The sequence below is a fragment of the Ursus arctos genome, unplaced genomic scaffold (genome assembly GCF_023065955.2).
Source record: "Ursus arctos isolate Adak ecotype North America unplaced genomic scaffold, UrsArc2.0 scaffold_4, whole genome shotgun sequence".
NCBI lineage: Eukaryota > Metazoa > Chordata > Mammalia > Carnivora > Ursidae > Ursus > Ursus arctos.
In genome coordinates, this window is record NW_026623056.1 from 27,322,175 (window position 1) to 27,383,122 (window position 60,948).

The following is a 60,948-nucleotide window of genomic DNA, read 5'->3' on the forward strand; positions in this document are numbered from 1 at the left end:
TTAAAGATTTTATTTATTTATTCGACAGAGATAGAGACAGCCAGCGAGAGAGGGAACACAAGCAGGGAGAGTGGGAGAGGAAGAAGCAGACTCATAGCAGAGGAGCCTGATGTGGGGCTCGATCCCATAACGCTGGGATCACGCCCTGAGCCGAAGGCAGACGCTTAACCGCTGTGCCACCCAGGTGCCCCCAGAAGTTTTTCTTAAGATCCTACAATGATCCTCTACTTTTCCACAAGTAGAGAGAAGTGTCTATGAACAACTAAATGCTTCATGTGGCTAGAAGCTTCCAGACCTAGGGATAAGCACGGTTAAGACTAATTGGGCCATGTTTCGGTCATTAAGTCCAAGCAGCCGGCTTACCGTAAACCTACCATTACCACCCTAGATAAACTACTCAAAGCCAATAAATAGTCCGTTATGTTTCAATTTGTAGAAGGGAGGTAGTTAGAGGAGATCTTTCTCATCCAATATGAAAAATTCCTTTTATTATAAAGTCACTACAGTGAGGGTTTCAGCAAAGGCTTCTGGAAGGCTTTTGCAGCCAGACTCCTCATGCAAAAGAAATGGCACTTACAAAGGGGAAGAAAACATCTCCAATAGGACAGAAGGCTATAAAATGAAAACAGATTTCTCTTTCCCTCTTTCCTACCTTGACTCACTCCCCAGAGCTAATCATTATCTGTAATAGCTTATGTGTCCTTTCAGAAATTATTTTTAAGCATATGTAAGGAAAAAATATTTCTATTTCTTCTTTTGTAACACAAATGACCACATCCATGTAACCACCACTCAAAATGAGATATTAACATTTCCATCCCCCAGAAGGTTTCCTCATGCCCCTTTCCCGTCAGTTCCCACTGTCCCCACTTCCTGCCCTCCCAAAGGCAACCATGATGCAACTTGCTTTTTTGATTGAGTCTATCTTGGATGTGATTTGGTATCAGTGCTTAGAGCTCTACCCTGTTCTTTTAAATAGTTGTATAGTATGCATGCTATGGATGCATCAGAGGTCCTTATAGACAGACATTAGGAATGTTACCATTAAAAAAAAGTACAAACAATATCAATGCAGTGCATTAAATTCCAAGTGACAGCAAGGCAGTGTCTCAGCATGAAGCCCCAGGGTCCTCTCTCACCAGGGACCTCAGGTCTTACCCATCCTTGGGTTGTGTTTGCAACCTTTGCTCCATCCCCTTAAATCCCAAGTCCTGCTTTATCTATGTAAGATGATGCTATTATTTAAAAATCATCCCCGGGAGAAAAAGTAGAAACTATTAATTCTACCAACAAATACAGTATTTCCAAAATCTTGTACCAGCAACTACCCCTCTTCAAAGGAACTCACTGGACCTCAGTACGTGCATGTGTACATTATGGGGAAGGATAACATGAGCACTGAGGATCTTTCTTCCTAAGTGGGCAAATAAATATAATTATGGGCATAAATCTGACGGGTTTTTTTTCAAATAACCAACAAAAACAAACTGAGGCAGAGGCACTGCTGACCAATAAATTCTTGAAAAAGAAAGCCTATTTTGATATTTAATAAAGTATGTAGTGCAGAGGAATGGCTGATATGCTCTCGTACTTAAGGAGTAAGCACACTCGGGAGCGTATACGGGAAGAGCGAACGAATGTTTGCTTCTGGTAAGAGTCAAAGCAAAAAATAAAATTAAGTTATATCAAAATAAAACCAATGTGATCTTGATAGCTAAAGTAGTTTTATGTGTGAAACTTGGTGTCTATCATGCATAGTGTCAGTTGGAAATCCAGAACATTTCTTATCTGACAATAGATTATCGTGACAAGCTTGGTCAACAGACCCAAGACCAAGATGCCTGGGTGGCTCAGTTGGTTAAGAGTCTGCCTTCAGCTCAGGTCATGATCCCAGGGTCCTGGGATCGAGCCCCATGTTGGGCTCCCTGTGCAGCAGGGAGTCTGCTTTTCCCTCTGCCCCTCTCCCCTGTTCATGCTCTGTTTGTCTCTCTCTCTCAAATATGTGAATAAAATCTTTTTTAAAGAAAACAACAGACCCAAGACCGTGTCCCTCTAAAAATAAAGAGAGCTAAAACTGGCCATGTAGACCACAGGACCAGAGGAAATGGAGCTGTTCCCAGTGAGAAGAGAGCTTCTCGCGGCCACTCCTCCACTGACCAGCATCTGCTCTGCACCCCAATAATACACACTGGAGAAAATGTGGCCCAATTAAATTACTGTGATTATGACTATGGCCCGCAAAAATGGTAAAATACACAATGAAAGACATGTCGGTGTTTTTGTGTGTACACAGTTATAAACTGTGTCAAGGACTTCTGAGGACCCTTCTCGGACATGTAGAATAGTCATCCCCGAGCCCCAGAGATTTACACGCATTCTTTCTAATCTCTGCAGCTGAATCGATGCCCTGCAAGTTACCCAGGGGGATGGGCATTCGTTCTCGTAGTTTTGCTGGCGGTGAGCTTCATTTTGCAAGCTGGAATGTGGCCCCTGTGTGCTTCCCTCTTTCCTTAAATCCCTGCAGTTGGGGCTCCATTAAGAACTCATTATTATCAAAATTTAAAATGTGGGGGCACCTCGCTGGCTCAGTAGGCGGAGCACATGACTCTTGGCCGTGGGGTTAGGAGCTCAAGCCCCACGTTGGGTGTGCAGATTACTTAAAAACAAGAAAAAATCTTTTAAAAATTTTTAAAAATTTTGATTAGTCTTGAAGATTTTTGTCCCTTTTCTTACTCAGCACAACCAGTGGGTTTTTCCTTTTTGCTTAACTTGAGACATCAGGGTGAAAACAAAAACTCGGTTTTTGTAAGGAGCCTTACAGAGTGAAGCAACTTTAATGGCATACTTCTGAGAAGTGTGATTTGGATTGTTCCTCTTCGGTGGTTTGTGGGATTATTAAAAATTTTTTTTTCACTTGGGTAGGAGTGGAGGAAACATTAGGACTTTTATATTTTCTCCCCGTCTCTAGCTTTGATCATTTTCTACAAATTACCAGGTCTGAAGGACACGGTGTCCTATCAGGGGAACCAGCAGAGTACATGCCCGCTGTGGAGACAAACACATGAGGCTGTCAGAGAGGGGGCCACTTAATAATCAAACCAGACAACTGTCACAGGAAGGGTGTTTGGGAAGAAGACTAAGAGGAAGATTTGCATACAGGAGGCCATTAAAGATGTCTTCACAACTACCACCTGCAGAGGGGGGAAGGCAACAGGGTTGGGAGAGGTTGGCCTGGGCCACAGATGGACCATAGGCCTCAGCCAGTCCTACATGAGAAGCTTCTGGAGCTGGGTGACCCTTTCCAAGAGGAAGACATGAGGCAGGTTTCTTCAGTCATGGGTAATCTCCAGAGAAAGATTTCCCTTGTCCTAAATCCATTCTACCAAGCACCCTTCTGATTATATTTCCATTACCTCTGTGTGTTTTTTGATAGGAAAAGAATGTCCCGCATAGCTGCATGGGGAAAGTCTGGACTACCTAAGAGTTTTATCTTTATGCTTGTTTTACCCCTGTATCATTCCCAAAGAGGATTTGAGGTAGCCATGAAGGTAAATACAACTTTTAAATTACTATATGAGCTATCATGTATTTCATCCTACTCTAGGCTGTGTACCGGGCTAATTATTTTACGTATTTATTAACCCTCAGAACAACCCTGTGGAGTAGGTCCTATTATTTTATAGGTGAGGACAATTGTTGCAGGGAGGGTGTCTGGGAAACAGACCAAGAGGGAGACTTGTACACAGGAAGTTTGGTGAAGATGCCCTTGGGATTACTACCTGCAGAGGAGGGAGGGAGGGCAGCGGGAGGGGGGGAGGCTGGCTCAAAGGCGACTCGCAAAGAGGTCGAGGGCCACACAGTTGGTGAACCACAATGCAGAAAATTGGACTGGCTCCAAGTCTGTTGTTTTAACCATTTGGTCCTATGGAGGATGACAGGGAAATAAGACAAAACCAGAGGGGTAGGGCCCCTATCTAAAAAATGCACGCCCTGCTGTCCCGCACAGTTACTGGCAGAGTGCCCCAGAATTGACTCTGACTTCCCAGGGCTACAGCGGAGAAAGAAACACAATCAGGGACCAGATTCCCAGCAGCACGTCTGCGGTAAAAGCAAACCCGCGATGAAAGAAGTCAGAAGAGTGGTTACGCTTGTGGGAAGGGTACTGACTGAGCGGTGGCGGGGGGAGGTTCCTGGGTGCTGGCAATGTTCTGCGCTGTGAAGCAGGACCTGATTACACAGGTTCAAGTGTGCACGAGCATTAGAAGTCCTGCACTTCAGGTCTGTGCTCTTTAGTATGGTATGTTATACTTAAGTTGAAAAAAAAAAAAAGAAGTAATCAAAAATTTTGTCAAAAATAGAACAACCCAGTTGAGCAAAAGAAGGTCAGCCTTTTCTGGTACTGAAGCCCTAGAAAAATTCCCAGAGCCCCGAAAGATAGACATTGTGTGTGATGCGTTGAAGACTGTCTTCCTTAATAGCTCCTGTGATAAGCTCAATCAATACTGAGTTTCATGTGGCTTTTCATTACTGTCCCTCAACGAAGGCAGTGGCATGAGGCTGAAGAACTTAGGGAAGGCTTGAGAGCACAGCCGTGTGGTCCCCAGGCAGAGCTCTGGCTTCTCTTTCGCATCATTGTGAAATTGGCCTTCACGGCGCTTAGGAGGGTTCCCGAACGGGCCTGCTCTCCCAGCTCTTTCCAGGGCCGTCCTGAGTCGGGCCGCCCCGGGGCTTGGGCTTAGCCCCATCGCCATAGGGAAGCTGTCGGGGCACCCACAGGCCGGCGCACGGGGCGATTCTGCGGCTGGGGAGCCTGGGCCCATCCCAGCTTGCCTGAGATCACAGTCCCTGGCCTTACCTCACAGCCAGGGCTACCAGCCACCAGACCTGCAAGTGGCACAGCTCCAGGGAGTCCTACCCACACCGGTGAATGTTGTGCGATGCAGAGACCCCGTCAGCGACGGCTCCTCTTCCCCGCTCTCTCTCTCTGTGGGAGAAGGGGGCTTTCTGCTGAGGAGGGAAGGAAAGGTTTCACCTCAGCCCCATAGTTCAACAGTGGTTGTGCCGTGGGGAGGAGGGGTGTGGGGAGGACCAGGAAGCCCCCAAGGGGGCTGTGGCCTCTGTAGTTGCCAGGCAGAGATGCCCTGGACCCGCTAACCTACCCTTCCGCCATCACCCTGAACCTTGAGTATCAGCCAACCAGCCAACCAGACGGCCATCAGGTTCACCATAGACCAGGCCAACCTGGCCTCCGGAGTCCGTTGACCTGGATTCAAATTCTAGCTGTACACCTTACTAGTTGGGCAAATTCCTAACCACCTGAAGTTTTCTCAGCTGTACAATGGGCATGATGATTACATAAGTGCCCACCTCACCGGGCTGTTATGAGAGCCGACTGACGCAATGAACAGGGCGTGACACATCATACGTGCTCAGCATGAGTTAGCTCTTCGCACAAATCTATTTTCTGCATCGTGATCAGCATAAGAGAAAGGCCTCATTATGTAATAGAAGCCGACCGAGGATGGAAGTGAAAAAGCCAGAGTTGGTTTTTAAATAAATAATCATTTTCTTTTTTCATGGTTAAAAAAAATGTGGTGGGAGAGGGAAACAGGAAGATGTTGCTCAAGGGGCACAGAATTTCAGTTCTGCAAGATGAATAAGCCCTGGGGAGCTAGCGTACGGCAACGGGCCTATGGTTCATAAGGTCGTGTCACGTACTTGAGATTTGCTAAGAAGGTAGATCAGAGAAGAAAATGTAACTATGGGAGGGGAGAGATATGTTAAGTAGCTTCATTGTCGTAAATATCTCACAGCGTGTATGTATATCAAATTGTACCCCCTAAATATATACAATTTCGAATTGTCAGCTATACCTCGATAAAGCTGGGGGAAAATGACCGTTTTTTTTAATGTTCAAAGTAATACACGTTCATTAAGAAACATTGAATGAAAAAGAAAAAAAGTTTAAAAAATTACCTCCCACTAACTTTTTGGTCTTTTTTTCTTCTATTCCTTATCGACAACTATGTGTACACGCACATTTGTAGGTGTGTTTTTTTTAACAACTTTCAAATTATTATTACAAACTATAGTCATCATGCTGCACGTTACATCCCCAGGACTCGCGTATTTTATAACTAGAAGTTTATACCTTTTGCTCCTCCTTCACCCATCTATAATTTTTTATTTATTTTTATTTATTTTTAAAGATTTCACTTATTTATTTGAGAGAGAGAGAGCGTGAGTGGGGGGTGGGGGAGGAGCAGAGGGAGAGGGAGAAGCAAACTCCCCACTGATCAAGGAGCCAGACACGGGGCTCGATCCCAGGACACTGAGATCATGACCTGAGCTGAAGGCAGATGCCCAACTGACTGAGCCACCAGGTGCCCCCATATATGTTTTCTTAAATAAACGTTTTACTTTAAAATATATATTTTTTATTTATAGAAAAGTTACAATGATAATACAGAGAGTTCCCATATAGCTCACACCAGTTTCTCCTACTGTTACATTGCTGTGGAACATTGTGGTACGTAAATGTACCATTTATCACAACTAATGAACCAACGTTGATACGTTATTCTGTATAAGTGAGCTTTATGCCCTATGTGGGTCTCGAATTCACAACCTGAAGGTCAAGAGTCTTGTGTTCCACCAATGGAGCCAGCCAGGCACCCCAATACATGACTTAACTGAAGTCCATACTGAATTTAGCTTTCTTCATTTTTATGTATGTTCCACTTCTGTTCTAGGTTTTCATCAGGATACCACATTACATGTAGTGACCATGTCTTATCAGGCTATTCTAGAACAGAAGAGTTTCTCAGACTTTTCTTGTTTTTGGTGAACTTGACAGGGTTGAGGAGTCCTGGTTAAGTATTTTGTAGAATATCTTTCATTTGGCATTTATCTGATGTTTTCCTCACGATTAGATTGGGGTTATGGGTTTTGGGGAGGAAAACCACAGAAGTAAAGTGCTATTTTGTCACATCACGTCGAGGTACTATCAACATGAGTTATCACTGTGGATGCTGACCTTGATCACCTAGTTGAGGTATTGTTCATAGAGTTTTCTTTTTTCCTGCCCTTTCATACTGTATTCTTTGAAAGAAAGTCACAATGCAGAGCCTATACTTCAGGGGTAGGAAGTTATGCTCCAACTCCTTACTGAAATCACATCCACATTTATTGTTTGGAATTCTTCTGAATTGGAGATTTGTCTTTTTTTCTACTTATTTATTTAGTCAATAATTTGTTGATATCAGTAGTAGGATCTCATGGGTATTTATTTTATACTTTGAGTTATAATCCAGTATTATACTATTTTGTTGTTGACATCATTCCAGCTTTGGCTATTGGGAGCTCCTTCAGTTGGCTCATGTGCCATGGACATATCCTTGTAGGTCTGTCTTTGAGCACTTCCTTACTTTCTGGCACTAGGAAATGCTCCATATCTATGTTGTATATTCCCTGCCCCAGCTATTTCTCCAAGAAGCCTAGTTTCTTTTTATTGAGGAATGGTATTAGAAGCCAAAATCTGGGTACCGGGTGTGCTCAATGTACCTGGGTGTTGTTGCTTCTGGGCCCTTTCAGTGGACAGAACTAAGAAATGTACATGTAGATACTAGTAGTTTTTTTAGTGGATTCCTTAGGATTTTCTACATATAAAATCATATTATCTGCAAATAGAGATAGTTTCACTTCCTCCTCTTCAATCTGGATACTTTTTATTTGTTTTTTCTTGCCTAATTGCATTAGCTGGAACCTCCAGCATAATGTTGAAAGAAGTAGTGAGAGTGGACGTCTTTGTCTTGTTCCTGATCTTAGGGGAAAGTATTCAGTGTTTCACCACTAAGTATGATGTTAGCTGTGGGTTTTTTTGTAAATGTTGTTTATCAGATTGAGGTAGTTTCCTTTAGTTTGTTGAGTGTTTTTATAATGAAAGTGTGGTGGATTTTGTCAAATGCTTTTTCTGCATCTATTGAGATGATCATGTGGGTTTGGTCCTTTATTCTATTGTTAGGGTATATTATATTAATTGATTTTCAGATGTTAGGACAACCTTGCACTCCTGGGATAAATCCTGCTTGGTCCTGGTGTAGAATCCTTTTTACATGTTGGCGATTTCAGTTTTCAAGTATTTTGTTGAGAATTTTTGCATCTATAGTCATATGAAATATTGATCTGTTTTTTTCTTGTAAAGTCTTTGGTTCTGGTATCAGGGTAATACAAGCCTCATAGAGTGAGTTGGTAAGTGTTCCTTCCACTTTTATTTTTTGGAAGAGTTTGTGAAGAATTGTTATTCATTCTTCTTTACATATTTGTTAGAATTCACCTGTGAAGCTATCAGGGCCTGAGCTTTTATTTGTGGGAAGTTTTAAAATTACTGATCAATCTCTTGTTGTAAGTTTATTTAGATTTTCTATTTCTTCTTCACTCAGTTTCAGTAGTTTGTGTTTTTCTAGGAATTTGTCCATTTCATCTAAATTGTGTAATTTGTTGGCATATAGCTACTCCCAGTATTGCTTGATAATCTTTTTTATTTCTGTAATGTTGGTAGTGATGTTATCTTACTCCTGATTTTCATATTTTGAGTGAGTTTTTTCTCTTTTTTAATTTGGTCAGTTTAGATAAAATTTTGTCAATCTTGCCAATCTTCTTCAAAGAACTAATTTTGGGTTGGTTGACTTTATTGTTTTGATATTTGTATACTAATCTGTGCAAATCATACAACTATGATTGTATATACATCTATATGTATATACATATATACATCTATATGTATCTATATGTATAAGATTCTATATACATCTATAATTATATAGAGCTAAACACAGGTTCGTAATGATGTCTCCAACATCAATCTAGTAACACATGATTCATTCTAGTCCCTCCCCTTGTTTATCTGTAGCATCATACTCCAAGAGTGAGAAATTTGGCTCCCATTATCTGCCACCCATTTTCTTATTTGTTCAACCCCAGTATATGTGTATGGTGGTTTCAGAATTGTTAACCCATATCCCCATGGGAAGTAACTTTACCAATTAGAGTACAGTGCTTATGTACAGTTCCTTTTGCCTTTAGTCTTACAATCTCCACTTATTTTCAAAGTCACTGAGGTTAGCATCCACTCTCTTCAGATAACTTATACCATATATTTTAATAACAGTTAGATCCTTTTATCATAGTCTACATTCTACTCTGGGATTTTCCTGACCTAATTTTTTTTATTTGCATATATTAAGGCTGACTCCTTGTGCTATAAAGTTCTATGGGTTTGAAAAATGCATAGTCTCATGTAACATACAGAACAGTTTAACTGCCCTAAACGTAGTTCACCTATTCAACCTTCCTTCTTCATTCCCCAAACCCCGGCAACTGCTGATATATTTTCCATTTCTATAATTTTACCTTTTTCAGAATGTTACATAAATGGAATAGCCTTTTAAGATTGGCTCTTTTCACTTAGCAATATGCATTTCATTTAACAATATTTTCTATGTTGTTGTATGAATTAATAGCGCATGCCTTTTTATTGCCAAGTAGTATTCCATTGTATACAGGTTTTTTTCATACCTTCCATACAGTGTTTTTTTCATACTTTCACCTTTTGAGTACTATCTTGGTTGTTTACAGTTTTTGTAGATTATGAGTAAATCCACTCTAAACATTCATGTGTTGATTTTTGTGTACGTAAGTTTTCAAATCTGTTTAGTAAATGCCTAGGAGTATGATGGCTGGATCGGTGGTAAGACTATATTTAGCTTTTTTTTTTTTAAGATTTTGATTAATTATTTGAGAGGGAGAGAGAGCACAAGAGAGCAAGAGCAGGGGGAGGGAGAAGCAGGCTCTCCACTGAGCAGGGAGCCAGACACGGGGCTCCATCCCAGGACCCTGGGATCATGGCCTGAGCCAAAGGCAGAGGCTTAACTGACTGAGCCACCCAGGCGCCCCAGACTATATCTGACTTTATAAGAAACTGCCGATCTGTCTTCCAGAGTGGCTCTACCATTTTGCATTCCTGCCAGCACTGAATGAGAATTGTTATACCGTAACAGAGGACTTTTCAGCTAAAATGACTCCAAACCCAAATTTATGGCCCTTTGTTAATCTTGCTCTTTACTGCTTTGATGGATTGAAAGCCGTGGGAAACCGCATGAAAGTAAGGGTGTGCCTGGCAGGGAGATACGGACCCTTGGATTAATTATATCAATCTCTTGGCCAATGGCAACCTTATAAACACCAGATGTCCAAGGATATCTCCTTCTGCTAACAGTAAAGGGCTGTAGTCACGGAGAGGAAAAGTTCTTTCCTCACTAAACTGATAATCTCAACCTCTCGTGTGAGATTTCCCCCAGGCCATATATATTTTGCACCACTCCCCAATAATCCTGATGGTACCATGCTATAGGGGACTACACATAATATATTTCTCAAAAAAAAATGCTTTAGAAATCCCTTTTGATTTTGTTGTTTATCATAGAAGAAGTATACATTTGGGTTGAATGTCTTAGGATAAGATGGTCCCTTTCAGGGGCGCCTGGGTGGCACAGTCGTTAAGCGTCTGCCTTCGGCTCAGGGTGTGATCCCAGCATTCTGGGATCGAGCCCCACATCAGGCTTCTCCGCTCGGAGCCTGCTTCTTCCTCTCCCGCTCCCCCTACTTGTGTTCCCTCTCTCGTTGGCTGTCTCTGTCAAATAAATAAATAAAATCTTTAAAAAAAAAAAAAAAGATGGTCCCTTTCTTATTATCTTTGAATTCCAACTAGAGATGAATCTTAAGATACAGGGGCAAATAAATATGGTATCTGGAGTAGCTGACAGATACTAGGACAAATTTGGGGGAAGGGGGTTAGGATGATTAGTGATGGGGAGAGACAAAAGCATAAGAACTTACCTGGGGAACAGGGAAGGAGCCCATGGCGGAGGTGGGCCATCCCCATGGTGGAGAGCACCCTCGGCTTGAAATGGAAGGGGTAGAAAAGAAGAAAGACGCAGGAAGTCAGTCTAGAAAGTCAGAAGGGGAGAGCAAAACTGGGGTCTGACCTGAATGGAAGGCTGAGAGTGAGAAGCTTTGGGAGGAGAGCCCGGGGCTTCCATTAGTTTAGGAGTGATTCTGATCTCAAGTTTGGACAGCAGCTTCAGCAACAGCTAACACGCTAAAAGCTCTTCTAAGGTGCCGGCGCCCGTCCTAAACACTTTACCTCATTATCTCATTTCAACCTGTGGAGGTGAGGGGCGCCTGGGTGGCTCGGTCGGTTAAGCGTCTGCCCTCGGCTCAGGTCATGATCCTGGGGTCCTGGGATTGAGCCCCTGCACCGGGCTCCCTGCTCAGCGGGAAGCCTGTTTCTCCCTCTGCCTGCTGTTCCCCCTGCTTATGCTCTCTCTCTGACAAATAAATAAAATCTTTTTAAAAATAATAATAATCAATAAATAAATCTGTGAGGTGAGCACTATTATTCACGTTTTACAGATAAGAGATGATTGAAGTTTTGAGAATTTAAGATACTTAGAGACAAGTAGCTCAAAGTCACTTTGCTCGAGTTGAGATTCCAGTCTGGGATTGTTTGGTTCCAAGGGACCTTCTTCTGGTCTATGGGCTCTTGAACACCTTCTATGCTGGGGTAGCAAGCTGCTCTCAGCCTGCGCAGATCAAACCTTCGGGATTTCCCAGGCCTCATTTCTTCCAGGAGCCCCGCTGGATGCCCCTGGCTAGTCCCCCCTCCTCTGAGCCCCCAGAAGCCCTTGTCCAACAGCTCCCTGGCAAGCACATCTTACTTCGAATTTCAGCTTTTGCATTTATTGCAACTCCTGAACTTTTAACAATCTGCTTTTTTATTTGTTTTTTTTCCCTAATCTTTTTTGTTTTCAAATAGACTTTATTTATTTATTTATTTATTTATTTATTTATTTATTTATTTATTTAAAGTATGCTCCATGTCCATCATGGAGCCCAACTTGGGGTTTGAACTCATGAACCAAGCTGGGATCCTAGGGTCCCTGGGTGGCTCAGTTGGTTAAGCATCTGCCTTGGACTTGGGTCATGATCTCAGGGTCCTGGGATTGAGCCTCACATTGGGATCCCTGCTTAGTGGGAAGTCTGTTTCTCCCTTTGCCCCCCCCATTCCTTCTCTCTCTCTCTCTGATAAATAAATTAAATCTTAAAAAAAAAAAAAGGACCCAAGCTCAGACCAAGAGTCGGACGCTTCACAGAGTGAGCCACCCAGGCGCCCCTAGACTTCATTTTTTAGAACAGTTTTGGATTCACAGAAACATGTGAAGACAGTAGAGTTCCTGCCCAGCCTCCACACTCCGTTTCCCCTATCATTACCCGTTAGTGTGGTGCATCTCCCTCGTTTTCTATGCACTTACATACAAATCAACGTACTTCCAGAAACATGTTCCGTGTGTCTCAGCTTCCTCCTCACAGCTTAGCCTGGTACTCGGCTGAGAGAAACCATCACTCAACACAGGCCAAGTATCGTGGAGCTCGGCCAATGTGAAATCCTTGCTCTTCCTCCAGGATAGGGATTTGGGGTGACAGGCTGAAGTTTTGAAGCAGGATGTGTCGGTATCTCCCTTCCTTCCTTGTGGAAACCTGAAACTCTCCCAAGAGCGAGCTCTGCTGAAAAACAGAAACAAAGACGGAGATGCTGGGCTCTGTTCTGTGCGAATTGCCAGCAACACCCATTTTTGTGATCATCTCGAATTCAGGGCAACTGGTTTGGGGAAGTTATCCGATGAACAAGCTGGTTTCGTCTGAGCCCAGGAACAAACGGGTGCCAAAGCTCCGTTCAATAAACATGTACCATGCACCCGACAGGTGGCTCTGGGGAGAATCCCCGCAACGGTCAGAAGCGGCCCTGAGATCTGTAAAACACAGTGACCCTGAGCAGGGAAGACACGAGGCAGGGGCAGCAGCTTCAGGGAGGAGGATGCTAGGTTCTCTTGCGGACAGGTCGAATCTGAGTGGGTTATCCAGGTGCAGGTGTCCACAGGCCCCTGGGAATTAAGACCTGGCACTTAGAGCACACAGTTCGGCGTTTGTACAGTGAGCAGAAGGAATCTCATCGTAGAGCTCCAGAAGGGAGCACGTGGGTGCCTGACCTTCCACTCCTCACGTGCTTTCTCTCAGGTAAGTCACGGCATTTGCGTATCTGTTGCCCAGCTCGTTTTGATAAAACTTCTTAGAATTTAGATAATGACGAAGCACTTCCTTGTGTTTGTCTGTTTTAGGTGGTATCCAAATATGAAACAAGGATGCTTCTTGTAATGTTACAAAGGTGTTTTTGATACTGCAGAAGTGGAAGAAAAGGCTTCTGGAAGATGGATAAGGGGTCAGAAAGAACTCAAGGGAAGCATTCTGAGGCAGCCATTTGTCACCAGGGCTTGGCAGAGCACCTGACCACAGTAGATCCCCCATAAACATTCATTAAATACGCCATAAATGAGATGAGATGAAGGGAACACGGACCCGTGAAGGTTCACTCATTGATAGACTGCTTCTCTGTGTCCTGTGAACACGTGGACAATCAGAAGTATCCTTCAGACAGGGAGTAGGGACTTGACAGGTGGCCCCAAAGCAGGCTCAGGCTTAGAAACAGGATGAGGACGGCGCCTGGGTGGCTCAGTCCGTTAGGCATCTACCTTCAGCTCAGGTCATGATCCCAGAATCCCGGGATTGAGCCCCACGTCAGGCTCCCTGCTCAGGCAGGGAGTCTGCTTCTCCCTCTCTCTCTGATGCTCTCCCCACTTGTGGTCTCTCTCTCTCACTCTCTCTCTCAAATAAATAATATTACAAAAAAAGAAGAGAGAAAGAAAGAAAGAAAGAGAAAAAGAAAGAAAGAAGAAAGAAAAGAGAGGGAGGGAGGGAGGAAGGAAGAAAGAAAGAAAGAAGAAGCAGGATTAAGTAGTAGTCTTTCTTGCAGAGGGAGTGGATACCATGCAGACAAGCCCAGATCTATGTGTACCCCTTGCCACTCAGGCGGGATACTGGGTTAGGGCTATTCATGACCCAGCCCAGTGGTTGTGCTACGTGGCCAGAGAGAAATGGGTCAGGGCAAGGGCTGGCTTTCCAGGAGCTAACTGCATAGGGATGTCCAGACAGGCTGAAGCAGAGTCTGCGGGCTCAGTCTCTGAGGGTGTTGGTGGGCGAGGGATGACTCGGGACTAGGCTACCCCGGGCAGAAAGGATAGTCAGTCTTGAGAGCCCATTCCCAGGCAAGGGCCAGCAGGGCCACCTGCACTGTGCCCGGACCAGCCCTCCGCCGTTCCAGGGGTGAGTGTCCTTGTCCGAAGCCACCTCCCTCTTCCTCCTCCGAGAGGTGAAGAAGAGGAAGCAGGTCGAGCCTGGCGCCCCACTCCAGCCAACCTTTAACCAGACTCCAAAATTAGGTTTCCAAATGCATGCTCTGTGGTTCTGTTTCACCTTGCGAGTGTGTGAATGGGCTGGAGGGAAGCAGGGAGGGGTGATTTCGTTTTGTTTCCCTTTAGTTTCTCAGAGTTTTGTTAGTTTGTTTGAAGGGGGGTGGGGGGATTCATGGTGGTGTTGGATCATTTTCGAAAAATCCTACCCTTGCTCCAGCCCTGGCTGGGTCTGCGGGAGAGGGAAGCTCCCCGGGGAGTGTGCAGGGCCTGGCTATCCAGCTGCTCTTCCCCGGAGTACGCAGTGAGGTTCCCAACAGGTCTTTCCTCTAATTCAGTTTCAGAAACTCAATTTTATCAGTTCACCTGTGGGCGTGAGGAAATCTGCTACCCAAAGGCACAAAACACGGTTCACCAGGCCTCTTTATTAATTCATGTAGAGCCGGCAAGGTTGAATCTTCGCACTGACGTCTAGTGTGCACTCAAGAATTAGGATGAATGGGTTGTTTGGCCATGGTGGAGTCCCCGCAAAGGAGCTGAATGGTCTTAAGGGCTGTTTTATTTAAGCTGCGATAGGCCCAGGAATTGCCCTTGTCCACTGACAAGCTTTGTAAAATACAGGCCACTACAGTGACAGAGAAATAGCTGCCAAGCAGGAACCACTTTCAAGCCAGCTGGCCACACAGCGTGCCCTGCCTGCGGGGCGTGCTGGAGAAGCGATTAATGAAAACCTCTCTTTCCTCTACAATCTACCCAAACGTGCTCTAAATCCCAGCAGCCTGGGCATCACCAGGGAACTTGTTAGAAATACACAGTCAAGTACCAGGCCCCCACTGGGACCTTCTGAGTCAGAATCTGCATTTTAAAAGACCCTCTGGAGACTCGTAAGTGCTTTAAAGTTTAAGAAACCCCAGGCTAGAGTCTAGGCTCAGCATGGATCTCAAAATTCACTTCAGTACGATTCATCTCAGCACCTGCAGGGAACCTGCCTTTCCCTTCATAAAGTCAAGGCAGGACCTTGGATCTCCGCCTGAAATGCGGACAGCCCTGGGCTCCGCAGGAATGCCTCCTGTTGCCGGGGTTCCTTTGCCTCTGGAGCTCTCCGCTGCCATCGCTTGCTTACCTTTGAGTCCTGCGTTGACTTCATTACGCAAGCCAGTGGGGCCCTTCAAATGCTGCTTTGTTTGAATCCAGTCTCAGAAGCAGTCATCTTCGGAAGTTTAGAGGTGGTTTCTCAAGACTGCATTTTAGCGTGGCTGCTTTCTGCTTACCTGGTTGTGGGCCTTGGACCTTCGTGTCATCAGTTAAGCAAATTCAAAATCTCACTCTAGCGTAGGTTACTTCTAGGAAGCCTTCTGAGAGATAGTTATCCCAGACACACGTTACCTAGTGAGCTTGCCTTTATATTTTGGGGTCTTTTAGGGGTGCCTGTGTGGCTCAGTTAAGTGGCTGCCTTCGGCTCAGGACATGATCCCAGGGTCCTGGGATCGAGCCCCTCATCAGGCTCCCTGCTCAGCGGGGAGTCTTCTTCTCCCTCTCCCTCTGCTGCTCCCCCTGCTTGTGCTCTCTTTCTCCTGTCAAATAAATAAATAAAATTATTTAAAAAAATAGAAGATCTTAAAGATCTCAAGCTAGGCTATGCATTTAAAAATTGTGGCACTTTGGGGCGCCTGGCTGGCTCAGTCCACGGAACGTGCGACTCTTGATTTTGGGGTGGTGAGTTTGAGCCCCGCGTTGGGTGTAGAGATTACTTAAAAATAAAATACAGGACCATTGGGAGGCTGAGATCCGGTGACACAGTGTAAGCACCCAGCCCAGCCCCCCGACAGGGTCTGAGCCCAGTGAATGTTAGTAGACTGACAGACACATGGGAATCTAGCTCCAGAACGCCGGCTGGGGGACACAGCTTGCCTGCCATTTCGGAGACTGTGTGAGATGAACGGGGAAGCCAGGCCAGCCCTCACAGGTGTAACTGTTGGAGGCTTTCTTTTCCTTTAGTACCCGTGCCTCTTGGTCACGCCACTTGAAAGAATGAAAAGGTAGACGTGACAAAATGTGGTGGGCAGCAAAGCAAAGTTTATGGAGAGATAGTACAAAGCTCCCGAAGAGGGAGGGGACCCCAGAGGGCTTAAATTTGGCATTTAATCTAGGGGTTTTTATGGGTTCTGCGTGTGAACTGTTTTAATCTGATTAACCCTCCTGGCGCCTGTCACTCAATCAGGTTTTTGTCATCTACATATGGGGGGAGGGAGGGAAGGATGGAAGGCTCCTTTCCGGGTGGTGTTTCATAGGTGGAAACCCGATCAAGCAGCCACCCAGCAGGCCACCCAATCAAGCTCTTTGTTTAAATATCCCAATAGCTGTTGAGCTGGCCCCTGGGTCTAGGTTAGGACGCCCGAGACCACTCCCCTCCTTTCTGTCACATTCAAACTGTATGTAAGTTCTCCCAATTGGAAGACTTAAAGCTGGGGCACTGAGTGAAGCCTAGAATAACAGGATGGGGTCTTTTTCCTTTTAAGGGTAGTTTCCTCTTAGGACAGGGGCCCCTTGTCCCTGCCTGCCTTTCTCCCGACTAACTTTATTATAACCACCAAAAGGTTGCCTCCTTGACCACATTTCCATGTACGAGAAATAAAAACTTTGGCAGAATCATTTTCCAAACCAAGGGCACACTTGTCTACTTGTGTCTTAAGCTGAAGAAACCAAAAAGTTTCTGATGATATGGCATTTTTCCTGAACACTGGATTTGCTGACTTGGGATTTAGATTTAATCGTCTGATTTCAAGTGCTTTCTTTACACATATGTTCATTTCCCCTGTTTACGTCAGCAGCCACCCAGCATGCCGTGTTGTTCTCTCAGAGGCCTCTTTTTAGCCTTTTTAAAAAAGTCCTCCATTTAGGCAATGTTTGGCCGTATGGCATGCAGTCTATCAGAAGTATTATTGTTTAAGATGCCAGCTGTACATCCTAGAGGAAGAGAAACTCAAATACACGTGAAAGAATTGCAAACTACAGATGTTGAAAGGAGGAAGATGAAAATAAAAAAAAACTAAACTGACTCACTGATATTTTGGAAACAAAGTTAATGTAATTCTTTTAATTCAGTAACTCTTCTTATCCAAGGTAGTATAGGTTGGGAAAATTTAAAGAAACCAGGGTCAGGGCACCAGGGTGGCTCAGTAGGTTAAGTGTCTGCCTTCTGCTCAGGTCATGATCCCAGGGTCCTGGGACTGAGCCCTGCATCTCATCGGGCTCCCTGCTCAGCGGGGAGCCTGCTTCTCCTTCTCCCTCGGCTGCTTGTGCGCTCTCTCTCTGTCAAATGAATAAATAAAATTTTAACAAGGAAGGAAGGAAGGAAGGAAGGAAGGAAGGAAGGAAGGAAGGAAGAAAGAGAAAGAAAGAAAGAAAGAAAGAAAGAAAGAAAGAAAGAAAGAAAGAAAGAAAGAAAGAAAGAGAAAGAAAGAAAAGGACAAACCAGGGTCTTGGAAGGACAATATGAGCACACCGCAGTTCTGTTAAACATGTACCTGATTGTCTGGGACATCAGTCATACTACAAAATCTCGTGCTGAGAACATCTGAGGTTTCTTCCTCAACCTGAATATGAATCCAAATTTTGAAATGCAATTAAAGCTGAAATGAAAAATAAATGGATCCCCCAAACTGGATCTTCTCAAATTGTCCGTCTTACCCTTTTTTATTTTATTTTATTATTTTATTTTATTTTAAGATTTTATTTATTTATTTGACACAGAGGGAGAGCTCAAGCAGGAGGAGTGGCAGGCAGAGGGAGAAGCGAGAGAGAGAGAGAGAGAGAGAGAGAGCACAAGCAAGGGAGAGGGGAGAAGTAGGGTCCCTGCACCTGAGCTGAAGGCAGACACTTAACTGACTGAGCCACCCAGGTGCCCCTCTGAACCTCTTTTAGTAAAGATTCTGCAGTGCCACGTGTAAGTCTGCGCCATGATAGTAGAGTGGGGTTTGCCTAGATTTGAATTCTGGTTATTACCACTTATTGGCCATATGACCTGGGGCAAATTCTTTAACTTCTGAATAATGCCAATTTTCACACATGGAAAATGGGGATAATATTAATTCTTATTTTTAAGATTGTTGTGGGGATCACATGAACTAATACTGTAAAAGGATTAGAATTGTTCCCAGCATCCATAGATGCTCAGTAAATCTTAGCTGTTATCTTCTGTCACCATTTAGTGCTAATGGTAAGGGTGTTCCCAGCCAAGTAGGTAAGACTCTTTCCCATCGTGAGCTAGCTAGACTGGTGGTAAACTGGGACACAGTCCATGCACAGGGTATCAGACTGCAACAATATCTGGATATCACATTATCCATGGAATTATGGCCTACTAGTACAATGACCTAGTACATGGCAGAACTAGATTTTGAACTCAAGTCTCTCTGCTCCAATGGCCAATCTGTTTCCACTGAACTCTGTTGAAAGTTCAACATGAGTTGACAATGTGCAGTGACTGTAAGGGTAGTGAATGGGGTGGCAGACAGATGGCATTTGTAAAGGCTTCTAGAACAGAGAATGTGACCTGTTCCAACTAGATTGGGCAAACCACACTTCCAAAAGTGACCAGTGGGTGGGAAGATGTGGAAATGTGTCCTGTCGTAGTCCTTAGAAGGGATGAGCGTATTTAGTCAAAGAAGGGAAGACAGCTGTGGACATGAGTGCAATCTTCAAGCAGTAACAAATTTATAAAGTAGAGGGAGAAAAACTTCAGTTTAATACAAGGAAAAGCTTTCTAACCTTCTGAACTATTCAAAGCTCTCTGCTTTGGGAAGTGATAGTTTGCCCTCATATGAAAGGTTAAGGAGAAGCTAGATAAGCACTTGGTAGGGTGAAGTAGAGGGATTTTGTTTAGTGAATTCAACGTAAATTTACTGAACATCTATTATAGGCCAGGGATGGTGTAAGAGTTAAAGTTCCTTCCAAACTCAAAGTTCTATTTTGTCCAGATGCAATGAAATAGAACCTCATATCCTACTCAAAACTCCAACCAAGACCATTGTACTCAATGGCATAAATGTCCTTATAATCAATTTAAATATTAATTAATTCTTTCCTTGCTCTGAGTAACTTTTGCCACTTGCTATAAAATAGGAGCAAACTCTTCCATATTAACCTGGATATTGCCCTTGTTCCCTGTTCTCCTGTGTAAGCTTCCTTTTAGTAAAGGGAAACAAACAATAAAATTTAGTCAGCAGTATTAAGACAGGAAACTGAAGTTTCCCAAGTACATTTTTAAAGACAAAAAAAAAATGCAAAGGAAAATGCAAAAATAGTACCAACCTCAAATATGTGAGCTGACAGTCCACCTCCATTCGGTGGAATGCCTCCTGTTCCAATGTGCAGAGGTCCACATTTTTATTTTATGATTCTGGTCCTAAAGTGATCGCCCTAGGCTTAGAATTCCAAGGTAAAGAAAACGGATAGGGTTTGTCAAATAGGAGTTGCAGTCAGAGTCGAATGTAGGTTCGAGTGGCTTCTGTGGTGGTTGCCGTGAGGACCTACTATGTGACAGGCGAGCTCTGCTGCAATTGACCGAAGTGTGTGCCAGGATTTGAAAGCATTTGAAAAGATGTTATCTGTGTTTTCTAACTCTGCCTCCCAACTCATAAAACCTCAATCAATATTTGCTGAAGTGTAGGATGGTAGAAAGTTGAAACAGTGGGCAAAGTAACAGGGAGAAACCTTGGGAGTTGAAATTTAACTTTGAGCAAGTCATTTGTCCTGTTCCCTAACAAGCCTTGTGTTCTGAGACAGGAGAGGGCTTCCGACTGTGGTTTTCCAACACAGGTCACAGCCCACTGAGAAATCAATTTCATGGGCTGAAATCAGCATTTTAAAAAATTAAATGGAAAATTCCAAAGCGTTTTGCACATAACGAAGATACTATTTCATGAAACTCTTGTTCCATGTGAATACACACACACAGATACACATACACGTTTACCGAACTGTGAAGTAAAATGCATGTTTTACCGAGTGCTGTCAAAAATAGTTGACCCTAAAAGACCCCATTTAGCATTTGGACCATAGATAGGACCCCAGAAAGAGCAAATGGTTCTGGATCTTCTATTACCGAGTTGGCATATTACTGTGTTTTTTTTTTAATTGGGACAAAATATACACAACATAAACAGATCAATGTGTTTAAATGGAAGGAACAAAATACTAAAACTAAAAACCTCTCACCTGCAATTTGCATCATCTTGTAGGTTTGGGTTTATGGTGCCTTCCACCCGCCCCTACTCACCTTTTCTTTTTCCTTCCTGGGATCGGGGTCTGTCACTAAGGTGCGAGGTGTCTGTTTTGACTTTGATCTTATGGGCCAAGCAACCTAAGTTCCCTCTTGGATAGATGTGCTGAGTTACAGGAGAATGTGTACGTGCGATTGTACTTGTACATTACAAATAGTTTATTCCAAAACAGTTAAGCATAAGGATTAACTAGAATCTAAATAGGCATATAATTTGGAACAGGATTTAGAGAACCACAGGTGTGCCCTGGCGGATACACCAAAGCCTTACGTATCTTTTCAGGTCTGGACATTTGTCTGTCACAGACCCCAACCTGCTTTTAGTTTTGCTTGTATTTAACATTTGCATCCTTGTTCTCTGTCCTTCAAGTATAAATTGTTTCCCCAGCTACCTTATCTTTTCAGGGATATAGTTTTGTTTCATATCTGCCTACACGCCTTTGCCTGACCCACATCACAACTACAATAAATGTTAATAATGATGGCAATTAATTACCTTTTCTTCTCAGCCATTATCAATAATGAGCCTTTTTTTTTTTTTTTTCTGAAATCAGGACACTGAAAGCCTTTAAAGACAATTTTCCTTTTCCTAAGCAATAGTTACTTAGACGTTTCCAGACTTCTCCCCCTCTGGCCACATTTACTCACTTGGCTTGGGCTCTGAACTAGCAGCACCTTATATTTGTGTAACTTGTGTGGTTTAAGGAACTTTCCTACTTTTTCATTCACTGATGAAGCAAATAAAAGGGTGCTATCTTCATGTGGCCAATGGGGAAGCTGAGGCATGGAGCCATTAAGCCCATGTTTCTGCATCACAATTGGTAAACGCTCTGACGCCAGTTGCTGACTTCTAGGCTGGGATGGCTTTTCTGGTTTGTTTTTTCCTGCAATTTCTCCTTTACCAAATAGCAAAACTTCGGCTTCCATCTCCAGGTGAAGAAAAAAGGGAAAGGGGGGGATTTTCCAGCTGATGACCCTTGTACCCCTTCTTCCACCAGTAATTCCCCTGAATTAGCTGTAGAGTAGGATCTATTAGCCATGGCATGCCACAGGCTCATTCTCACTTCAGAGTCTTCAGGCAAGCCATTCTCCTAGGGTGAAGGCCTTATTTCTTCCTCTTCATTAACCTAAAATCCTCCGCGGGTCTGCAGATATCTTCCATGTTTCTTTCCTGCCTGACGCTCCATCCCACCCAGGCTGACTCAACCAATGCTGACCGAAGCCTACTAGGTGCCAGTTTACTGTGTGTTTTTAGGAGCTTGCAACTGTCTTATTGCATTTAAAACCACAGAAAATCTGCAAGGCAGGTATTTTCAATCTCATTTAATCCCCGGGGGAGGGGCAGAGGAAGAGAGAGAAGTAGACTCCCTGCTGCTTGCGGAGTCTGACATGGGGCTGATCCCACAATCCCGAGATCACTACCTCAGCAGAAATCAAGAGTCGGTCACTTAACCAATTGAGCCACCCAGGCGCCTCAATCCCATTTTAGTGACGGTAACCCAGGCTCATGAAAGTTGAGAAATCCTGTTCCTTGACTCTGTGCTCTTTCTCCCCAGACTTCAACGGCTTTTCTTTTTTTTTTTTTTTAAGTACATTGTACATTCCTGTCCAACCTCCTGTTTCCTTTATGCAAAATTCTGATATACATGACTTAAAAAATTTCTGTGTACCTTTTGGAAAAACATGAAGGGGAGTAGAATATGTCACCCCAAAATATACTATTTGGGCATGTGGATTATTTTGAGCTGAAGGCAGTTGAGACCTGCAGGCTCAAGAGAAAGGTTTGCCCCTCCCCTAACTACCATGAAGAGTCTCAACTGGGGGTCTTTCCCAGAGTAAGAGTTATTACCAGAGATAAATTTAGTCTGAATGACCCATCTGTATGGCAGGGCAAACATTTCATTACTAAACATCTGCTCTTCTTATAGTCCTGTGAATTACCCTCCTCCCTTTTAAAGCCCCAGACCCCTATCCCATTCCTTAGCTCTGGATGGCATATAAGCGTCAATTGTCCAACTTGTCTTTGGGTCTCATATTCTTATGGGGCTCCCATATACCTGTAATTACACTGTTTTTCTCCAGTTAATCTGTTTTATATCAATTTACCAGCCAAAGAACCTAGAAGGAAAGAGGAAAAAATTTTCCTTCCCCCAAGCTGCAAGAATTTTCGTTCCAGTGTGAGTTTTATGTAACAGTCTGAAGAAGGTTGGAACTTGAATAATAGCCATTTCAGTTTGCAAGATAGTTTAAATAAAGGTTAGTTACCCAAAACTTATTTCATTGCAAGCATCCAAATTATTGGGTCTCCAGAAGTGGGTGATAATGCTCTGTAATAATGGCAACAACAATGACAACAATGAAGATCAGATTAAAAAAATAAAATATTTGAACACTTGTGTATAATACCAAAGCAGAATTGCCTCTCAGTATGTATAGATTCTGCAAAAAAGCACGAGAAATTTATATTCATCTACTTGAAATTGCAGAAGAGGGAGATCCTGCCAAGCTTCTACAGAGAAAGGGATAGGGAAGGGAGTTTAATTACATTGTGTCCGTTATTACTAATAAGAGGTATGAAATTAAAAATATAATTGACTTTGAAGTAGTGTCTTCTTTATTGTTTCATTTTAGTGACTGTAAACTTTTTCTCGTGTTACCTTTTTTTAAATTTCATTTTTTCCATCATGGTGCGTGTACTCTTTAATCCCCATACCCTGCCCACCTACCCCACCTCCCCTCTGGTAAACAACCATCAGTTCGTTCAGTTCGGTTCAGTTCGTTATCTATAGTTAAGAGTCTTGGTTTGTCTCTCTCTCTCTCTTTCCCTTTGCTCATTCCTTTTGTATTTTAAATTCCACATATGAATGAGATCAGATGGTATTTGTCTTTCTCTGACTTATTCTGCTTAGCATTATACTCTCTAGCTCTATCCGTGTTGTAAATGGCAAGAGTTCACTCTTTATGGCTGAAAAGTATTCCATTGTATATATACACCACATCTTTAGCCATTTATCTATCAGTGGACATTTGGGCTGCTTCTGTAATTTGGCTATTGTAAATAATGCTGCAATAAACATAGGGGTGCATGTATCCCTTTGAATTAATGTTTTTGTAGTTTTTGGTAAATACCAGTAGTACCATTACTGGGCCCTAATGCAGTTCTATTTTTAATTTTTGAGGAATCCCCATACTGTTTTCTGCAGTGGCTGCACCAGTGAATGTAAATTTTTTAATTTGGATTTTCATGGGTTCCCTCCTGACCGCAGACTCCTGAACCCATTTCTTCATATGGTTGTAAGATTTTCACCTGGATTCTAGCATTGTTTAAGATCTCAGCAGTCAAGGAAACGAAGAGACTCAGCCAGCCCATTGTCTGAATTTCAAGGAGGCCCCTCCACAGCTAATTCATACACATCCCATTCCTCGAGTGCACTTTTTCCTGTGCAGATCCACTAAGACGCAGCGAAGCTCCTGCTTATAAGATTGAAAAATATTTCTCCCTGGGGGGAGATTGTAAAGAACGGGGCCAAAATGAAGGGCGGTGTGCAAACCCCGTGTTGTTTCCTCTAATATATCGCAGAATAGGGGAAAGGGTCGGAGCTCGAAGCCAGGAAACGGATTTGCATTTTAAAAGACTGTCCTGCGTCCCTCGGGGCTCTGCCCTGGAAAGTGCTTTATCTGTAACCCTTTTATGGCCCTGCTCCTTTTCTCGCTTTGTAGCTGTTTGTAAACTCTTCTAATCTCCCTCCCTGGACTGTGTATTAGCGCCTAGAGGCTGGGAGAGGGTGTGGATGTCGGTAAGAGTTTAAAAAGTGACAAGAATCCTATTTTCTTTGTTATACACTGCACACCTCTGTAATAACAAGAGCAATGAACATAAAAGTTCATCTACAATTCTATCCCCCTAATAAACCTCACTTGTTTCTATTTTCCCTTTCATTTCTTCTTGCATTAAACATTATGCAAAGCACTGTGCTAGTCTTGGTCCATGTGTAGCTTTTACACATCCTAAGTACAAATTTGCATTTCGCTTTTAACTTTTTTCCTTTTTGCTTATCCTAAATATTTCTGAGGCTGCAAAATACTACAATATGGCGTTAGTGGCTACCTAATAGTCCAACAGGGACATACACTTTAAGGAATTATTTCCGTGTATGTATCCAACATTTCGGAGTAAATGCCAACACCATTTGCCTTTGCACTGCAGGGCCTGGAGGTCGGTCAAGGTTAGACTGAGGGATCTGGGTAGCAGGGCTGCGGCCCGCGCGCGCCGCAGCGGAAGGAGGCGGGGACGAAGCCAGTGCGCGGATCCCACCGCTCCTCTCGGCACCTGCAGTCTTGGCGCCTTTTCTGTCCCGCCACGCCCCGCCCCTCCCCGCTCCGCCACGCCCCGCCCCTCCCCGCTCCGCCTCGCACACTCGCGGAGGGTTCTTGGCCTGGTGCGTGCGCACCCCTCGCCCCCGGCGGTCTATTTCCAAGGCACCTCATCGGTCTACGTGAGACAGGAAGTGACGCAAAGCCTGGGGGGGTTGGAAGAGGGTGGGGCCAAGCTATAAACAGCCGGTTGGGGGCGAACATCCCCCAGAGAGCGTCGGCTTCGGCCTGTGGCGGCTGTGGCGGTAGCGGCTGGAGGGGGTGTCTGTGTGAGTGACGCGCCGATGCTAGAATCCCAACGGCCCTCCCGGCCTCCCCTCAGCGGGCAGGGCGGGCCGAGCGGTGTCCGGTGCGGCCCCCTGGGTGCTGTCCAGCAGCGTCCGAGGGCCGCGGGGCGGCTGCGGCGACTTGGAGAGGGGCAGGCGGGGTGGAGCGGGCCCCGCGTGCGGGTCTGGAAGGGGCCGCGGCGGCTCGGGGAGCGGGCTGCAGGTGCAGCGAGGTGGAGCCGCTGTGCGGAGAAGGGCTGTTCTCTCTGCCTTTCTGCGCCCTCCGTCTCGGTCGCGGAGCGGCGAATGGTTTCTCCGTGAGGGTACTGAGGGCGAGATGAGGGGTACCCCACTGTCGCTCTGAGCCCCGCCATTCTGCTTCCGGTTCCTCAGGCCACCCGGATCCCTTGTCCTCACTAGCTCGTCCTTAAAAGATGCGGGACCTCGTGGGACAGCCCTAGGCCGCGGGCGCGGGAGTGCGAGCCACGCTGCCGCAGCGTAGACCTGCTGTGCTGGGAGCACGTGGCTGCTCTGGGAAGTGTCCGCAGGGAACCGCTGTCGGGGTGCGTGGGTGACCTTGAGCTTGCAGCCCTTCGCTCTCGGGGCCTACCCGGGCCCTAGTCTCACTGCTGAAAGGGACAGAGCTGTCCTCGAATCGGTTACGAGTGTGTGCTGGGAATCGGATGGGAGTTTCTGTACGCCGTGCGTTGGAGCTCTGGCACATCCTGATCTTCCAGCGTTGCCCCTGGCCTTGTGTGTGGGTTCTCAGTTTGACCCCAGGCAGAAGGGGTGAACGCCGCAGGCATTGACTGGAAGAATATTCTGATTGCTAGGCTCTCCTTGTTGTAAGGTGAGAGATGCAGAAATAAGACGTCTGCTTTGTGAAAGCGATGGTCTAGAGGCAAAGTAAAAGCTGTTTGGATTGGAATTGGCTTTTGCTTTCAGGAAATTAGCGATATGGCTAAAAGGCTGTGCTATATCGATATGCCTTAGAGGCCCATTGTATTACTGTTTCTAGTGGATGGCTTTCTAAGGTAGTAGTGGGTAGGGTGAGTAAGAAAATAATATTTTGTGACTTGACTCTTCGGTTAACATTTTTCCTCTGCTTCCAGCGACCTTGGGTAGACCAGGGAACTTAATTGCTTCTGCTTTCTTTTCTGGGAGGTGTGGTAAGAGGATTGAAGTAGGAAATAGCTGTTCTCTTACAGAAGTATTTGGATACCTGATACCTTTATTCTAGGCTTAGATACAAGTTGGAATACTAGATGCTGATTCAGTTGCGGCTGAGCTGGGGAATTTGACCTTATTGACAAAGACATTTAAGGTGATTTCCAGAAGTTTTCTACTGCAAAGCTATCTACGATACTTGTTGGCCCTGCTGGTTTTTTCTTCTTTTCCTCCTCCTCCTCCTCCCCCTCCTCCTCCCCCTCCTCCCCCTCCTCCTCCCCCTCTCCCCCCTCTTCTCAGTTTTGGATTATAATAAACTCAGTATACTTCACAAGAAGATCTCGAATTTTAAAAAATTTCTCAGTATGAAGTATTTTCCAAAATTTTACATATAGCATAGCACCCTTTAGCTTTTCTTTGATGGAATGTTGTTGTGAAGTTAGCCTGTGCTGAAGACGTTGGGTAGAGACAATTCCACTAACTCTGCCCTAAGTTGTGGCAGTTATTTGCCTCTGATAATGTACTTACCTAGAATGGAGCAAGGTTCCTGGTGAAACTTGAAGCAGACAACAGTAAGAGCTAGTTAAAAATGATCCTCGGAGGCGTTTGGAACCCTTCCCTGTGTGCTTCTGTGCGCTCTCTCAGACGAACACCGTACAGGTAGATGGCAGTGACCTCGAGTGGTCCTGCCCTTTGAAGTTGGGCAGTCTTTTTACAGAAAGCTCAATAGGAATGAAGATTCTCCTTGTTTTTCTCCACGGGCTTTTCATTTTTTTATTTTTAAAAAAGATTTATTTATTTATTGAGGGGGAGGGGCAGAGGGAGAGAATCTTCAAGCAGCCACCCCGCTGAGTGCTGAGCCTATCCCTGGCGCGGTCTCACCACCCATGAGATCATGACCTGAGCTGAAACTACGAGTCAGAGACGCTCAAGCGACTGAGCCACCCAGGCACCCCACAACCTTTTCATTTTAAACCCTTAAAGCTAGGAAAGGCCTTGACCATCTCTTTACAAGTCCTCCTGGGTGTACACAATTATATGTGTCCTGAGGGCTCTGCAGAAGTTTTGTAAATTCCTGTAACCTTTTCATTTTCACCTGCGAATGAATAGGGAAACAGTTTGCAAAACGGGTGTCCATAATCAATTGCTTAAGAACTTGGAGCCCTACCAGGTAACCTTTAAAGTTTTTCTGCCCCCCCCTTTTTTAAATTTTGTTTATTTATTTGAGAGAGAGTGAACACACACGAGTGGGGGCAGGGGCAGAGGAAGAGGGAGAAAGAGAAAGAAAGAATCTCAAGCCAACTCTTTCGCGGAGCTTGGAGATCCGCTGCTGGATGCCCATCGCAGCCCCACGACTCTGAGATCATGACCTTAGCCGAAACCAAGTGTCAGAGGCCCAACCGACTGAGCCCACCCAGGCGCCCCTAAAGTTTTTCTACTTTTTAAAATCTTACCTATTGATGCTTTTCCCAGTGATTCCAGGATAAACCAGAATAGTGGCAGGAATGGGAGAAGATTCCAGGTCCAAGGTTTTCATTATATTCTTTTTTATGTAATTTCCAAATGGTATGAAAAATGAACTTCATATACATTAAGCATTCCCCATACTGTTAAGAAATAAAATATCTTTACTCTTTGTTAATTTTCACTTGTAAATTCTTTTTTTTTTTTAAGATTTTATTTATTTACTTATTTGAGAGAGAGAGAGAGAGAGAGCACGCAGTAGCGAAAGAGCGAGAGAGCACAAGCCAGGGGAAGGGGGTAGAGAGAGAGGCCGACTCCCTGCTCGATGTGGGACTCCATCCCAGGACCCTGGGATCGAGATCTGAGCCTAAGGCAGGCTCTTAACCGACTGAGCCACCCAGGCACCCTTGTTCTTTGTGAATTCTATATCAAGTGTAGGGCAGGGAAATCAGAGAAGGCTTCATAAAGATGTTCCCTGAGCTGAGTCAGGAAGAAAGGAGTAGAAGAAGTTCAAAAACAAAAAAGGAACGTTAGTAGAGACAGGAGCTGGTTTCTGTCCCATTTTGGAGAAAGTAGAGGGCAGTGGTTATTAGGTAGCGAAGTTCTGTAGAACAGAAACTCAAAAACAAGTAGAGGAAATTCCTTTTATGTGAACTCCAAGGACTTGAAACTGTGGTCCATTTTCTAAATGGAAGTGGGCTTGTCAGTAATAACAAACAAGTGGCTTATTGTTATTTCAAGTAAAATCAAGTAGCAGCCTTGGGCGTCTTACACATAGGCGACGGTGTATTTTGGTACATGATCCCCCCACCCTTACCTTAGCTGTAGGTATTGTGTGCAGACTCCTGGTTTTGAGACACCCAAAGTAGCTTAAAACCTCAAGGTAGTTACTATATTTAAAAAAATTAAATGTAAATTAATGCCACATTTCCAGAAAGTAGGAATAAAACGATTTGAATTATAAAGAAGTTTAGGACTATAGCTAGTACCTTTGCCTACCTCCTGTCTTCCATCCCATGGCTCAATAAAGACATTTCAGATCCTCCTTCCATTTCATGTTTGAAACATGGCGGGGGGGGGGGAGGCTCTGTTTTGCTTACCTTAATTTTCATTATTAATGTGAGAAACTGAATAGGTTTTCCAGTTATCTGAGAGCACTAAATATATACAAGGTGCTAAAATGTATAATAATCAAGGTGATGTTTGGTTTGTCTCTTGTTATAGATTATCAGTAGTGGTGACATCTTGAAATTAGCCATATGAAAGTTGTTTGGCGTTTAGATGCTGTCTTTTAACATAACTACCTGTTTATAGACGGTTATAACTGGTATGGAAAGTTTCTCCCACGCTTTTAGAGCACATAAATTAGAGTGATTTCATTTGGAAGAAAATTTGTTAAGGGGTTCTTTTAAATACAGAGCTTTACTGTGTGTGAGGTCATTTTGAAAGAATGATTCAAATTTGTTATATACAAAACTTAAGGAATAACTTTTATAGATATCAGAATTATCGTGTTCTTCATAGATGAGGGGTTTAAATTATGAGGTTAAAATGGGAATTGCCTAGGTCACAGTTTTTTTCCTCTGACTGACTTGATTGCTTTTATGTTATAATCTTAATTTTGTGTCTGGGTATTGAAATAGAAATGACATACTGGTTTTCTCAGTAAAAAGTGTATTTAGATTTTAATTATACAAAATCATAGTTGCGTATTCTAATAATATCTTTGTTTCTGCAGACTTGCAATTGCTTAATCTCATCGTTATTTATTTAAATCCTTTACTTGGATCATTTATTTAAAAGTGTTGTCACTTTAGTCTCAAAATTAATTTAAAACTAGAGACCTTGAGGAATGGCTGGTTTAGATGACTATTAAACTTGAAAGCTGCTCTTTCCTAGAAAAGGGTGATTAAAATTGGTTCAGGGTGGAGTCTTCTAGTTCTGGTTTTAGTGATTGGGTTTGTACCGTTGTGGTGCAGTGATAGTGACAAACTTTTTGTACCAGATAGGGCAAGAGACTGTACTTCTAAGAAGATGATCTCTTGCTTCTTAGCTCTGGTCTTTAAAGTTTGGGGATTAAATTTTTGTTGTTGTTAATAGGTTTTGATAGGAGACTTTTCTAATGTCAGTAAATATAACATCTTTTACAGTCTGCTTATATCTCACAGTTTGGTTTGTGCCATGTGGATGTTAAATGTCCTGTAAGTGTAATCGTAGTATAGAAAAAGCCTTAAAATAGATAGTATGAACTAAGTGACCATTTTGTATATTTCAACATAATATTACTTTCAAACATCTAGATGCACTCAAACCAAATTAATTAGAAAGTCCAGATTTCAGTTAATATCTATGCTTTAACTCAACATAGGACTCTCTTGGTTACAGAGGTGTTTTTTACTTTTAAGGTGGTTGTCAGGGTGCCTGGCTGGCTCAGTCAGTTGGTAGAGCATGTGACTCTTGATCTTAGGGTTGTAAGTTCACACCCCACGTTGGATGTAGAGATTACTGGAAAATTAAAAAAAAAAAAAACACTTAAAAAAATAATAAGATGGTTGTCATTTATTTATTTTTAAATTTATTTATTTTAATTGATGTATCAATGTGTAGTTCCCATACAATATTATATTAGTTTTAGGCATACAGCATAATGATTCAGAGGTCAAAGGTTAAGATTAATTTCTTAAATTTCGGGAGATGAGAACACAATTTTTATAACCCAGTAACCCATTGAACTTCAGTTTTGGATTATCAGTTTTCAGCCTTGAACAAGACACTTAACATCTCAGATAATTGGCCTCTTTGTATACTGTGTTTTTGTTTTTTTGTCTATTCTTTTTGCATCAAAGCGCTATCAGGTCATTTGTAAGAACTGTTCATTTACTCAGAAGGATCAGGTTTTCACTCATTTTCATTGGAGATGCTTTGTTACTGGTCTTTGTAGCATGACCATGCTTGGCTTAATTCTACTTTAGTTGTTTGTTTGTTTTTTTAAGGTGCTAATCTATTGTGTTTTATCTTTATTCTTTTGATTACCAAATTCAGTTACTTAAATCTACTTAACTTGGGTGACATTCTAACTAATTTTCCCCACATATTTTTTAAGATTTATTTATTTATTTTGGGGGGTTGGGGAGGAGAATCTCAAGTAGACTCCCCACTGAGAATGGATCCCACCACGGGGCTTGATCCCATGGCTTGAGATCATGACCTGAGCTGAAACCAAGAGTCGGATGCTTTACCCAATGAGCCACCCAGGTGACCCCCCACATTTTTAATTTTGAAAAGTTTCAAGCCTGTAGAAAAAATTGAAATAGTAGTACAGTATATATCCATGTGCCCTTTACTCTGATTCACCAGTTATTAATAGTTGCCACATTTGCTTTATTTCTTATATACTTTTTAAAACTAACTGTTTGAAAGTAAGTTATAGAAGTTATGATGCAGGGCACCTGGGTGGCTCAGACGGTTAAGCGTCTGCCTTTGGCTCAGCTCATGATCTCAGGGTCCTGGGATTGAGTTCCCACATTGGGCTCCCTGCTCAGTGGGAAGCCTACTTCTCCCTCCCCCTCTACTGATCCCTCTGCTTGTGTGCTCTCTTTCTTTGTCAAATAAATAAAAGCTTAAGAAAATAAAAATAGAAGTTATGATACTTCATTCTTTTTTTAAGTTTATTTATTTTTTTTTAGTAATCTCTACACCCAACATAGGGCTTGAACTCAAAACCCTGAGATCAAGAGTCACATGCTCTTCTAGCTGAGCCAGCCAGGCTCCCTGATACTTCATTTTAAAAATCTTCAGCATTTATTTCCTAAGAACAAGAGCATTCTTCTCTAAAAACAGAATACCATTATCGCACTCTCCAAATCTAACATCGATACAGTAGTGTTATCGAGTATATAGTCTGTATTTAGATTTAATTCTCCCAACCATATCCTTTGTCCCTGTCCCCACCCCCACCCCACCCCACCTCAATTCAGGATCTAATCAAGGATTACATTAAATTTAGTTGTCCTATAAACCAAGTATCTTTGTTAAAGACCCTTTCTAGAAAGGTGATAATATATTTAAAAGTAAATTTGATGTATAATAATCTAGCATGATAATGAAAAGCCCACACTTTTCTGATACAGTGGTATCTATCTCATATTAATTTTCTGTTTTAATACTAGGCTCTTCTGCGTGGCAGCTCAGAATGATGGATCAAGCCAGATCAGCATTCTCTACCTTGGTAAGATATTTTAAGTTGTATTTCTTGTCACTGGTTTGTGAGAATATGAAATACACAAGAATGACTCTAACCCAGTAGGCATGAAGTAATATTCAAAGGTATCATAAAGAATTTGTTTATGTTGAGGTGGGGTCTTGAGATGTAACTGATCCCACAAAGGAGGGGTATATTCAGTCTTGAGTAGAGCGAACTTGGAAAATCCTGTAAAAATTTCCAGGGTATTTTTTGGGCGTGGTGGGAGGGGGATAGCCACGTAGATAAGAGGAACTGAAGAAAGACTGATGAAAATATATACCTATGTTAGTAGACATATATAACAGACACCCTAAATGAAAAGGCTGAATGAGATGAAGGCCAGTGTGTGGCCTAGCCCTCATCTGCCATGGATAGAACTGGGCATAGGGAAGAACGTTGCTTTGAAAGAGGAACTTCTTTTTCCTTAAGAATGTATAGCAAGTCCTAATAATGGCCCAGTAATAAGTACAGTACCTAACCAAACTTTCGTGAATGTTCCTCTTCCCTTTTTTCTCGTTCATAATGCTTTCTTTCTCTCTTTTTTTCAAATCTCAGTTTGGTGGAGAACCATTGTCCTATACCCGGTTTAGTCTGGCACGCCAAGTAGATGGTGATAACAGTCATGTGGAGATGAAACTAGCTGCAGATGAAGAAGAAAGTGTTGACAATAACGTGAGGGGTAATCGTGCCAGTGTCACAAAACCGAAAAGGTTTAATGGATTTATCTGCTATGGGACTATTGCCGTAATCGTCTTTTTCTTGATTGGTAAGAGTGGCCATTCACAACTTAAATGTCCGTTGTCACTGACTCTAGGAAGTCGGCTAATTCAGCCACGCAAACATTTATTTTGTACCTTTTTATGTGCCATTATGCTGGGCATTAGGAATACAATGATGACTAAGATTCTTGGCCTGCCTTGAGTTCAGCCTGTTGGGGGGAGAGAGACACATGAATCATTTCATTGTAATGTGCAAATGTTGTACTAGAAATACACACAGGATACTTGTAGCATAGAAGCTTGCCCTAAGGATTCAGTGAAGGCTTCTGGGAAGAAAAGTTACCTATATCTTAAAAAAGTAACCATTTGGGGACACGTGGCTGGCTCAATCAGTAGAGCATGTGACTCTTGATCTTGGGGTCATAAGTTCAAGCCCTATGTTGGGTGTAGAGATTACTTAAATAAATAAATAGGTAAATATTTAAAGTTATTGTGCATTTGACTCTTGAACAACATGGGCTTGAACTGTGTGGGTCCACTTATGTGCAGATTTTTTCTATAAATATATTGGAAAATTTTTTGGAGATTTATGACAATTTGAAAAAACTTACAAACCAACTTCGGAGCCTAGAAATACTGAAGAAGTTAAAAAAAGATAGGTATTGTTGTAAGAATGTACTGTATAACATATAAAATACAAAATGCTTGTTAATTGGTCGTTCATGTCATCATAAGGCTTCTGGTCAACAGTGGGCTATTAGTAGTTACAGTTTTGGAGAGTCAAAAGTTATATGTAGATTTTTTACTGTGTGTGGGGGTCTACACCCTAAACCCACCCCACACAGTGTTCAAGAGTCAACTGTATGATTTATTAGATTGAATGGTTTAAAATATACAGAACTGAGATTCATTATTTACTTTCAGACGGCTTACAATTTGAATAAACCTGTATTTTCAAGGCTTAGCTGAAAGTATTAACAGTTCCTGTAGGAATATATTATGAAGGAGATTCTTTGAACTCAGCTGTGAAACGTTTTACCCTTAGGATTTATGATTGGCTACTTGGGCTATTGTAAACGGGTAGAACCAAAAGCTGAATGTGAGAGACCATCAGGAACGGAGTCTCTGGGGATAGTGGGAACAGACCCTCCAGAAGCAGAAGAGTACGTACCTGAAACATCCAATCGCTTTTTTTGGACGGACCTCAAAACAATGTTGTCAAAGAGACTGAATACCACGGAGTTCGCCACCACCATCAGGTAAACTTGAGCTGCCTCACAGATTGAATCTCAGTCCCTGAACAAATACCGATCGCCCAGAGCAGTGCAACAAAACAAACGTGCCGGTCTGGAGGAGAGACTTCTCAGAATTAGGGGAGGCTTCCCGTGTTCAGCCGGCGGGTAGACCGTTAGTAAAGAATTCAAACTGTGTTGGACGGGGGAAAAGAACTTTTGTGAGGACACTCCTTTTTCTTCAAAAAATTCGTAGGTCTTTGATCTTTTTGTCACCTGGCTCTTTATAGCTTGTTGCTTGCTGACAGACTTTCTTCTGCTTTGATTTTTCACCTTAACCCCTTGTAAGTCACGTGGAGCTTTGCTACTGTCCACGAGGGCATCAGTAGCCTTCTTTATTCTTTAGATCAGGACTAACTTGAGTGCCCGACTTGGTAGAGAGCCTATTATGTCTTTTGTGTCTTTGATTTCTTCTGGTTCTCCTTAATCCATACGCTAAGAAGTGTCCTTAAGGTTTCTGTCCTTTGGTTTTTAAGATCTTCCTTAGACACTCACCTAACTCTGTGTAAATAATGTGTTCATCTTCTACCTATTAGGTTGGCTTCCTACAGTTCCAGTGGTACAATAATTCTCTTAGTTTTAGGTTAGGAATCTTGGCATTTTTACTTTATCTGGTGAATACTTTTGTGTATACTATATACCGGGCATTATAGAAAAAATGAGAGTGTACTTTACAAAAGAAAAAAATTTGTATGATCTCTATATATTTACAGTGAGGCATAGATCAGAACGAGGAGTAGTTTTGCTTTAAAGTAGGTGCAAATTCAAACTGTACTTCTTGAGTTCACCAACAGTAACACTATCTTTGATTTTGCTTACAACGGATCTCTTGGGAACTACTCCTTTCCCCTAAAACTACCCTGAGCAGGCACCCCCTTAGGACAGGGCTCCTGAAGGACCATTTTACTTTGGATAAAGAGGTTTTAACAAGCTGAAGACATGAATTCCTCAGATAATTTCGCCATTTTTTTCTAAGTTTGTCTTTAGTCAATCCAGAAATTTTGGGTCACAGTTAATTTATCTTAGCTATGATGAGTAGTTTTGAGATGTGCTTTTGAAATATTTGCTTGATATTTGATTTCATTGTTTATTTTAAATTAAATTTCAGTTCATTTAACAGTGACGGTTTTTCCTGTAGGCAGCTGAATGAAAATCCGTATGTTCCTCGTGAGGCGGGATCTCAAAAAGATGATAGCCTTGCTTTTTTCATTGAGAATCAATTCCGTACATATCCGCTTAGCAGAGCCTGGCATGACGAACACTTTGTTAAGATTCAGGTCAAAAGCAGGTATGTTGAAAGATGGTAACCTGACTTTATATAAGTAGCTATTTTCAGGTGTGCTAATACAGCAGAGACTTTCAAAATAAATAATGCAAGTCAAATGCTAAGTGTATTAAAGCCATTTCATTTTTTCCTCCAAGGTTGTCCTTAGCTTCAGCTTCACTTTAACTTAATCTTTTTTAGCAGTGCTCAGAACTCGGTGACCATAGTGGGTACGGACAGTGGCGTGGTATACCTGGTGGAGAGTCCTGAGGGTTACGTGGCCTACAGTAAGGCGGCGACAGTTACTGTAAGTAAGGCAAAACAGTGCATGAGACTTTTTCCTGTTGAATAGCTCAGAAACTCATTACTGTTACCTTTCTTAGGAATTTTGGTGTAAATTTACTTGTAAAATGTAACTGATCTCGAGATACTCTTGTTCTCAACCCTCCTGTGCCACAGTGAAAGTAAAATCCCAGGTTCTTATCTAGGACCGCAAGGCCCTGAGTCATCCTCCTGCTCTTTTCCTCCTCCAGTGTGCTCTGGCCGCCCCAGCTTCCCTGGTGTTCCTCAGGCTCTCAAACGCAGGCATGCTCCCACCTCAAAGCCTTTGTAAAACTTACCTTTCCTTCTGCCGGCCCCACCATGGCCTGTTCCTCATTTTGTGCAAGTTTCTTCTCCACCGTTACCTCTTTAGGGTAGTCTTCCTTGATTATCTTGTTAAAAATGGCCTTCCTCCAACAACTTCCCCTTATCCTGCTTTATTTTTCCTCACGGGACTTACATACCTGACGTTTGTTTCCACACTAGGAAGTAAGCTACAGGAAGGGCTAGAGATTGGCTTTATTCACTGCTATGTCACAGAGCCTTGGACAGTGCCTGACACATGGTGGTGTTTGCTGAATGAAAGTGTATATCAAGATGCCATGTGGGGACGGATAGAAGTAACCATCTTGGCTGGAGTCTAGTCTTAGCTTGAATCTTTAATGCTTGATCTTTTAAAATTTAGGCAAATATGGCCAAACTACTACAGAAATTAAAAAAACAGATCTATCTAGGTTTTTCAGGTGAAGAAAACATACGTTTGTATGTCAGGGGTGTATCTAGCGAATGCCTTCCAACCCAGATGCAGTCTTACCTGTGCCATATCACTTTCCCTGGCTACCTACAAGCTAGGGGTTTGGAGGTGGGTGGACTTCTGGCAAAGGACATTGAGGGTTTGGGGGCACCTGGGGGCACAGTAAGTTAAGCATCTACTTTTGGTTTCAGCTCAAGTCTTGATCTCAGCGTGGTGAGATTGAGCCCCGTGTGGGGCTCCACGCTAAGCACGGAGTCTGCTTGGCACACTCTCTCCCTCTCCCCCTCCTCCCACCCCCCTCTTTCTCTCTCTCTCAAGTTAATTAATTTTTTAAGAAAAAGATTTTATTTATTTATTTGACAGAGAGAGAGACAGCCAGCGAGAGAGGGAACACAAGCAGGGGGAGTGGGAGAGGAAGAAGCAGGTTTCCAGAGAAGCAGGGGGCCTGATGTGGGGCTCGATCCCAGGACCCCGGGATCACGCCCTGAGCCAAAGGCAGACGCTTAACAACTGAGCCACCCAGGCGCCCCATTAATTAATTAATTTTTTTAAAAAAGAACATTGGGTTTTAGTTCACCTGCAAGCTTTCTATATTTGGATATTTGGTTGTCAAAGTCAGTTTATAGCTCTGTTAATAGAATTTAGGGACATTATGAGACACCTTTTATAAACATCTAAAAGTTGATCTATGCCAGTCACTTTACTGTACTAGATAGTGTCAAACAATTTTCACACAGGTTTATTATCAGAACTTTCAGTTAAGACCCATTCCTATGTATGTCCTCAATTATCTAGCATTCCGATGTTAGGAACTTTATGTAATTGGTGCTGCCAGGGCTAGCCTACAGTATTTTTATTGGTATATGTCTCTTTTGTTTATCATATTCTGTTAGCTTTTCTCTCCCCCCAAAATATTGGAAGCAATGTAAAAGAGATTAAATGTCATTAGGTCAATACGAATTAGATTAAAGGCAGCATGTGATGATACGAGACGGGAACATAGGAGGCCAGAAGTCTTGATTCACTCCTGATAACTGTGACCAGTTTGACTAGAACTCTCTTGAAGCCTTTCTAGGCTTTGGCCTCCTTCTTTTTGTCTCTTTGTTTTCTCTCTTGGGTTTGATCTGTAAAACCATCCTGTCTCGGACTCTATGCCTGTTCTAATTACCATAATGCTCATGAACTCTGATGTCTTTATTCTAGGGTAGACTGGTCCATGCTAATTTTGGCACCAAAAAAGACTTTGAGAATTTAAACTCTCCTGTGAATGGATCTTTAGTGATTGTTAGAGCAGGCAAAATCACTTTTGCTGAAAAGGTGAGTATAAGTTATTCAATACATTGGTATCATACCGGTAGTTCTTCATTTAAGGGGTATTGATTTTTATACATTCTGAAAACTGTCAGTCTTTAACTCTCATACCTAATAATATAACTTATTAAAGTGTTCAACAAATTAAGTTCCAATGCTCTAAACTATAGGCACTTGTAAAACTATGGCATAGCCACTTTGTAGTATTCTGCAGTCCTTGCCTTTCAGTGAAAAAGAAGTAATCAGAAATGCTTAAGTGAAAGCAGTTTAAATTTAAAATAACAATATTCTTTTGTTTTATAGGATCATTAAATTATTGTTAAATAATTTTTTATGTATATATACAGAGTTCTATTATAACTATGTTTTATGAAAGGAAAATTAAGTCAAAGCTCCATAAGGCCTAGAATGGAATATAGCAAAAGACAATGGTTGTGTTGGATGGGTTTTTATTATTTCTCTTGTCTTTGAAACTCCTTGACGAGTTAAGGCAAGAATTTTGTCTCAACATATAAGCTATTTGAAACATTGGGGAGTTTCACTGCAGTCCTCTGTAACCCTTTGTCTTTTAGCATAAAGCCCAATACGTACTCTTCTACTTTTGTGTGACTGCATCTTCATTTTCTGATCTTTACATGTTTTCCTTTAGGTTGCAAATGCTCAAAGTTTCAATGCAAGTGGTGTCTTGATATACATGGACCAGTCTAGATTTCCCATTATTGACGCAGAGGTTCCAGTCTTTGGACATGTGAGTTTTTTTCTTAAGTAAATGAGTTTTTAGTTTCTACAAATTGTTGCCGGGTTCCATTTGCATTGGTAGAAGTTAACATGCCTTCCTTAAATGCTCCTTTTTTTCTGGGAGAGTCTAGCACTAACAAGAAGATGGGTTATGTGACGTTGAGACCTAGTTATTATTGCTAACAGAACCTTCTCAACAGTGTCTTGAATTGGGAATCTGGCGTATGCCGTATAAAAACGAGTCGCATCTTGTAGAGCCATTCAGGCTTTCAGGTGCTAAACTAAGTGTAGCCTGTACCCTCATACTGAATCTAAATCTCGTAAGGATTTCTTGAACAAATTCCTGACAGTGCATTACTCTTTTGTTTTACCAGGCTCACTTGGGAACAGGTGACCCGTACACACCTGGATTCCCTTCTTTCAATCACACTCAGTTCCCACCGTCTCAGTCGTCAGGATTGCCCAGCATTCCTGTCCAAACAATTTCCAGAGCTGCTGCAGAAAAGTTGTTTGAGTAAGTTCTTATTGGAAAGCTCTCTTATTTGAAAACTGATTTTATGATTAGAAAGGAATGATAATCATTTCGGTTAATTTGATAACATTTAAAACAATTGGCAGTAATTTTCCATATCTGGCATATTGTGGGGTGGAGAGCTATTAACTTGTAGATAAGCATGAATTTTTTCCTCCATAAAGTGATCTTAATAATTAGACATTGGATTTATAAACTCAGTGAGTCCTTGTTCAGTTTACCCAGTGAATTCCTTGTCTACTATTCCTGGCATAGCTTCTGCTTGAGGACTTCCTGAGGTAAAGCACTTTGTTGCCTCCGACAACCCATTCAATTATTGGAGTAGATGTGTTAGAATTCATGTTGAGCTGAAATCTTACTCCCTGTAACACCCATTAGTTCTAGATTTTCTTCTTAGCAACAGAACAATTCAAGTTTTCTAGTCCATAGATTGAATATCTTCAGTTCTCATGACAGTTTCCAGATGCTTTACAGTCATTAGTCCTGGCTGTCCTCCCTAATGTATTAGTATGCCTCTTTAATAATAGAACCCAGTCTGATTAGAGTACTTGTCATTAGTTTTTATCTTGATCTGGATATATTTCCCACCTGGTATTGGCAGAGGATGTAGATCTGGTGTCAGACACTTATGCGAGCATTTATTTGCTGTGTGACGTAGAACAAGTTACTCTAACCCCGCTGATCATGTTTCTTTGACTTAATTAGATATTTGAAATATATTCTACTTAAGAGGGTGATTGGGTCAAATGAAGAGCATCTACATGCAAGGATACCTGTATAATACTATGTGACTATTAATGCTATCTGCAAGGCATTTTTAATAGGTGATTTTTATCATTCTTACTACCACTTACAAGTCTTCCCTAACCTGTGAAGCCAGCTCCCTATCTTATCCTTTTGTAGTGGGGGGTGATAATGTTTTGACATACTTCTGTAAGTAGAGCAGTCATCGTTTGGATAATGTATGAGGAATTCGATAGGGGAAGATACCTAACTATCAGGAGCATGAAAATATTCTTTTATAACTGAGATAAGGATGGATACTGGTTAGTGGAGAACGTGAGGAAACATGGGACTATATTAATGGGCTTGGTAAGAACTTCATTCTGAGCCCATCTCGGTACCTACTTAAAATGTAAATTATAACTGCGTCTCTGGCAGAAAGGCACGTGTTAGATGAGGATAGGTAGAAAAATTTTTTTAAAGCATTAGTTATACTTGGAGGTAACTCATTTTCAAATGATTGCCTGCAGGTCAGAATAAGACACAGATCATTGGCCACCAAGGAGTAAATTTTGTATACATTTTCTTTATATCTCCTCTTAGCTTAGACCTTCCCCGTGCAGTAAGGAAGACTGATTTTGAAAGCCTGGGGAAAGCAACAGTAACTCTGAACTCTGATGTCTGTTTTCTTCTAGAAATATGGAAGGAGACTGTCCTTCTGCCTGGGAAATAGACTCCTCGTGCAGGCTGGAGACCTCCCGGAACAGGAACGTGAAGCTCACTGTGAACAATGTGCTGAAAGAGATAAGAATTTTTAACGTTTTTGGAGTTATTAAAGGTTTTGAAGAACCTGGTAAAGACCCTTGTTTTTGTTTTGTTTATTTGTTTGTTTGTGTTGTCCTAGTTCTTAAGAATGTGGCCGGAAGAGGGGCGTGCAGGAAGGCTGGCTTTGGCTGGGTTTTGTGGAGTGCTAACTCTTGTCTGTCCTGAAGCGAACTGTTTAGGTGTTAGTTTTATTGGGAGATAATAAGACTCTAGGAAATTAACTTGTCAAAAACTGGCCATTATGACTGGAAAATCTCCTTTGTGTTATTGAATAGATCAGCAGTAAGCACATTTCTTCTTAAAGGGGGCAGATAATAAACCTGGTGCAGGCAATCGGTTTCTGTTGTAACTACTGAACTCCGATGTTGCGGCATGAGAACAGCCATAAGTGATACGTACTAAATATGCATGTAGGCTGTGATTTATTACTGACCCTTTGAATAGGCCATCTATTTAAGTAGAATCTAATAGTCATATCATTTAGTAAGGAAAGCCCTTGGACTTTGGTTGCTTATTAAACAATTAGTGGGCACTAATAGGTAGTTGATGAGTAAACTTAATTGGTAATGTGGAAAGAGGAGCAATACTAATAAAAAGAGATTAGTATTGTCATGTGAATTTTTAATTCCCAGAGTCCTAAGTCGGGTATGAAATATCTTACCCTTAGAGCATATACTGCAGTTTTACCCTTTCTACTAACATGATTATTCTTGAGTTCACTATTAGAAAACAGTTTAAAAGTTGATTGTATAATGTCTTTTTTTCTTTCTTTCTTTCTTTTTTTTTTAAGATCGCTATGTTGTAGTAGGGGCTCAGAGGGATGCCTGGGGTCCTGGAGCTGCGAAGTCTAGCATAGGAACAGCTCTCCTTTTGGAGCTTGCCCAGATATTCTCTGATATGGTCTCAAAAGGTAGAGTACACATTTTGAGAACTTGAATCTATGTGCTATATAGTTCTAAATATTACGTGCTCTCTCACTTTTGCCTGTATTATGATGGTTCACTTATGCTGGACTTTGAGTTCTTAGGTACAAAGCAGATCATCTTTTGTTGGATCTGCCTTTAGCTCTGAAACAGCTTTCCATGCAGTGTCTTCATTGCACTAGGAATCAACTCCTTTGAGACACTAAAAAAGTGTTGTCCTGGACCCTAATTCTTACTTTGACATATTCAGAATGATATGGCAAATCTAGCATGGTCCCCTAAGGAATCTATTTTAAAGCAAGCAGTGGTATACCTCTGTATTAATTTTCTATAATTTTGTTATAAAGTCATAATATGTAATTTTATGTTATACTTAGAATACTAGATATGTTCCTATATATTTATAACATATACACACTTCCTTTCAAGCCTTTCTCCCTTGGTACTTGCCACTCCTCTACACACACACACACCCACACGCAAACCCCCATCACCTTCTTGAATCTTTGGGTCATAGGGTAAGTTGCAGTGCTTAACTTTCATGCAAAAGTACATAATACAGAAAAATACATACACAAGGAAAGGGGAGGAATGGAGGGCAATGGCACATATAGTCCCAAAAGGAGCTGTCATTAATGTAATTTCTCTGAAAACTCTTTCTTATAACTTAAATGTGTGGATTTTTATTCTATTTCATAACAGTTGTTTGTAAAGTAACCCAGTGTTTTAAGCGATCGATGTTTTCAGAGAAGATTGTTTTCAGAGAAGGTACACATTGTAGTCAAGTATTTCTTGGTCCAGAAGTTAAGGGGCTCAAAGAATGGAGTTGGAAAAAAGTGACTTCCTGTAAAAACTGGTCCCTACTATGTATTTGAAATCTTATTTGCAAATGATCTTTTATCCTGTTCTTTGTAGATTACTTTAAAATTTATTTTTATTCTTTTTGTTGTTGTTGTTGTTCTTTCACCTGGGGCCCCAAAAGGGAAAGAAATATTCTTGAATCTGCTGTCTTGAATTAGAAATTTGTGATTTCATCTTAAGTCAGTTGCCTACCTATAAGCTGTCCCAAGATAAAACTAACTTTTTGTTATCTTTTAGGTGGCTTTAGACCCAGCAGAAGCATTGTCTTTGCCAGCTGGAGTGCTGGAGACTTTGGAGCAATTGGTGCCACCGAATGGCTAGAGGTATTATTATCTGTACATCACCCATACCCAGGATAGGCAGCTGATCTTGTTTTGGCTTAATTTGTCCTCCAGAAACCATGCTCTTTTGGATTAGATTATAGTTGATCCTGAACAACATAGGTTTGAACTGTGCAGGTCCACTTACATGTGGATTTTTTTTTTTTTTTTAATAGATACAGTATAGTCCTCTAAATGTATTTTCTCTTTCTTACGATTTTCTTAGCATTTTCTTTTCTCTAGTTTATTTTATTGTAGGAATACAATATATAATACATATAATATACAAAATATGTGTTAATCAACTGTTTATGTTATTGGTAAAGCTTGCAGTCAACAATAAGCTATTCGTAGTTCAGTTTGGGGGGTCAAAAGTTATATGTGGATTTTCAGTTGCGTTGGGGGGGGGGCTCAGTGCCCCTAACCCCCACGTTAGGGAAGTCAACTGTATATCATTTTTGCCTTTGTATATTTAGTCTCAGTAGACTCTGAATTTAAAAAGATGTCCCTAATATTAGCTGCTCCGTGTGACAATTAGATTAATACATATTAGTACATTTGATATTTTTCCTTCTTTTCTAGGGATACCTTTCCTCCTTGCATTTAAAGGCTTTCACTTACATTAATCTGGATAAAGCTGTTCTTGGTAAGTATCCTTTTCATTAGCTGTTTATGAATTTATATAAATTATTTATAAAATGGAAGAAAGCTTTTTACAGCAACCCTCATTATTTTTTGCAATTTACATTGCCTGTTCCCTGATCACGGCTGACTTAGCTTTCTCTTCGTAGTCCATTAGATTATAGGATGGGAGCTGATTGCCTTTAATGCAGTGGTTCCCAGTGTGGCCCTCAGTTAGCAGCATTAGGATCACCTGGGAACCGTTAGCAATGTAAAATTTCAGATCTTTTGAGTCTGAAACTGGAACACAAGTCCAGCAGACTGTGTTTTAACAAGCACTCTGGGTGATTCTGATGCACTAAAGTCTGAGAGCCGTGAGTCTGGACTATTTTCTAGACCAGAAGGACCTAAACCGGACCGTATAGAATGGTACTTCTAGAGGCTAATTCACATCTAGCTACATGATGGCATCACGAATAGACATATTCTAAACTCTTCTAAAAGAGTTTGAATGTTATTAGAAGTACAGATGTAGCCAGTGAATGAACTGAGAACAGTAAAATATCTCACTGGAAAGAACAAGGAAGGAGCTAAAATTGACTAGATTTTTATTAGACTCGTCGTTATGGCTGTCTTACCTGTGCAGCAGAGTGTATGGAGCGTAGCAAGTGGACGGTAGCTAGCAGATGGCCGCCCTGATATGGGGAACTAGAAAGGCACCAAAACCACATCATTAACAATAACATACGCCGACTCAGGAGCTAGAGCTTTAGTTGAGTCAAATTAGGGTTAGCAGTTACGAAAGAAGTTGACTCTTAAATCACTTGTCTAGTGCTTGAAGAGGGTAGGTGTACTTGGCCTCTCATCTAGGTTATTGTCTTCCTTTTTTGTCGAGTACTTTTGGTTGTAGAAGTAACCATGTAAAAATTACTTGACTAGAGAAGGGGCAATGTTAAAATAATCTCTTTGCAGGTACCAAGAACTTCAAGGTTTCTGCCAGCCCACTGTTGTATTCGCTTATTGAGAAAACGATGAAAGATGTGAGTGTATACCTAATTATAAAATCTGTAACTTCATTTTTCAACTAATTTTACAGTAAGATGGAAAACGTTGAGGTTTAAACCAACATAAGTAACCAATTACAGGAATTTAGAATAAATTCTATAGCAGCATTATTTAAGCCCTGCTCTTGGCCTTTTTGCTCTGCCCATTGAACCATGTGAGCTGAGGGTAAACTACTTGTTTACTCTCCGTAAACATAAGGTGAGGGAGGCAGTATGTGAAAGGCTCTGATCTCAAAATAGACGCGGTCTATTTGGGAGTGCTGCAGGATTTCCTGAGGCCTAAGCTGTACTGTGGGTGCCCAGTGGGGGCTGTCTATAGAGTCAGAATGTTAAGGAAGCTTTAAATGAACTGGAGGTTGCACCTGGCTGGCTCAGTTGGTGGAACGTTGCAGCTCTTGATCTCGGGGTCGTGAGTTTGAGCCCCATGTTGGGTGTAGAGATTACTTAAAAATAAAGTCTTAAAAATTAAAAAAAAAATAAATGAACTTGAATATGCCTAATACATAAATAAGAAGGCCAGATGAAATATTCATTGGGTAAAGACAGGCATGCGAATGACCGTAGTTTTGCAATGGGGGAATAAGATTTGGCTAATGGGCTTAGAGGCCATATATATCGGAATGATTTTTTTGAAGATTTTATTTATTTACTTGAGAGAGCACAGAGGGAGAGGGAGAATCAGACTCCCTGCTGAGGACTCTGAGATCATAACCTGAGCCAAAGGCAGATGCTTAACCAGCTGAGCTACCCCAGGCACCCGCGGAATGATTAAAGATGGAGAGAACAAGGGTCAGAGAACTTGACCTTGATCCTATGGGAAACTAGGAATTGCTGTAGAGTCTCCAGCAAGGCAGTAATGTGTTTGCAGGTTAGGCTGCAGTAGTATAAAATGAGCTAGAAGGAGGGGCGCCTCGGTGGCACAGCGGTTAAGCGTCTGCCTTCGGCTCAGGGCGTGATCCCGGCGTTCTGGGATCGAGCCCCACATCAGGCTCCTCTGCTATGAGCCTGCTTCTTCCTCTCCCACTCCCCCTGCTTGTGTTCTCTCTCTCGCTGGCTGTCTCTATCGCTGTCGAATAAATAAATAAAATCTTTAAAAAAAAAAATGAGCTAGAAGGAAAAAAACCAGAAACAAGATAGTCCTATCATGAAGGCTAGAAAGGGCTTTTACAATTGGCTGAGCCACCTTTAAAATGATTAAAGGAGGAGAACATTTTTTTCTCGCTGTCACTGAAGACACTGTGACAGCATGAGTCTCGTAGGAATAACTTTAGAAATTTGAGATTGTTTTAACGGTCTCAAATTTTTTTCAAGAAGATACTATAAATTTTTTTAATAAATGTTGATAGATGTAAATATGTTTGTGACCAGCCTGAATAACTATGTTCTGAAAGATTCATTTTAGTGACAAATTAATTTTTTTTTTTTACAGGTGAAACATCCAGTTACTGGGCAGTCTCTTTATCGGGACAGCAACTGGATCAACAAAGTGTAAGTTGAGAAAAGAGAATGAACAGCTTCTAGAAAAGCAGAATCATCCAGTAGCACCTGCTATGTGAGGTAGAAATCTAAACCTAACCTTGCAGTGAGCTTACCTATACTTAGAGTCAGTTTAAGAATTTATTTGGGGATAGGGGTAAGGTTGCATGATAGCACAGTTTGCTCTTTAGAAAACTTTCTAGAGACACATTCTTGCTTTCCTTGCAGCGAGGAATTTTCTTTGGATAATGCTGCTTTCCCTTTCCTTGCGTACTCTGGAATCCCAGCGGTTTCTTTCTGTTTTTGTGAGGTAAGTCTGATGAAATCTAAAGTTATATCTTAGATCTTCTTTCATCAATTTTGAGACCTAGAGTGCTTAAAATGTTTTAAGAAGTTATCCACAAGCAGTTATTGCATGCTCCCTTATTATTAGTCTTAATGTAGAATTATTCTTAATTAACAGTTGAATTTATTTGCTAAAACGTCTTCAGTCGGGTATCATGAGTTTTAATAACAAGGCTACCTATTGTACAGTGCAGATATAGACTATTTCCGCCAAACAGAAGGTTCACCTGGACATTGCTGTTCTTGATACCTGTTAAGATAATGGTTCTAGACGTTTGTCTGGAGATGTTAATCTCTTAAACAGGAATTATGGGTAAAAGCACAAAACCCAAACAGATGTAAGGTTGTTGTGAGACAGAACTTTGAACTGACCAAGTTGTAGGAAAGCAAGGTTGGCTTGTTTCAGGAGCCAGTTAGAAGGCACTGAAGGCTACTCCGAGTAAACAGGGATGAAGGCGTCTGTGCTGAAGTTGGAAAGCCAGCCCTGTAGTGGGCTCTCCAAGGGATGGAGAGATCCTAGAGTTTTAGTCTCGGAGGTCAGGGTGGAAGCTGTTGATTTTGGCATCAAATTATCGATCCCACGGAGGCTAGGTCCTCACGTGACTTTTTATCACTGGATGTTTTGGCCTGGGACTAGGAGGGGAAAGGTCTGAAGAAAGAGAGCGATGTAAGATCTGGATTTGGAGAACATAGCTGGAACACTCTCGACCTGCTAGAGCAGCAATGTGGATGGCATTGAAATAGCTGGTCACAATATCCATTTAGTACATTAGGAAGAACTGAACGTCTGGTTCTAGGGTTGAGGGGATTTATGGATGATTTCTGTTGACCTCCAGAAGGTTTTTAAGAAACTTCCTACTGACTTCTTAGATGTCAAAAACCTAGCAGGTAATACAAAACTGTATAGTCTGAAAGTAAAGAATTGAGGTCGGATCAAAGGATTGTCAGTGAGATTGTCACTGAGGACAGTGGAAGGAAGTAGAGTTGAAGAAATAGTTACTTAAATTATCTAATGAAGGTAGAGAGAACTTCTTGTTAGAAAGGTAACATGTATGAATGGACTGCTGAATCATTAGAAAGAGGGTCAATTTTAGTCTAAATGTGACACTTTATATCAAAAGCACACTTCACGCATGCTGTCCGCTTTCCTTATTTAATGGGCCAAACTTCCCAGAGAGAGGAAAATAAGGATACAACCTCAAGAAATTTGGTTAGACTTCTGTTCAGGGTATATGATGCAATAGAACAGGGATTCTGTAGGACCGAGAAGAAAGCAGTCATTCTAGGAGTAGGTTAGGTTCAGAGGAAGTCGCAAAAGGGGTACCAAAGTAGCGGATGGGAGATAAAATTGGAGTAGGAATACATTAGAAGCAAGGTAAGAATTGCAACTGCTATTACCTTGATAGTAAAACTAAGGTGTGGCTCCTACTCTTAGGACCCCCTGTGAGTACATTCACCCAACTTTGTGTTTCAGGATACAGATTATCCTTATTTGGGTACTACCATGGATAACTATGAGAACCTGAAACGGAAAATTCCTCAGTTGAACCAAATGGCACGTGGAGCAGCAGAAGTAGCCGGTCAGCTTATAATGAAACTTACCTACGATTTTGAATTGAGCCTCAACTATGAGATGTATAATGACAAAATACTTTCATTTGTGAGGGATATGAACCGATTCAGAGCAGACATAAAGGTGAGCACTAATTAAAATCAGGTTCTCATGGCTGAAATATCAGTTTCAAGAATGGTATTTCGCTGTTCCTGAGGAGGGATATGATTGGTAGCTGAAGTGAACTAATGTATAATTTTTTGTAGAATTTGTAACTCATTTGAAAGGAAAGGTGAGAGGTGCTGTGGGTTATAAATCTAGAATATACCACAGTAAGTATTTTAGAATCTAATTAGCTAAGGTATGTTACGTTTGTGTAATTCCAGGTAACCTGTAAAGAGGACCCAGAGAATATAAAGATCTCAACCATGACTGGGGACCTATGAGTCTGGGCTTATATCGGATATGCCTTTCAGGGATGTCATGGATGGAGAGAGAACCTGGCCAGTAGTTACAGTCTTACTTAGTGTTGATGCTGTGCGCCTAGTATGCAAATGCTTGATAAAATCAAATTAATAGTAGTGTGTGGTTTCCAACTGGTTTTATGGTACTAGAAGTCAACTTAACAGATCCCTTACAGGAAGTAAATCACTGATAAATCTTAATGATTATGGCTTTCTTGAAACTAATTACAACTGACCAGAAAATGGGACTTATGAGAAAAATCACAGGTTGTGGAGTTCATTGAGCCAAAATGGTTAAAATTTTCCCCCATCGGCAAATTGGCCTGGAAACTATACAGCACAGTATTACATAATAAGTAAATTGTGTTAAATTTCTCGATGAGGACGCCTTCCTTGGGAGACTAAGAATGGATAACTGTGCCATCTGCTGGGCTCAGATACGAGTGTACGTCCTGGGCAAGGTGCCTAAGTCTAGCATTCTCTGCCCGCGAATCACCCCCTTTTATCAGAACCGTCTCAGTAGCTACCACTAAATTAGAAAGGTATGTAGAATAACATCCTTAGAAATAGAACGTCTAATAAGGAGTTTCGTGTCTTTCTGCTTCAGGAGATGGGTCTGAATCTACAGTGGCTGTATTCTGCTCGTGGAGACTTTTTCCGTGCCACCTCCAGACTCACAACAGATTATAAGAATGCGGAGAGGACGAACAGATTTGTCATGAGGGAAATCAATGACCGTATCATGAAAGTAAGTAAATGTCTAAAAAAGGAAGAACTAAAGTATGTTAATTTTTCATTGGTAAATCTTGCATATCTAAAAAGTAGAGTAGTGATTCCAGGAGCCTAGAATCCTTTGCTGCTTTAGAATTGAGCACAGATTTTTAGCTCTTATTGGCAAGACCTAGAACTGACATATCTGAACTGGAAATACAAAAGGCATTTAACCTGGTATTAACATTTTAGGTTTTAAAAACATTTGTAGGAAGGGATCATTAATGATTTTTAGCTATCATTTTCTCTGTATTCCTGTTCTCTAATTCAGCCCTTAACTGCTTTTATCTCAGTCTGCTTGGAAAAGGCAGAAGACTTGATTACAGCGGGAAGTTGTAAATCTTCTGTGTGTATGCTGGAACTAAAAAACCCAATACACTGAGTTGTACAAATGCACTTTTACAAAGGAATTGACAGTTTACTTTATAATTTTAATGTTAGAAGATTAGTAGCCTGCTTCTCCGTGTTCTTAAATTTGGGGGATTTTAACATTTAAAGTGAGAGAATGACAGTTTTACTACATCAGGTCCTCCCCTGACAGCGAAAGTCCCAGCGCTCTGTAAGTTCTCTTGTATGTTTTTCTTTTTGTAGGTGGAATATCACTTCCTCTCACCCTACGTGTCTCCGAGAGAGTCTCCTTTCCGACATATCTTTTGGGGCTCTGGCTCTCACACTCTGTCAGCTTTACTAGAGCATCTGAAGCTGCGTCAGGAAAATAACAGTGCTTTTAACGAAACACTGTTGAGAAACCAGTTGGCTCTAGCAACTTGGACTATTCAAGGAGCAGCAAATGCCCTCTCTGGTGACATATGGGACATTGACAATGAGCTTTAAATGTGGTGCCCGTAACTTCTACAAGAACATCAGGGTAGTGTGATTTCTAGACTTGTGCTGGTTGTGCTAAATTTTTAGTAGGGCTACAAAACCTAATATTGTTAAAATTCTACCCAACCACCTTGGTACTCCTAGATGTCTTTAGGCAGCAGCTTTTAATACAGGGTAGGTACCTGCACTTCAAGTTAAAGTGAATAACCACTTAAAAATGTTCACGATAGAATCTTTTCTCTGATCATCTCTAAAATTTTAAATGCTTTCTACGGTAACTGCCTCTTTCTTGTTACAGTTATGAAGAAGTCAGAACCAGTTACATGAAGTATTGCTCTAAATCCTAAGGACGTGAACTGGTATCTTCTAAGGGGGAGGGGAGGGTGGTATCTGCCGAAGGTTGAAAGCGGTAGCTTGGTGCGATCCTCTCCCTTCATTTGATGCTGGATAGGAGATACCAGGTTGTCAGACCTCATTCTCCATATGAGATATATGCCTTCTTTACGGATTTAGCTGGTTTCCACATCCCTGAATGAAACAGTTAACTTTCAGAAGAGATGGGACTTGCCCATGAGGTCTGAAACAGAGGTCCTTCAGCTGGACAAAATGAACTTCAAGTGTTTATCACAGGAGTAAGGCCTTAAAGTGTTAACCTCAAGGTTATTTATGAAAAGAGGAGACCAGAAGCCAAAGACCTGTATTTTCTTTTCATCCGCCCCTCCCCCGTAAGCCTTTGTTTATTAGTTTTTTGTCGTTAGTGTGTTTCCCAAAGTATTTTGAAAGAGAACCAGCTTCAGGTGTTTAATTTCAAACTCAGTTTGTCAGACGTTAAAGAACACACTGCCAAATTTTGGCCAAAGTGTTAATTTTTTGGAAAAGCTTTCTATCATTTTGGCACTGAGATATTTATTGTTTATTTATCAGTGACAGAGTTCACTATAAATGGTGTTTTTTTTATAGAAGATAATTATCGGAAGCAGTGCCTTCCATAATTATGACAGTTATACTGTCGTTTTTTTTTAATAAAAGCAGCATCTGCTAATAAAACCCAACAGATACTGGAAGTTTTGCATTTATGGCCGACACTCGAGGGTTTAGAAAACAGCCACAAGCCAAATAAAATTTTAAAGCTGAATATCGGTGAAGAATTCCGTTTAATTAGGGGTTGCTAATCAAGTTAGACTTCCGTTCAGCCAAGCAGATAAAAATAGCAGTTTTCCTAAAGGGAAAGAATGGTGACCAAGTTATAAATCAATGTCACTTAAAGGCTGTGTAGTGCTCATATGTGTGAAATTTTACAGCTCAATTTATCCAAGGTGTAATTTTAATTCGAATTTTGCAAAATTTCCAGTACCTTTGTCACAAACCTAACTCACATTATCGGGAGCAGTGTCTTCCATAATGTATAAAGAACAAGGTAGTTTTTGCCTACCACGGTGTCTATATCGGAGACAGTGATCTCCATATGTTACACTAAGGGTGTACGTAATTATCGGGAACAGTGTTTCCCATAATTTTCTTCATGCAATGACATCTTCAAAGCTTGAAGATCGTTAGTATCTAACATGTATTCCCAGCTCCCTATGATTCTCTTTTAGTTCTAGTTGCAGAAACATTTTATGGTCATTAAGCATTTGGTGGGTGAATTCAACCACTAGAAAATAAAATTACTTCCTTCAAGATTCTTTGTTTCTAAACCTAATGTAGTATTTCGTCGTATTTGTGGTTTCTCCAGGTCTTCTGTTTAGCGGGATAGTAGTATACATTTATAATGTTTGCCGTTGACAAATGAATTTAACTTTATCCCCTTATTTGCATGTTCTCTCCTGTAAACTTAGTTCATACAAGTTTGAATCCAGAATCGACCTTTTAGCTTAAATCAGGGGAAACTTGCCTAGGAGGCTCGGGGGGAGGGGGGAGTGAAAGGTGTAGGGAAGTGAAACTTACAAAAGGATCTTTGATCATGTCTGCCTACCTGTTAGTATGTGGTGGTTTTCAGTAAACTATAGATGTGAACAAATAAGTTTGAAGCTACATGAGTAAAGACTTTATTTTCTAGCCAGCCATCATTATAAACCTGATAATCAGCTGTTTGTCATAGGGCAGTTCACCCTAAGAAATCGTCACCTAAGAAAAAGGCCATAGGGTCTCCTAAGGTTCTTAAACGTAGCGTCACGGGCCTAAGGTAATCTAGATCTAGGTGATTACAGCCTCACTGAATTGCTTCGCTGCTCACAGTCTGTTCAGTCTTCACCGCATTTTCTCTTGAGCTGGTATTTAGTGTAGCCGAGTGAAAAGGTCATAGCTGGGATTCCTGGTTTGGGTATCACGCTTTATCATACTTTAATGAAAGCTCAGTAACTTCAAGACATAATATGAATAATGGGCATCCATTTACAGCAGTAAATCTCTTCAAAAACCTCTTTTCTATGGTGAGGATTCAGTTATTTCTAATCAAAAAAGCCAGTAAGTGGTAAGAGGCTTAGTATTCCTGAATGAAATGTGTATCTGACTAGCAGTAACCTGCTGGACTTCAGATTTTTTCTGGTCATAGATAGCAAGTGCATTCTGAAGGTAAAGGATAAAAGAAGTGAGCTCTGTCATGACTCACTGTTCCAGAACTTGCATGACCTTCACTGTGTTTCCTCTTTGAATGTTCTTGAAATTTCGGTAGGCTAAACGTGGCTTATTAGACTTGCCAACCTACTGCTCATCTGTAGCTTTGTAAACAAGTGTTATGCCCTTAAAATTGTGTCCAAGCTGGTATGTGCAACAGTGTGGAAATTCCTTATCTGATTTAATAAAATGCTTGAACACCGAGTTGTCATTTTTTAAAATAGATTTTATTTTTTTGGAGCAGTTTTGGGTTCATAGCAAAATTGAGCAGAAAGTATGAGGTTCCCATATACTCTCTGCCTACACACCCCCGGCCCAGCTTCCCCCGCGATCAACATCCCCCACCAGAGTAGGACACAAGTTACAACTGATGAATATACATGGACACATCATTATTGCCCAAAGCCCATAGTTTACATTAAAGTTTACTTTCAGCATTGTCTATTCTGTAAGTTTGGACAAATCTACAATGAACTGTTTCTGCCATTTATAATACAGTATGGAATAGTTTTACTGCCTTGAAAGTCCTCTGTTCTCCACCTCTTCATCTTCCCTCTCCCTAATTCCTGGCAACCACTGCTCTTTTTATTGTCTCATTTTTGCCTTTTCCAAAATGTCATGGAGTTAGAATTGTATGGTATGTAGCCTTTTCAGCTTGGCTTCTTTCACTTAGTAGTAATAGGCACGTAAGGGTTCTCCATGTATTTTTATGGCTTGATAGCTCACTTTCTTTTTAGTGCCATATTTTACGTTGTCTGGATGTAACTTTGTTTATCCATTCACCTACTGAAGGACGACCTCTTCACTGCTTCCAAATTTTGGCAATTATGAATAAGGCTGCTATAAAGATATGTGGACAGGTTTTTATGTGGACATGTTTTCAGTTCATCTGGGTAAACACCAAGGAGAGCAGTTGCCGGATCATACGGTAATAGCACGTTTAGTTTTGTAAGAAACTGCCAAACTGTCTTCCAGAGTAGCTGTAGCATTTCAATTCCTATAGCAGTGAATGAGTTCCGGTTGTTTTGCATACTTGCCTGCATCTGGCGGTGTCAAGTGTTTGTGATTTTAGCCATTCTAATAGGTGTGCTAGTAGTGAGATCTTGTTTTAATTTCCATTTTGCTGATGACATTATATTGAACATCTTTTCATGTGTTTATTTATCAAGTGTGTATCTTTGGTGAGGTGTCTGTTAGGTCTTTTGCCCCTTTTTCTAATTGGGTTCTTTATTTTAGGAATTTTTGGTATATCTTGGATAACTGTCATTTGTCAGATACGTGTTACAAATATTTTTGCCTGGTCTATGGCTCGTCTTCTCATTTTCTTGGCAATGTCTTTAACAGAGCAGAAGTTTTTCATTTTAATGAAGTCCAATTTAATTCTTTCTCTCACTGATCATACTTTTGGTATTTTATCTAAAAAGTCACCGCCAAACCCAGCGCCATGTAGATTTTCTCTTGCGTTATCTTCTAGCGTTTTATAATACGTTTTGTATTTTACATTTAGGTCTGTGATCCATTTTGAGCATTTTTGTAAAGGGTATATATATATATGGTCTGTGTCTAGATTCATTTTTTTTACATGTGGATGTCCAACTGGTCATGAGTTTTTGTTAAGAATACTCTAAAAGACTCTCCCCTCAGAAATACGAGCTATGTGTATAATTTTAAGTGTCCTTTTAGCCACATTAAAAAACTAAAAAGAAACAGGTGAAATTTTTCTGTTTAACTCCATATATCCAAAATACTATCATTTCAACATGTGTCTATTAAAAATTATTGCCAGGATATTTTGTATTCCTTTTTTCAGGGTAAGGCTTCAAAATCCGTTGTACTTACAGCACATCTCAATTTGGGATACCCACATTTCAAGTGCTCAGTAGCTACTTATAGTTAGTGGACACTGCTGCTATATAGTGAAAGGCATGATTGGTAAGGTTTTTGGTTTGGTTTTGCTTTTGTTTTTTCTTTTTTATAGGCTTTCTACTATGCAGTTACCAAAAAAGCCATCATACAATTTAATCTCCTCACTACAAGTGCCAGCCAGGGTTCTTCAGTAGGATTGCAGGAATTGCCCCCACTAGAATAGGGAGGCTTCTAAATTGCTGCCCCTGTGTCCAAGCTTGCTCCTGTGAGAAGGAGTAGCTGCATGCATAGCCTTGAGGAGAAGCATGACAAAAATCAAACTGCTGTGTTCTACAGGGGCAAGTGCCTATGTGAAAGATGGCGGGCCAGGAGGCAACCCTTAAAGATGTGAAGACGTGTTTATCTGCAAGACACACTTGCACTTGGAATATAACACATCAGATACTGATATCTTCCTTGTGGCTACCAGTGGGTTTGCTTTCTTAGGTGATCAGGTTAGAGCCTTTGCCGTTTGCTCCATCTGTCCTTTAAATGCCTAATGTTTAATCCGTCCCATATGGAATGCTTTGACTAGTTAATACCCCCCTCCTTTTTTTTAGACTAGTTAATACCTTTTTTGAAAATACGCACTTACTATAAATGGTCAAAGTGAGAGGGATCTGTGTTGGAAAATGTTAAGTTTTTCCTCTTGTTTTTCACAATTTCTCCCTGTATCCACAGTCACCAATTTCTTTCTTTTATTTTTTTCCTCAGTCACCAATTTCTTGTGTATACTTTCAAAGTAGTCTATGCATAAGTGAAAATGTCCATGAAACCCTCATAAAAGCACACATGGGGGGGCTGGTTCCACTTTCACAATGTAAGCCCTACAACCCAACCCTCCCTCTGCTTACAATGATAAACTGGTTAAAATAGAAAAAAAGAAAAAGAAAACCACCCAAGGGCTTTAAAAAGTAAACAAAGGCAAACAGACTGGAGGGGAGTAAAACCTGAAGTGTTTGACAAGAACAAAAAGAGGAGACAAACTAATTGAATAATGGTATGCCAAAGTCCAACCATATCAATAATTACGTATATATTATTGACCTATTAACATTCTAATTAAAAGACTGACAGTGGGTTAGGGTAAAGCTCATTTCTATGCTGCCTATAAGAAACACTTTTAAAGACAGATGTTAAAGTCAGAAGATGGAAAAATAGAACATACGAATTAGACTAGAGTGGCTATATAAATCCCAGATAAAATAGACTTCAATACAAAGATTATTGCCATAGATAAAAATCAGGAACATTTCATCATGATAAAAGGGAAGGAACTATTCTTCAGGAAGTTAGTACAAGTATAAATGTGTGTGTGCCTAACAGCCTTAAAATACATGAATAAAAGTTTAGGGAATTGAAGGAAGAAACTGACATTTTTGCCATAGATTAAAAAAAAATTTTTAAATAGGCTCCACGCAATGTGGGGGCTTGACTTCATGACCCTGAGATCAAGAGTCACGTGCTCTACTGCCTGAGCCAGGCTGCACCCTGCCGTAGTAGACTTTAACACCCACTTAGCAGTTAATAGATCAACTGGACAAATCAGGACAAAAGATTTAAACCACTTTATCAGCCACCTCGATCAACTTGACATTTATAGAACACTACCTCCAATAACTGCAAAATACTTTTCTTCAGGTATGTGTGGCATATTCATCAAGATAGAACATATTCTGGGCTGTAAAGCAAGTCAAAAGTATTAAAATTATGCACAGTGATTTCTTTGACCACAGTGGAATGAGAAATCAGTTACAAGTTACGGAGGAAATCCCAAAACATCAGGATATTAAACCACATATTTGTAAATAATACATGGGTCAAAGACGAAATCACAAGAGGAATTAGACAAATTTGAATTTAATGGTACAATATAAAATTTGTGGATGCAGGTAAAGCAGTGCTTAGAGATGCATTGCTCAATAAAGTAGCCACTAGCCACATGTGATTAAATTTAATTAGAATTAAGAGTTCCAATTTCTCAGACAACTGGCCACATTTCAAGTGCCCAGTAGTTACATGTGGCTAGTGGCCACTGTATTGGACAGCAGAAAATAGGATATTTCCATCACTGTAGAAAGTTCTATTAGTCATGGCTTAGAGGGAAACTTAAAGTTTTAAATATTTATATTAGAAAAGAAAAAAAATCTCAATGACCTCAGTTTCCACCTTAACAAGGTAGAGAAAGAAAAGCAAAGTAAGCTCAAATGAAATAGAAAAAAATATAATAGCAAGAATCAAAGTAGAAATCAGACAATAAATAACAAAGCCAAAATCTGATTCTTTGGAATGAAAAGCACAACTGAGAAAACCCTAGCTAGACTGACCAAGAAAAACATATAAACAATCAACAAAATCAGAAATGAAAAAAAGATTATCACCGCAAGTCCTATGGACATTAAAGGAAAATAAAGGTATACTATGAACAATTTTATGCCAACAAATTAGACCACATACACAAAGTCAACAAATTTATTTATAATTCAACCAAAACTAACACAAGAAAAATCAGGAAATCTGAATGGCCCTATATCAAAGAAAAATGTATCAAAACTTTCCAAAAAGGAAACTCAAGACTCAGTTTCACTGGTGAATTCTACCAACCATTCAAGGAAGGCATACCACCAATCTTACACAAACTTTTTCAGAACACAGAAAGAGGAAACTGTTGAGGCTAATACAACATACCAAAGCCTAACAGACATTACAAAAACTACAGACCAAAAAACAAAACAAAACAAAACAAAAACTACAGACCAATATTATAATGAATATAGAAGCAAAAATCCTCAACAATACTAGCAAATTGAAAACAATGTATAAAAGGATAATATATCATGACCAAGTAAGATTTATTACAAGAATGTAGGGTTAATACTCAAAAATCAATGTACCCAGCAATGTTCCATGTATATATATACGTGTATATGTATATATGTGTATATGTATATATATGAAATGAAAAAAACATGTCCACACAAAAATGTATACGTGAGATATATTATTCATAACAGTAAAAAAATAAAAACCTAAGTGTTCATTACCTGACGAATGAAACAAAATGTGTTATAGGCATACAATGGAATATTATTTGGCAAGTAAAAGGAATGGAATGAAGTAATACCATGGAAGATGGCACAGTAGGAAGCCATTCCTTCACCTCAGTAGCTATTGAGCTGGCAAGAACTATCTAAAGTAACTATTTTGGAACAGGAGTCTAGTTGAACATTTGCAATGTCCACGGTAGAGCTTGATGAAGAGGCTAGTAAATTTCAGTAAATTCTAGTCAATTTTGGCTTTTCACATGGTGGCTAGCATCCCCCACTTCCTACCCTCAGCAGGCAGCTGAGAGGAGGGACAGTAGCCCACACTCGTGGTGCAGCTTCCTGGAGCCAGAGTAGGCAATCAGGACCTTGTCCTCTAAATATCAAGAGTTGTGTATTTTGATTGACACTGCTCTTGATCACTTCTTAAGAAATATTTATTTTAGAGCATGTGCATGAGAGGGGGAGGGGCAGAGGGAGATAATCTCAAGCAGACTCCCCACTGAGCATGGAGCCCAACACGGGGTCAATCCCATGACCCATGAGATCATGACTTGAGCTGTAACCAAGAGTCTGTCACTTAACTGACTGAGCCACCCAGGCGCCCCTGCTGTTGATCACTTTAGATTGTTTGTGCCCCTGTGGGCTGAAGTGACTTACAAGAGATTTAAAAAGACAATATTTCTCTTTGAGAACCAGACATTTAAGGAAATCTTTGTCGGGTCACTGGCTGCAGAGATAACAGAACAGAAACTTGAATGACCACACACAACAGCAATTCACACTTTGCAAAAATTATTTGGAAACGTCACAAGCACATGGCTCCAGCCCTCAACATGCAAGATCTAAGAATCCCCGGGGGGAATTAGATTTTCAGAATTACCACATCATGCTCAGTATGTCCAGTTCTCAATTTAAAAAATTACAGGAAACAGAAACAAAAAAGTCCAGCCCACACTGGGGAAAAAATTGACAGAAAGCACCCCTGAGGAAGCTCAGATCTTGGAATTACTCATTAAAGATGTTAAAAAGAACTGCTTTAAATATGTTGAATGAGCTAAAGAAACCATGGGCAAAGAACTAAGGGAAATCAGGAAAACTGTGTAGAACAAATGAGAATATGAGTAATGAGAAAGAAATTATAAAAAGGAGCCAAACATTCTGGAGCTGGGACGTAAAATAACTGAAATGAAAAGCTCATGAGAGGTATTCAATGGCAAATTTGAGCAGCTAGGAGAAAGGATCTGTGAACTTAAAGACAGACAATTGAAATTATCCAGTATGAGAAGCAGAAAGAAAAAGGATGAAGAAACATGAACAGAGCCTGAGGGACCCAGGGGACACAATCAAATGTAACAACATAGGCATTATGGGAGTCCCAGGAGAAGAGGGAAACATGGGGCAGAAAACACCTTTGAAGAAATGATGGTTAAAACTTCCCAAATCTGGGGTGCCTGGCTGACTCAGTCGGTAGAGCATGCAACTCTTGATCTCTGGGTTGTAAGTTTGAGCCCCATGGTGGGTGTAGAAATTACTTAAAAATTTTAAAAAACAACAAAAAACAAAAAACTTTCCCAAATCTGAGGAAAGACAAACTACATATCCAAGTTCAGTGAATTTCAAAGAAGATAAACTCAAAAAGAGGACTTATTATATTTGAATTTTCACAACCAGAAGAAAAAGGAAGTTTGAAAGCAGCAAGAGAAGTGACTCATTTCCTACAAGAAAACCTCAATAAAATTGACAGCTGATTATGGAAGCTATGAAGGCCAGAAGGTAATGGGCTGGCCTATTTAAAGTCCTGAATGAACTATCAACCAAGAATTCTATGTCTGACAAGACTTTTTCAAGAATGAAGGAGAAATTAAGACATTGCAGGTAGAAACTGAAGGAGTTCATTTTCAATAGACCTGATGTACAAGAAATGCTAAAGGGAGTCATTTAGGCTGAAATGACAGAACACTAGACAGTAGCAGAGAGACATGAGGAAAAGTAAAGGACACTGGTAAAGGTAACTAGGTAAACATAAAAGCCAGTATTATTGTACTTCTGGTACGGTATGTAGCTTCTCTCTTCTTCCTATATGACTTAATATGCAAATGCATAAAACAACAATTATACATCTATGTCAACGGGCATATAACATATAAAGGTGTAATCTGTGACAATAACGGCATAAAGAGAGAAGGACAGAAATGTATAGGAGCAGAGTGTTTGTATCCTATTGAAATTAAATTGATGTTCTGACTAGGTTGTTATAAGTTTAAGATGTTAATTGTAATCCCCAAGGTAACCATTAAGAAAATAATTTAAAGGGTCCCTGGGTGGCTCAGTCAGTTACGCATCTGCCTTTGGCTCAGATCATGAACTCAGGGTCCTGGGATCAAGCCTCATGTTGGGCTCCCTGCTCAGTGGGGTGTCTGCTTGTCCCTCTCCTTGTGCCCCATCCCTACTTGGGAGCATTTTCTCTCTCAAATAGATAAATAAAATCTTTCAAAAAAAAGAAAATAATTTAAAAATATACAGAAAATGAGGGGCGCCGGGGTGGCTCAGTTGTTAAGCGTCTGCCTTTGGCTCAGGGCGTGATCCTGGAGTCCTGGGATCGAGCCCCACATTGGGCTCCCTGCTCCGCCGGGAGCCTGCTTCTTTCTCTCCCACTCCCCTTGGTTGTGTTCCCTCTCTCGCTGGCTGTCTCTCTCTGTCAAATAAATAAATAAATAAAATCTTAAAAAAAAAAAGAAAATGAAAGAAGGGAATTAAAAGTCACAGTACAAAAAATAAAAACAAAAAAGAGCAGAAATAGGGGAACTGAGGAACGAAAAACCATAAAGGACATATAGAAACCAAATACATGATACATGGCAGGAGAAAATCCTGTTTTATCAGTAATCATATGAAATGTAAATGGATTAAAATCTCTCATCAAAAGGCAAGATTGGCAGATTGGATTAAAAAAACAGGATCCATCTATATGTCATCTACAAAAGACTCACTTGAGATGTAAGGACACAAAAAAGTTTAAAGTAAAAGAATGGGAAAAGATATTCTATGTAAATAGTAACCAAAAGAAAGCTGGGTGGCTATATTATTATCAGACAAAGTGGACTTTAAATAAAAAAAACAAAACCAAAACAGGTGCTATGTGGGCAAAGATGGATAAACCAATTTTATCCAAATTATGGTTGCATGGCAAAGAAATAGCCTCAACCAATCATAAGGTAATTGACAGACTGATCAACAGTATTTTCTCCACACATAAAAGGCCTCCTTAATTCCTAAAAAGGCTCTATAATACCTTTTGATGCAGCATCATTCCCCTGGCTCCTCCTTTTCTCTGTACTTGCTGCCCTGTTTCCTGTTCTTCTCCCTGCTGAAAAGTCTGTCCTACATAAGTGCCCACACCAAGGACCAGGAACCTCATCAGCTCAAATTGTGACTATTATCTATGTCGACTACCAGTATTCAAGAAGAAAGTGTATGTGGGTATGTTCATGTATGTGCCAGTTGGAAGGTAACAGGGAG

General features: G+C 41.1%; 1 protein-coding gene across 5 annotated transcripts; it reads left to right on the forward strand.

Moving 5' to 3' along the window:
• The first annotated feature begins 25,054 nt into the window (after nt 1–25,054).
• Nucleotides 25,055–52,681, forward strand: TFRC (transferrin receptor). Of its 5 annotated transcripts, none has more exons than XM_026495663.4 (19): nt 25,055–25,289; nt 32,087–32,145; nt 32,716–32,926; nt 33,925–34,138; nt 35,310–35,459; nt 35,637–35,742; nt 37,714–37,827; nt 38,471–38,569; nt 38,934–39,073; nt 40,510–40,667; nt 41,430–41,549; nt 42,661–42,746; nt 43,326–43,389; nt 44,337–44,404; nt 45,858–45,916; nt 46,133–46,214; nt 47,724–47,945; nt 48,873–49,013; nt 49,628–52,681. In XM_026495663.4, the coding sequence occupies exons 2-19, from the start codon at nt 32,110–32,112 to the stop codon at nt 49,868–49,870; spliced, it is 2,313 nt and encodes a 770-aa protein (XP_026351448.1). In that variant the 5' UTR covers nt 25,055–25,289; nt 32,087–32,109; the 3' UTR covers nt 49,871–52,681. The 5 variants fall into 5 exon arrangements, with proteins under 5 accessions (XP_026351448.1, XP_026351441.1, XP_057162542.1 ...); XM_026495656.4 differs by having other exon boundaries at nt 25,066–25,289; nt 35,640–35,742; XM_057306559.1 differs by lacking the exon at nt 25,055–25,289 and adding an exon at nt 25,565–25,849.
• The last annotated feature ends 8,267 nt before the right edge of the window (nt 52,682–60,948 follow it).

Coding starts and splice junctions, on each gene's coding strand:
- TFRC (XM_026495663.4), top strand. CDS start 32,110: ATGATGGATCAAGCCAGATCAGCATTCTCTACCTTG. Junction 38,570..38,933: donor AGGTTCCAGTCTTTGGACAT/GTGAGTTTTTTT, acceptor TTGTTTTACCAG/GCTCACTTGGGAACAGGTGA. Junction 42,747..43,325: donor GTGCCACCGAATGGCTAGAG/GTATTATTATCT, acceptor CTTCTTTTCTAG/GGATACCTTTCCTCCTTGCA.